The sequence below is a fragment of the Bubalus bubalis genome, chromosome 15, assembly GCF_019923935.1.
Source record: "Bubalus bubalis isolate 160015118507 breed Murrah chromosome 15, NDDB_SH_1, whole genome shotgun sequence".
NCBI classification, from domain to species: Eukaryota; Metazoa; Chordata; class Mammalia; order Artiodactyla; family Bovidae; genus Bubalus; species Bubalus bubalis.
The window spans coordinates 5581705-5653793 of record NC_059171.1 but is presented as its reverse complement, the minus strand read 5'-3'; the positions used below and the strand labels follow the sequence as shown (position 1 = coordinate 5653793).

Genomic DNA, 72089 nt, shown 5'->3' with positions numbered 1-72089 from the left:
TTGGCTAATTTAAAGTTTTAAGGATGTTTTAATATTTTTCTTCTTGCCAAAGAGAAGACGAAAAGTACTTCACGTGTTGGCTGGTGATGAAATCTGTTTTGTCAGGGGTTTGTAAGGTGCTATTTGCCCTAATGATTTATCTTTTATACTTTATCAAAATGATATTCTTTATACCTTAATTAAGGCTGGACCTGATATAATATGTGTCTTCCTTCATTATATCTTACTGTTCTTCAGTGACCCTATTCAATGTCTTAGTACTAAATCTGTTCTAGGGAAAAAATTTTAATCTGATTAGAAAAGTACAAAAATGAATCATCACTCATAATATTTAGATAAAATACTTATATAACTTTAAAGCAAAGGTAAAAGCCCCCAAATCCTGTTTACTTAGAAAGATTAAGAGCATTAATGTACTTTAGATTCTATCTTTGAAAGATACAGATTCTGTCTTTGGGCTTGCAGAGAAATGAACATCTACCGAGAAGGGTGATTGTTTCCTTTGTATTTTGTTTAGTCTTCATTGGGTTTTGCTCTGATCACCAGAGCAATGCATGCTTTTTGCAAAACTTTTCACTATTACAGAAATATATGAGATGAAAGTCCCTCTAATACCACTCCGAAGAGATAACCACTGACAATAGTGTGGGGAAACATTGAAAGGAGTTACTTAAACTCTAAGATACCTGCTGCTCATGGTGCCAGGATTAACTTTTCAAAGGATCATTTTGACTTTGAACTACAAGGGGTCATCATAGCATTATAGCAAGCATCTTTTCATTTGATTTACCAGTCAAAAACCAATTCAACTGAGTATCTCTGAGAGTGTAATTAGCTTTATTCGACAACTCATGAACCAGGAAGCATTCCATCTGGTACTAGAAGGGCACTCCAGAGGTCAGGAGCAGCGCAAGGCAGAAGGCTTTTATAGAAAGCGGGGTGGGGTGAGGAAGTCATTACTGAAAAAAAAAAAAAAAAAAGGATTATTTGGGGCCAGGATAACTTCTTTTTGGAAGGAAGAGACCCAAGGGTTTTATCATGTGATTCCCTCTTCTTCCTCTGGTGTGGTGTCAGGGAGAAGGCCCATGTGCTGCCTCAGTGCAGACAGTTCAGTCACTCAGTCGTGTCCGATTCTTTGCGACCCCCTGGACTGCAGCATGCCAGGCCTCCTTGTCCATCACCAACTCCTGGAGCTTACTCAAACTCATGTCCATTGAGTCGGTGATGCCATCTCATCCTCTGTTGCCCTCTTCTCCTCCCGACTTCAGTCTTTCCCAGAATCAGGATTTTTTCAAATGAGTCAGTTCTTTGCATCAGGTGGCCAAAGTATTAGAGTTTCAACTTCAACATCAGTTCTTCCAATGAATATTCAGGACTGATTTCCTTTAGGATGGACTGGTTGGCTCTCCTTGCAGTCCAAGGGACTCTCAAGAGTCTTCTCCAACACCACAGTCCAAAAGCATCAATTCTTTGGTGCTAAGCTTTCTTTATAGTCCAGCTCTCACATCCATATATGACTACTGGAAAAACCATAGCTTTCACTAGACTTTGTTGGGAAAGTAATGTCTCTGCTTTTTAGTATGCTGTCTAGGTTGGTCATAGCTTTTCTTCCAAGGAGCAAGCGTCTTTTAATTTCATAACTGCAGTCACCATCTACAGTGCTTTTGGAACCCAAAAAGATAAAGTCTGTCACTGTTTCCATTGTTTCCCCATGTATTTGCCATGAGGTGATGGAACTGGATGCCATGATCTTAGTTTTTTTAATGTTAAGTTTAAGCCAGCTTTTTCACTCTCCTCTTTCACTTTCACTTTGATCAAGAGGCTCTTTAGTTCTTCTTCACTTTTTGCCATAAGGGTGGTGTCATCTACATATCTGAGGTTATTGATATTTCTCCCGGCAATCTTGATTCCAGCTTGTGCTTCATCCAGGCCAGCATTTCTCATGATACGTAACGTATATGCATATAAGTTGCATATAAGTTAAATAAGCAGGATGACAACATACAGTCTTGATGTGCTCCTTTCCTGATTTGGAAGCAGTCTGTTGTTCCACGCCCAGTTCTAACTATTGCTTCTTGACCTACATACAGATTTCTCAAGCGGAAGATAAGGTGGTCTGGTATTCCCATCTCTTTAAGAATTCTCCACAGTTTGTTGTGATCCACACAAAGGCTTTGGCATAGTCAATAAAGCAGAAGTAGGCGTTTTTTTTGTTGTTGTTTTGTTTTTTAACTCTCTGGCTTTTTCGATGATCCAGCGGATGTTGGCAATTTGATCTCTCATTCCTCTGCCTTTTCTAAAACCAGCTTGAACATCTGGAAGTTCATGGTTCACATACCGTTGAAGCCTGGCTTGGAGAATTTTGAGCACTACTTTGCTAGCGTGTGAGATGAGTGCAATTGTGCGGTAGTTTGAGCATTCTTTGGCATTGCCTTTCTTTGGGATTGGAATGAAAACTGACCTTTTCCAGTCCTGTGGTGCTGCTGAGTTTTCCAAATTTGCTAGCATATTGAATGCAGCACTTTAATGGCATCATCTTTTAGGATTTGAAATAGCTCAACTGGATTTCCATCACCTCCACTAGCTTTGTTCGTAGTGATGCTTTCTAAGGCCCACTTGACTTCACATTCCAGGATGTCTGGCTCTAGGTGAGTGATCACGCCATCATGATTATCTTGGTCCTGAAGATCTTTTTTGTACAGTTCTTCTGTGTATTCTTGCCACCTCTTCTTAATATTTTCTGCTTCTGTTAAGTCCATTCCATTTCTGTCCTTTATTGTGCTCATTTTTGCATGAAGTGTTCCCTTGGTATCTCTAATTTTCTTGAAGAGATCTCTAGTCTTTCCCATTCTATTGTTTTCCCCTATTTCTTTGCACTGATCACTGAGGAAGGCTTTCTTATCTCTCCTTGCTATTCTTTGAAACTCTGCATTCAAATGGGTATATCTTTCCTTTTCTCCTTTGCCTTTGGCTTCTCTTCTTTACTCAGCTATTTGTAAGGCCTCCTCAGACAACTATTTTGTCTTTTTGCATTTCTTTTTCTTGGGGATGGTCATGATCACTTCCTCCTGTACAATGTCACAAACCTCCATTCATAGTTCTTCAGGCACTTTATCAGATCTAATCCCTTGAATATATTTCTCACGTCCACTGTACAATCATAAAGGATTTGATTTAGGTCATACCTGAATGGTCTAGTGGTTTTCCCTACTTTCTTCAATTTCAGTCTGAATTTGGCAATAAGAAGTTTGATCTGAGCCACAGTCAGCTCCCGGTCTTGTTTTTGCTGACTGTATAGAGCTCCTCCATCTTTGGCTGCAAAGGATATAATCAATCTTCTTTCAGTATTGACAATCTGGTGATGTCCACGTGTAGAGTCTTCTCTTGTGTTGTTGGAAGAGGGTGTTCGCTATGACCAGTGTGTTCTCTTGGCAAAACTCTTTTTGCCTTTGCCCTGCTTCATTCCGTATTCCAAGGCCAAACTTGCCTGTTACTCCAGGTATTGCTTGACTTCCTACTTTTGCATTCTAGTCCCCTATAATGTAAAGGACATCTTTTTTGGGTGTTAGTTCTACAAGGTCTTGTGGGTCTTCATAAAACTGTTCAACTTCAGCTTCTTCAGCATTACTGGTCAGGGCATAGACTTGGATTACCATGATATTGAATGATTTGCCTTGGAAACGAACAGAGATCATTCTGTCGTTTTTGAGATTGCATCCAAGTACTGCATTTCAGACTCTTTTGTTGACCATGATGGCTACTCCATTTCTTCTGAGGGATTCCTGCCCGCAGTAGTAGATATAATGGTCATCTGAGTTAAATTCACCCATTCCAGTCCATTTTAGTTCACTGATTCCTAGAATGTCGATGTTCACTCTTGCCTTCTCTTGTTTGACCACTTCCAATTTGCCTTGATTCATGGACCTAACATTTCAGGTTCTTATGCAATATTGTTCTTTACAGCACCAGACCTTTCTTCTATCACCAGTCACATCCACAACTGGGTGTTTTTTTTTTTTTTTTTTTTTGCTTTGGCTCCGTCTCTTCATTCTTTCTGGAGTTATTTCTCCAGTAGCATCTCCAGTAGCATATTGGGCACCTACCGACCTGGGGAGTTCATCTTTCAGTATCCTATCCTTTTGCCTTTTCAGTATGAAAAGGGGTTCTCAAGGCAAGAATACCGAAGTGGTTTGCCATTCCCTTCTCCAGTGGACCACGTTTTGTCAGAACTCTGTACCTTGACCCATCCATCTTGGGTGGCCCTACAGGGCATGGCTCATAGTTTCATTGAGTTAAACAAGGCTGTGTCCATGTGATCAGATTGTTAGTTTTCTATGATTGTGGTTTTCAGTCACTCTGCCCTCTGATGGAGAAGGATAAGAGGTTTATAGAAGCTTCCTGATGGGAGAGACTGACTGAGGGGGAAACTGGGTCTTGTTCTGATGAGTGGCGCCATGCTCAGTAAATCTTTAATCCAATTTTCTGTTGATGGATAAGGCTGTGTTCCCTGCTATTTGCCTGGGGCCAAACTATGGTGGAGGTAATGAAGGTAAAAGGGGCTTCCCTGGTGGCACAGAGGTAAAGCCTCTGCCTGCAGTGCTGGAAACCTGGGTTTGATCCCTGGGTCAGGACCCTGGAGAAGAAAATGGCAACCCACTCCAGTACGCTTGCCTGGAAAATCCCACCGATGGAGGAACCTGGTAGGCTACAATCCATGGGGTTGTAAAGAGTGGGACACGCCTAAGCGACTTCACTGTATACTGTATATAACAATGGCAACCTCCTTCCAAAGGTCCGTGCACGCACTGTCGCACCCAGTGCTCCCGACCCTGCAGCAGGCCCCCGCTGACCCACGCCTCCTCCAGAGACTCCTGGACCCTCCTGGGCAAGTCTGGGTCAGGGTCTTGGTGCACAAGGTTCTGCTTGTGCCGTCTCCTAGACTGTTTCCCAGTCCTGTGTAAGTTCTGGCGGCTCTATGGTGGGGTTAATGGTGACCTCCTCCAAGAGGACTTATGCCCAGAAAATTCTAACTGCTTGATTAAGGTTGCATTTCTGAGGAAGGTTGAAACTACAATTAGATTAAATCCAGGTGGAATCATGGGCTTTGGCACAAGTGGCATTACACGTGGCCTGTGGTTTTTCTCTTTAACATACATTACCATTTCTCTTTAACATACGTTAACAAACATCAAGGAGTTCTCCTACTTCCTGTCTCTTACTCTGCTGACCAAACTGTTAGGAGAAACACTGACTGAAACCGTCCACCCTGGCCAGGCACCACAGTGACCATTTGCATGAGTTATTTTACAGTTATTTTATGACAGGAGGTCTGGTAAGGAGCAAGGAGCTGGCAAGCCACCACCAACCAGAAGAGTTTGGGAAAGGTCAAAAGGAAACACCAGTCCGTGTGACCTACCAACCTCCCAGAACCCTCTTTGCTGGCATCCATCTTGGCTGAGCAATGCGTGTGCCACCAAGAAAGACCCTGAGCCAGAATGACTGGCCAGAGACAACCTGGAAATGAATCCCCTCACCATGACCCTGGAGACTGAGAGCCTTGTGGCAGAGCTGGGTTCTCTTACCCTCCTGCTCTCCGTCCAGGTGCCCCTTCCCAAAGAAGCCTCTGGTTTTGTCAGCATGGCGTCTCCTCAGATGACCTATTTCCTGGTGTTACCCAAGCACCCCCTGGGGCCCTGGTAGGCACCCCCCTCCCTGCAACAAAGCCATCACTGGTTTCCCCCATAATGCAAGCCCTTCTCTTCACCCTAAATAGCATTTTTTTTAATGTTTTCATCTGTTATTTCACAATCTGGTTGCATTTACCTTACATATTCACTGCAACTTACCTTATTTTAAGGATCTGTAAACAGAAAAGAACAGAATGTTGCTCATCATCCAGTTACACAAAGGGTTAAGTCGCAACCAACTGACAGCCTCCAACAGTGAGTCCTGAACTCAGGGAACTCAGGATGGAAAAAATAGGATGAGCATTCTGTGTTTTGGATTTTGGTCCCAAGGTAGTTAAGACGCATATCTTAAGGAAGAATGTTGGTGACTCCAGATTCTCACACCTTCCCATAAACAGAAAAGCACTAAACTCATTGCTTCATATATCTGGTTTTTGTGTGTGTGTGTGATTAGCAATTATCTTTTATCAAGATGTATGCTTGACTACACATTTTTTCCAGCCCCAAATTCACATATATATTGGCGGCTCTTTCTCAACCTCTTCAGAGCCATTCTTCAGAGCTATCTGAGAGACTGTCTCCTGGCTACAGTCCTCAGTAATCTTCCCAAGTAAAACTGAATCTCGCTGCTTTTAAATTGTGATTTTGGTTTTCTATTTTTTATTATCAGTCGATATTTCCTTGAGAGATGTTCTATGGTGGAAGGAAAAGCTTTGTGAACAAACAATCAACTTGGACAATCAAAATGCATGCTCACATACTGAAGTCTCTGGGAAGTCCTTTGGTGATTAGAGCCTTTGAACTTTAAGATAGCATTTTCCAAACAATAGATTGGACAATGGCTCCCTTTGTTTGGGCAACTAGTGTCTTTGGCGACTTGAAGAAGTAGTATTATTTTGAATAGTATCTGAGAAATTCTGATTTATAACATTAATTATTTTAAAAAGTTATAAAATTCATATATCACACAATTGTATAAATATTCATGTTTTTACTTGAAGAAATTATCTACTTTTGAATTCATGCACATTTTAAAATGTAATTGGAGAAGGAAATGGCAACCCACTCCAGTGTTCTTGCCTGCAGAATCCCAGGGATGGGGGAGCCTGGTGGGCTGCCATCTATGGGGTCGCACAGAGTCAGACACGAGTGAAGCGACTTAGCAGCAGTAGCAGCAGCAGCAATGATGGAAAATTCACCAGTGGGAATAATAAATGGCATTGTTATGCTGAGAACATTATTTCTATGAAAAAATATGAACTAAGAAAAAATGAATTATTAGGTAGAAAGGTCATTATTTTACATTATTATAGAGGTCATTACTATACATTATATTTACATTTTTAAAAATGTTACCCAAGAAAGATTTATAATCAGAAATAGTTTTATACATACAAAGCTTATAATCTTAGCATAGGAAGAGATGTTATCAGAGAAAATTTGATAGGATGTCATACCAACTTAAGAAATATGGAGACACTCACGGCTTTTTGTGGCTAATTCTTTAAAGAATCTGGAAAAGGAATTTCTTGATTTGAGTTATCCCAGGGCCACATTTCATAAGATTATAAAATGTACTGGAAATTATAAAGAACTTAGGAACATCAAAAACAGTCTTCTTGGGCTTCCCTGGTGGCCCAGTGGTTAAGAATCCGCCTTGTAATGCAGGGGACGCTGGTTGGATCTCCCGTCCAGGAAGCTCCCACATGTCACAGGACAACTTGGAAGGGCCACAACTACTGAGCCTGCACTGTGGAGGCCCTCCCTGCAGCTGCTGAGCCCACGTCCTAGGGCCTGCACTCCACAACAGGAGAAGCTACCGCAATGAGAAGCCTGTGCACGGCTGCTGGAGAGTGGTCCCCACTCTCTGCGAATAGTGAAAGGAGAGTGACGTCACTCAGTCATGTCTGGCTCTTTGTGACCCCATGGGCTGTAGCCCGCTCTTCAGTCCATGGAATTTTTCAGGCAAGAATGCTGGAGTGGGTTCCCATTTCCTTCTCCAGGGGATCTTCCCAACACAGGGATCGAACCCAGGTCTCCCACATTGTGGGCAGACACTTTACCGTCTGAGCCACCACGGGAGCCCTCGACAACTAGAGAACTAGAGAAAGCCTGTGCATAACCACCAAGACCCAGGGTAGCCAAAAACAAATGATAAATATTAAACAACAACAAACAAACACAGAAAAACTCGACCTTCTTACCTCAAAGAAAGGGAGGCCCAACTTCAAAAAAGTTAAGGACTAAAAAAAAAAAAAAGCAGATATTACAAATCAATAATTGCAAATCTGGAGATAGAGATATTCTGACTCTAGGTTTATGATTCATTCTACTATTTAAAAAGTGATTCATAAACTATTCATATTGTTGCTTGTTGTTTAGTCGCTGTCAGGTCTGAGTCTTTGGGACCCCATGGATTGTAGTCAGACTCCTCCATCCATGGGATTCTCCAGGCAAGAATACTGGAGTGGGTTGCCATTTCCTTCTTCGGGGGATCTTCCTGACCCAGGAATTGAACCTGCGTCTCCTGCATTGGCAGGCGGATTCTTTACCACAGAGCCACCAGGGAAGCCCCCGTAAACTGTTCATGTGTGCGTACGCCTCAGCTGCTTCAGTCCTATGCTACTGTTTGCCATGCTATGGACGGTAGCCCACCAGGCTCCTCTGTCCACGGGATTCTCCAGGCAAGAATACTGGAGGGAGTCTTCCCCACCCAGGGACTGAACCCAAATCTCCTGTGTCTCCTGTATTGCAGGCGGATTCTTTACCGCTGAGCCACAGGGGAAGCCTGAACTATTCACAGTTTTATACAAATATGAAGTTATTACTGGAGTGAGTGACCTTAGAGCTGTATTGTGAAATGGGATTATTTTCTAAGGGGGAAAACCTTCACTTTCCTATTTCCACCACTAGATGGCAGGCTACTGAATAACACTCCATACAGGATTTCACAGGTCTAGAGTGGTAAATAGGGTCAATGAGAAGAATGGCAAGTTGCAAAGTCACATGAGATAGGAAGTTATAAACAGTCTGGTGAATTGGGATTTACCCGAGGAGAATAAGGCCATAACTTTCCCCTACTTTACCTCTAAGGCAGTGAGATCCAGGTCTAACAGCTCCTGAACCCTGAGATATAATTTGCTTTGGTGATCTCCAATCTGTGTGATGGGTAGAAAATAAGAAACCGATTAAAAATTCAAAGGCTGATTACACAGTGCATTTCTACATCACAGTGTATCCAATTTGGGAGTTCTTTCTGAGTACAATGCAAAAAGCAGAAGCAATAAAGGAAAAAGCTTAAAAAGACTTCAATAGGAATATTTAAAATATCTGTGTGCTGGGATTTCACTGGTGGCACAGTGGTTAAGAATTTGCTTTGGCACGCAGGGGATGGGGGTTCCATTCCTGGTCGGGGAACTAAGATTCAGCAGCAGCTAAGCTCGCACACCACAACTAGAGAGTTCATGCATCAAAACAAAAGATCCACATGATGTAGCAGGGTCTTTACCCTGCATGCTGCAACTGAGATGATGCAGTCAAATCAATCAATCAATAATAAAAATAAATAAAGTGGAACATCTATGTTGAAAGACATCCCATGTCCACCTCACAGTGGGACTAAATATTCAGTGGCAAAGGAATATTTAAATTGTGGAATAGCTACATGATGGAATGCTGATTAGTCATTAAAAATAATCATTTAGATAATTTTTTACATAGGAAGTAAAGATACTGGTAGATGGAAAAAATGTTACATTATATCAATATATACCATAATATGTTTAGGGAATAATGATAAATAAAAATGAAAAATAATGACATGTATTTACATCCATAAATCAAAGTTCTTTTTAAAGGTCAGCTTTCTTTTCGTGTTTTCAAAAGTGTTGCACTCAGCATATATTATCTCTGAAATTGGAAGATAACAAAACTAAACATTTAGCAGAAAGGTTGGTAAAGCAGCTCCTTTACCCACTGCGCTCCTGCTGTTCAAGCCATCTAGAGCTTGCCCTGCTCTCTCTCTCTTTTTCTCTCTCCTTCTCCTGGTAGAGGTGGTGACTACCTAATATCTGATTTCCCTGGAGTTGATGGCACTTGGGTGGTGTCTATGAGTCCACTGTTTAGGTGGTCAGTTTTGCCTTTCATGAGTAATAGTACTGAATATAGTTATGATTCTTTGGTTTAAATTTTAATGACTTTTAGTTTTCAATGTCTAAAACAATATTTTCAAACTGGGGTTTATAGACCACCTTGCATTGATTTGTTAAAAATGCAGATTTGGGGGCTTTTTCCCAGGCTCAATGAATCTGAAATTTTGGGAAAAGTGTTCTGAATTTTCATTTTTAACTAGCTCCTTGAGTTATTCTTATGCATATTGAAATTTGAGAACTGTTGGTAATGGTTGGGATCAAGTGTGAGAAGAACAAGAGTGAAAATATCAAACAAGGGAACACTTTTAAAGTCTGAATATTTATCAGACGTCTCATCTCAGCTATTTTTTCCAACAGATGCTTATATGTTCAATATTTTTAAAGGCACAAATATATAGTGATCAACTAATGATAATAACTTTAATAACCTAAGCACTTCCCCATCAGTCATCAAAAATTTGCTACTTCATAAAAGCACCCAGCATATATGTGGAAATTGCAGTAAATAAACCAAGAAGTAATGTCTTAAAAAGGACAAAATGAAACAAAATAACATTTCAGAAATAAACTTCACGTAGTGGAGGAATAAGTCTGGATTTAGACATTCTCTGTTTTTCCTGAAGTCAGTTGGCACCAGACAAATTTGGATGCCAGAGGCGTTGATGAAAGGGTGAAGAGCTCAGGTCGTGAAAGCTTTCACACGTGTTTTCAGCATGACCATGGGCTCCTCTCAGAGGTAAGGTTGTGTCTTGATTCTGAGACTGACGTTTGCAAGGAAAGAGTGACCTCCAATTTCAGTCCACAGCAGGTTTCCACAAAATGTTGGAGAGAAAATTAGTCACAGACTAACAGTTGGAGAGAAAAGCATTGCCAAGGATACGGTTGACAGTGTCCAAGGATGAGAAAGCTATTTCCCTGGTGAAAGAGGCTTATGTGGGAATAACAGATATTAGAGAAGTATCACGTTGTGGAAATGCCTTGAAAGCCAGGCCAATAAAAAACCAAGGTTCTCTCCCTGTTGACTTTTTTGTAGAGTCTTGTTTGAATTAAATATTGCAGCGGGGAAATCCAGAGCATGTTTCAGTAAATAGTTAAGAAATTTGGATTTATTCAAGTTAGGAATCAGTCTCTAGGTCACTGGTTTTTGAAATGTTTATGAAAACTGCGCAAACTTTCTTGGAATAAACATTTTGATTTGCGGGGCTTCAATTTTGGGTGGAGAATCTGCCCACCAATGTGGGAGACACGGGTTCGATTCTTAATGCGGGAAGATCCCACATGCTGCGGGCAGTCAAACCCGAGGGCTACAACTACTGAGCCTGTGCTCTAAGAGCCCAAGAGCCGCAATGACTGAGCCCACGTGCCCCGAAGATCGTGCTGCCCAAGAGAAGACACTGCAAAGACAAGCTTGTGCCCCACAACCGGAGAGGAGCCTCCTCTCGCGGCAACTAGAGACAAGCCCGCTTAGCAACGAGGACACAGCACTGCTAAGTTGCTTCAGTCGTGTCCCACTCTGTGCGACCTCATAGACGGCAGCCCACCAGGCTCCGCCGGCCCTGGGATTCTCCAGGCAAGAACACTGGAGTGGGTTGCCATTTCCTTCTCCAATGCGTGAGAGAGAAAAGTGAAAGTGAAGTTGCTCAGTCGTGTCTGACCCTTAGGGACCCCATGGACTGCAGCCTACCAGGCTCCTCCGTCCATGGGATAAGACACAGGCACAGCCAAAGCTCAATAAACGCACATTAAAAAAAAAAAAAAAAAAAGAACAAGTTTTGAGTTTTGTTTGTTAAAAAGCTCATTTCAAAGTAGTTTAGCTGCTGAAATACGGCTTTCTTTTCATAATAACTGTCTTGATACTTGATTACCTGTGGCAGCCGTGAGAACTGCACCTTGAGAACTTCCTACTGCAGGGAATTGACTGCCGGAGGAGCCGACCAACCGTGTGTGTTCGGACAGGCTTTCTCTGGTGCCCCCGCGTGGTAGGCATACTCGGAGAGCCTTGGTCCTGAGAGTCAGCAGAGGCTTCTCCGCTGACTTTGTTGTTTGAAAGCAGCTAAATTTGGAGATGTGTTATGAAACAAGAGATAACTAACACAATCCCTTAAAACCATTTATTTAGGCTAGTTTTTAGTGAACTAATTATTATGGGGCTTCCCTTGTGGCTCAGATGGTGAAGAGTCTGCCTGCAACGAGACCTGTTTCGATCCCTGGGTCAAGAAGATCCCCTGGAGAAGGAAATGGCAACCCACTCCAGTACTCTTGCCTGGAAAATCCCATGGATGGAGGAGCCTGGTAGGCTACAGTCCATGGGGTCGCAAAGAGTTGGACAGGACTGAGCAACTTCATTTAGCCAAAAGTGGCTAAATTTGGAGGTAACTAACACAATCGAAAAAGAAAGAGAATTCCATAAAAACATCTATTTCTGCTTTATTGACTATGCCAAAGCCTTTGACTGTGTGGATCACAATAAACTGTGGGAAATTCTGAAAGAGATGGAAATACCAGACCACCTGACCTGCCTCTTGAGAAACCTGTATGCAGGTCAGGAAGCAACAGTTAGAACTGGACATGGAACAACAGACTGGTTCCAAATAGGAAAAGGAGTACATCAAGGCTGTATATTGTCACCCTGCTTATTTAACTTCTTTGCAGAGTACATCATGAGAAACGCTGGGCTGGAAGAAGCACAAGCTGGAAACAAGATTGTGGGAAGAAATAACAATAACCTCAGATATGCAGATGACACCACCCTTATGGCAGAAAGTGAAGAGGAACTCAAAAGCCTCTTGATGACAGTGAAAGAGGAGAGTGAAAAAGTTGGCTTAAAGCTCAACATTCAGAAAATGAAGATCATGGCATCCGGTCCCATCACTTCATGGGAAATAGATGAGGAAACAGTGTCAGATTTTATTTTTTTGGGCTCCAAAATCACTGCAGATGGTGACTGCAGCCATGAAATTAAAAGACGCTTACTCCATGGAAGAAAAGTTATGACCAACCTAAATAGCATATTCAAAAGCAGAGACATTACTTTGCCAACAAAGGTCTGTCTAATCATGACTATGGTTTTCCAGTGGTCATGTATGGATGTGAGAGTTGGACTGTGAAGAAAGCTGAGCACCGAAGAATTGATGCTTTTGAACTGTGGTGTTGGAGAAGAGTCTTGAGCACCCCTTGGACTGCAAGGAGATCCAACCAGTCCATTTTAAAGAAGATCAGTCCTGGGTGTTCTTTGGAAGGAATGATGCTAAAGCTGAAACTCCAGTACTTTGGCCGCCTCATTCGAAGAGTTAACTCATTGGAAAAGACTCTGATGCTGGGAGGGATTGGGGGCAGGAGGAGAAGGGGACGACAGAGGATGAGATGGCTGGATGGCATCACTGACTCAATGGACGTGAGTCTGAGTGAACTCCGGGAGTTGGTGATGGACAGAGAGGCCTGGCGTGCTTCGATTCATGGGGTCGCAAAGAGTCAGACATGATTGAGCGACTGAACTGAACTGAGCTGAACACAATCCCCTGGTGGTTCAGAGGGTAAAGTGTCTGCCTGCAATGCAGGAGACCTGGATTCAATCCCTGGGTCAGGAAGATCCCCTGGAGAAGGAAATGGCAACCCACTCCAGTACTCTTGCCTTGAAAGTCCCATGGACAGAGAAGCCTGGTACACTACAGTCCATGGGATCGCAAAGAGTCAGACACGACTGAGCGACTTCACTTACTAACACAGTCCCTTAAAGCCATTTATTTAGGCTAGTTTTTAGTGAACTGCGTAATTATTATATATAATACATTACAATAATGATAGTTACTGAGCATTTATAAAGTTCTAGGTAGTTGTTCTAAGTGCTTTACATGAGTGAAGTTATTCACAGCAACCTTACGACATTTGTAATGCTATCATTTCAAATTCATGGATAAGGTGGGAGAACAGACAGGCTAGGTAACTTTCCTAAGGTCATAGTGCTGGGGAGTGGTGTTAACAGGACTTGAACTTGGAAGTCTACTTTCAGAGCCAAGCTTTCCTTGAAGTGGCATCAAGCTGTCATCTGGGGCCTAGTCATCTCAAGGCTCAGCTGGAGATGTGGAATCTGTTCCCAGCTTGTCACATAGCTGTCAGCGGGCCTTGGTTCCTTGCTGTTTGATTTTTGGCTGGAGGCTTCCTTCCACACCACAGGAACTTATCTCATTAGTGGGTTTACAAATGAGATCACACAATATAGGGTTTCTTTTTTATCTTTTTTCCCACCCAGAAATATTAATATATTGTAAATTTTTTTCCCATGTAACTAAACCTATTTCTAATCATCATTTTTTTCTAAAGGCTTTGGATACAATTGGTCAACTTAAAAATGCAGAATTCTTTTGGGCAAGTCATTTAAAATATTATGGAAAAACTCACTTCATCTTCTTTGATTTATACACTAAAACTTCACTCACAGTTGGCTATTGGCTTCTTTGATTCATTACTATTAAAAAAGAGAAAGATTTGTGTTTTTATTTGACAGCAGAGATCTTACTGGCAATTTAGTGCTGTATTTTAATATTTATCTTCTTTTTGTAATTATCTAAATTCTACAAAAATGAAATACTCTTTTTCAGTGCTAAATGTAGAACTATGCAAATTAACAGGAATGACTCACTACTATAGTGGAGGCAAAATATTTAAAGTAATTAAAAATTTCTTGCTGACTTGTCTGAAGTATTATAATTTTTTTTTAATGTGTGTGTGTGTTGTGATAATGAAAAATAGTCTTCGAGGGGTAGCAGGAATGTTCTTCTCATCTCTAAATTTCACACGAAGTCATCCTACTTAATGGTTTTTCATTATTGGTTTTAGGGAAAGAAAGCTCAGAGAGGAGTTTTACCCTGTTGGCTCCACACTTGACTGTGTATGTGAAGCTGACCTAAAAGAGCCCCGTACTAGTCCTCGTTAGTTCTAGTCCTCGCTAGTCCTAGTCCTCACTAGTCCTAGTCCTTGCTAGTCCTAGTCCTCATTAGTTCTAGTCCTCACTGGTTTTAGTCCTCACTAGTTCTAGTCCTCACTAGTTCTAGTCCTCACTAGTCCTAGTCCTCACTGGTTCTAGTCCTCACTAGTTCTAGTCCTCACTAGTCCTAGTCCTCGTTAGTTCTAGTCCTCACTAGTTCTAGTCCTCATTAGTCCTAGTCCTCACTGGTTCTAGTCCTCACTGGTTCTAGTCCTCACTAGTTCTAGTACTCACTAGTTCTAGTGCTCGTTAGTTCTAGCCCTCATTAGTTCTAGTCCTCACTAGTTCTAGTGCTCGTTAGTTCTAGCCCTCACTAGTTCTAGTCCTCGTTAGTTCTAGTCCTCGTTAGTTCTAGCCCTCATTAGTTCTAGTCCTCACTAGTTCTAGTGCTCATTAGTTCTAGCCCTCACTAGTTCTAGTACTCACTAGTTCTAGTCCTTGTTAGTTCTAGCCCTCACTAGTTCTAGTCCTCACTAGTTCTAGTGCTCGTTAGTTCTAGCCCTCACTAGTTCTAGTCCTCACTGGTTCTAGTCCTCACTAGTTCTAGTCCTCGTTAGTTGTAGTCCTCACTAGTTCTAGTCCTCACTAGTTCTAGTCCTCGTTAGTTCTAGTCCTCACTAGTTCTAGCCCTCACTAGTTCTAGTCCTCACTAGTTCAAGTGCTCGTTAGTTCTAGCCCTCACTAGTTCTAGTCCTCACTAGTGCTAGTCCTCCTTAGTTCTAGTCCTCACTTGTTCTAGTCCTCACTAGTTCTAGTCCTTCTTAGTTCTAGTCCTCACTAGTTTTAGTTCTCACTAGTTCAAGTGCTCGTTAGTTATAGTCCTCACTGGTTCTAGTCCTCGTTATTTCTAGTCCTCGTTAGTTCTAGCCCTCACTAGTTCTAGTCCTCACTAGTTGTAGTCCTCGTTAGTTCTAGTCCTCACTAGTTCTAGTCCTCACTAGTTCTAGTCCTCGTTAGTTTTAGCCCTCACTAGTTCTAGTCCTCACTAGTTCTAGTCCTCGTTAGTTCTAGTCCTCACTAGTTCTAGTCCTCGTTAGTTCTAGTCCTCACTAGTTCTAGTCCTTGTTAGTTCTAGCCCTCAGTAGTTCTAGTTCTCATTGGTTCTAGTCCTCACTGGATTTAGTCCTCGTTAGTTCTAGTCCTCACTAGTTCTAGTCCTCACTAATTCTAGTCCTCCCTGGTTCTAGTCCTCACTGGTTCTAGTCCTCACTAGTTCTAGTCCTCGTTAGTTGTAGTCCTCACTAGTTCTAGTCCTCACTAGTTCTAGTCCTCGTTAGTTCTAGTCCTCACTAGTTCTAGTCCTTGTTAGTTCTAGCCCTCAGTAGTTCTAGTTCTCATTGGTTCTAGTCCTCACTGGTTTTAGTCCTCGTTAGTTCTAGCCATCGTTAGTTCTAGTCCTCACTAGTTCTAGCCCTCAGTAGTTCTAGTGCTCACTAGTTCTAGTGCTTGTTAGTTCTAGCCCTCACTAGTTCTAGTCCTCACTAATTCTAGTCCTCCCTGGTTCTAGTCCTCACTGGTTCTAGTCCTCACTAGTTCTAGTCCTCGTTAGTTGTAGTCCTCACTAGTTCTAGTCCACACTAGTTCTAGTCCTCACTAGTTCTAGTCCTCGTTAGTTCTAGTCCTCACTAGTTCTAGTCCTCACTAGTTCTAGTCCTCGTTAGTTCTAGCCCTCACTAGTTTTAGTCCTCACTAGTTCTAGTCCTCGTTAGTTCTAGTCCTCACTAGTTCTAGTCCTCACTAGTTCTAGTCCTCGTTAGTTCTAGCCCTCACTAGTTCTAGTCCTCACTAATTCTAGTCCTCCCTGGTTCTAGTCCTCACTGGTTCTAGTCCTCACTAGTTCTAGTCCTCGTTAGTTGTAGTCCTCACTAGTTCTAGTCCACACTAGTTCTAGTTCTCACTAGTTCTAGTCCTCGTTAGTTCTAGTCCTCACTAGTTCTAGTCCTCGTTAGTTCTAGTCCTCACTAGTTCTAGTCCTCGTTAGTTCTAGTCCTCACTAGTTCTAGTCCTCACTAGTTCTAGTCCTCGTTAGTTCTAGCCCTCACTAGTTCTAGTCCTCGTTAGTTCTAGTCCTCACTAGTTCTAGTCCTCGTTAGTTCTAGCCCTCACTAGTTCTAGTCCTCATTGGTTCTTGTCCTCACTGGTTCTAGTCCTCGTTAGTTCTAGCCCTCGTTAGTTCTAGTCCTCACTATTTCTAGTCCTCACTACTTCTAGCCCTCACTAGTTCTAGTCCTCACTATTTCTAGCCCTCACTAGTTCTAGTCCTCGTTAGTTCTAGCCCTCACTAGTTCTAGTCCTCACTAGTTCTAGTCCTCGTTAGTTCTAGTCCCCACTAGTTCTAGTCCTCACTAGTTCTAGTCCTCGTTAGTTCTAGTCCTCACTAGTTCTAGTCCTCATTAGTTCTAGTCCTCACTAGTTCTAGTCCTCGTTAGTTCTAGCCCTCACTAGTTCTAGCCCTCACTAGTTCTAGTCTTCATTGGTTCTAGTCCTCACTAGGTCTAGTCCTCACTAGTTCTAGCCCTCGTTAGTTCTAGTCCTCACTATTTCTAGTACTCGTTAGTTCTAGCCCTCACTAGTTCTAGCCCTCACTAGTTCTAGTCCTCATTGGTTCTAGTCCTCACTAGGTCTAGTCCTCACTAGTTCTAGCCCTCGTTAGTTCTAGTCCTCACTATTTCTAGTACTCGTTAGTTCTAGCCCTCACTAGTTCTAGTCCTCACTAGTTCTAGTCCTCGTTAGTTCTAGTCCCCACTAGTTCTAGTCCTCACTAGTTCTAGTCCTCGTTAGTTGTAGTCCTCACTAGTTCTAGTCCACACTAGTTCTAGTCCTCGTTAGTTCTAGTCCTCACTAGTTCTAGTCCTCATTAGTTCTAGCCCTCACTAGTTCTAGTCCTCGTTAGTTCTAGTCCTTGTTAGTTCTAGCCCTCACTAATTCTAGTCCTCGTTAGTTCTAGTCCTCACTAGTTCTGGTCCTCATTAGTTCTAGTTCTCGTTAGTTCTAGTCCTCGTTAGTCTAGTCCTCACTAGTTCTAATGCTCGTTTGTTCTAGCCCTCACTAGTTCTAGTCCTCACTAGTTCTAGTCCTCGTTAGTTCTATCCCTCACTAGTTCTAGTCCTCACTATTTCTAGTCCTCGTTAGTTTTAGTCCTCACTAGTTCTAGTCCTCGTTAGTTCTAGTCCTCACTAGTTCTAGTCCTCACTGGTTCTAGTCCTCGTTAATTGTAGTCCTCACTAGTTCTAGTCCTCACTAGTTCTAGTCCTCGTTAGTTCTAGCCCTCACTAGTTCTAGTCCTCATTGGTTCTAGTCCTCACTGGTTCTAGTCCTCATTAGTTCTAGCCCTCGTTAGTTCTAGTCCTCACTATTTCTAGTACTCGTTAGTTCTAGCCCTCACTAGTTCTAGTCCTCATTGATTCAATCCTCACTGGTTCTAGTCCTCACTGGTTCTAGTCCTCGTTAGTTCTAGTCCTCATTAGTTGTAGTCCTCACTAGTTCTAGTCCTCACTAGTTCTAGTCCTCTTTAGTTCTAGTTCTCACTAGTTCTAGTCCTTGTTAGTTCTAGTCCTCACTGGTTCTAGTCCTCACTGGTTCTAGTCCTCATTGGTTCTAGTCCTCACTAGTTCTAGTCCTCATTAGAAACACAGCCCCTGCACCTCAGGAAACTGGAAGTCAAGAAGATGAACACCTTCAAACTGCTGTTTCCGGGATGAGTTCAATCGAGAGAAAATTAGCCTCAACAGGGGGGCTCTAAAAAGAAGGAAAAGTTGAAAAACAACAAAATTGCAGCTATTCAAAAAAAAAAAAAAAAACCCATCCCAAATTCAGCAAAGTCCTCATTTTTATCTGTTAAATATGTCTTTTGGTTATATCTTTTTATTCTTAATCTAAAGAGGTCATAAAATTGTAGGGCTTCCCAGTGCATCACTTTTTGTGACACCCCTAATTTCTTGTGTTGCTCTCTTTCCTTTCGTGATGTATACTAAAGACTGACAATAGAAGAGAATAGAAAAATTTGTATTATTTTTCTGTGTTGTTCGCCAATATCATTCATGTAAGAGAGAAATGAATTTTCCCTAAATGATTATCTTTATTGAGCTTTTGATTTGGCTTAATTCCTTATATCCTTTCAACGGCTTCCCAGGTGATTCAGTGGCAAAGAATCTGCCTGCCAATGCAGGAGATGCAGGAAACACACATTCGATCCCTGGGTAGGGAAGATCCCCTGGAGAAGGAAATGGCAACCCACTCCAGTATTCTTGCCTGGAGGATCCTGTGGACAGCGGAGCCTGGAGGGCTGCAGTCCCTGGGGTCTCAGAATCGGACGCGACTGAGCGCAGCACCGCAGCAGCAATAACAAAGGCTCTGTGTGGGAGGTAAGGGCATCATAACTTCCTCACAGGGACAGAGGAGCCTGATGGGCTACAGTCCACTGGGTTGCAAAGAGTCAGACAAACACGTGCTCTTAAAACCTTTCAGTGCAATATTCCTTAGGACTGGATTATAATTTGTTGAGTATGTCTTTCACACATCAAGTTGCTTAGTTGAGAGTCTCTGGTGCCTAGGATTTCCTGTGCCCTTCTGACTCTACTTTTTGAAAGCTGGGTATAGGAGGCAACCCAGCCCTGACTGATTGGTGCAATGTATTACATATTGCTCTGAATGTTATCACCAACTATTTAATGAGAATTTGTGACTTGCGGGTAATGAGTGGGAGTTGAGGATGAGGTTGGATTTTTTTCTTTAGAAACTGGAGGTTCAATTTATTTCATCCTCTTCAGAAAACACCGCTGGAGTAAACTTTAGCACCAGAACCAGATGTTAGCTAAACACCATCATCCTTCTTCAGCTGCTGTGAGTCTCACAGGAAGCTGTTCATAAGCACTGAATACATGAACATAAAAATAAAAGTTCATTTAAAATGAGCCTAATGTCTAAAACTTACTTCAACAGTTGTATTACTTCAATTAGGATAAAATATATAATTTAAATAGCTATAAACAGTTAATTAATGTGTAAACAGCACGTGATCCCAACAACGTCTGCATGGTTTCGAGAACAATGGAGCAATTATGACAACAAAGACAAGTACACATGGGGCACTGCCATAGGATGCTACTCTACACAACACAGGTTCTTTCCAAGGAGTTAGATTGCCTGGAAAATCCCATGGACGGAGGAGCCTGCTGGGCTCCAGTCCATGGGGTGGCGAAGAGTCGGGCACGACTGAGAGACTTCACTTTCACTTTTCACTTTCGCGCATTGGAGAACGAAATGGCAACCCACTCCAGCATTCTTGCCTGGAGAATCCCAGGGACGGGAGAGCCTGGTGGGCTGCCGTCTATGGGGTTGCACAGAGTCAGACACGACTGAAGCAACTTAGCAGCAGCAGCAGCAGATAGGCTACAAGAACACACTGTTGATGTGTGCCTAACATTTTGATTTCAAAGCTTGGTGGAAACCCATAAATGTTTTGACTATGTAAGTCATTAAATTTTGTCTCCTGGCATGGAATTTATATTTTCAACAACACTTGCAGTTATTAACAATAGTTGGTGCTTTCCAAAAAAGAACTGATCAGTGGTTTCTAATTTACTGTTTTCATTTTTAAAGGCCTTAAAAGCCAGAGATTGTATTAGCCAATTTTCAAGGAAAGTTCAGGCTGAGCAGTAGGTTATTGATGAAGCTCTCACCGCAGGGCGCCAGCTCTATGGACGGACCTCCTCTGGGAGCTGCGGGAGGCTGTCCTTGTGGCCCAGGGCCCGGATTTAGGAGAGCGCTTCCTGTGCCCAGGGCCGCCGCCCGCATCCTCAGCTCACAGCTCTGCGATCCCCCTAGCCGAGCTGGCTCCTTGAGCAGCCTCTAAACGTTTTATTTCTCTCCATCAGCGCCCCTTTCTTCTCTTTCTCATTCCACGTCTTTCAGTCTTTTGCCTATTCTGCCAATTCATTCAAAAGCCTGAAACGCAAAAGCACAGATTCTTCACTGGCTTACCGTCAACCTTCTCTCTTTGTCCCCCAGTACCTGGAGAATCCTGCAGGTTCTTTTTCGTGAAAAATCTGTTTATCTGGCACTTAAGCTCCCTCTGCAGAATGGGCTCATTTTCTCTAAGCTACACCCAAGTCATATTTTAAAATTTCCTTCAAAATACAATTATTTCTTTCAGGCAAATCCAGGACTAATTGACCCATCACAGATGTTCCCTGTTAAAACAGACTAAACGCTGTCTGAGAGTGCTCAGTCCTGTCTGACTCTTTTGTGACCCCATGGACAGCAGCCTGCCAGGCTCCTCTGTCCATGGGTTTTCCAGGCAAGAATACTGGAGTGTGTTGCCATCTCCTTCTTCAGGGGACCCTGAAGGGACTGAACCCACCTCTCCTGCTTGGCAGGCAGATTCTTTACCACTGAACCACCTTGGAAGCCCAGGGTTAACTGAAATTAAAAACGAAATGACCACTAAAAGGGCACTAAACAGGGAGACTTGGCCTCCAGTTCTGGCTCTATAACCTGTGAGGGGTGTCTGATCTTCATCGAATTTCACTTCATGCACATCATTTATATAAACTTTATCAATATAAATCACATAAAATCAATATATTGATATATAACCCAAACTTAAAATATTATTTATTAAAATACTTATAATGCATGCAAATACATAAAAACACTTATGAAGGTAAGAATGAAATAGAAAAAACAGAAGATTATATATTATAGAATAATTAACAATTATAGCACAATTATATTGTTAATTAATATTCATATAACTATTAATATCTGAGACTCGTAGCTCAGTCAGTAAAGAATCCGTCTGCAATGCAGGAGACCCTGGTTCGATCCCTGGGTCAGGAAGATCTCCTGGAGAAGGAAATGGCAACCCACTCCAGTATTCTTGCCTGGGAAATCCCATGGACACAGGAGCCTGGCGGGCTACAGTCCATGAGGTCACAAGAATCAGATGCGACTTAATGACTAAACCACCACATAATTATTAATACAATTTCCCCCCACAGGTTTTATCCTGGTGTTTGCATAGTGTACTGTGCTTAGTTCTAGACATCTGGTTTTGCCCAGAGTTTTTGCGTCTCAGATGCATCACTGGGAGAGTGTCGCTCATGTCTCTTCTGGCTGTAGGAGCTGGCAGAGTGCCAGACATGAACTAGCGTGCACAACTAATGCAAAAGAGTACTGTGATGTTTTATAGTTTAAATATTACAAGCTCTTAGAGCTTAAAAATAATATATTTAAAGTTCATATTGTCATTCCAAATCATGACGAGACAAAGAACTGAGGAACATACACTCGCGTGACAGTATCAATTTAATATGAGTGAGCTCTGCTTTGGAGACAGGAAAAATCCTTTAGAGGGAAGCTATATTTTATAGATATAACTTCGTATGTTCACGTCCCCATTTCACAGACCAGAAAACTGAGGCTCCTGCCTTCTCCTCCACTTTGCTTTTACCACCTCTAAATCTATTAGGGTAAGTGGTCAGTGCGGATCAAGGCAGCCTGACATCAGCAAGGCCTTCTTCCCAGCAAGGACTCCTGGGCCGGACGCTCCTTCCCACCTCCCTTGTGGTTCCGGTGATAAGTGGGTGGCTACCCCTTGTGGAGTGGGCCCCTGCTCCCTGCCTTGGCCCTGGGTTGCAGCAGAGGGTCTAGGCCAAGGCCACTTTGGAGGACCCTGACCCATGGCCACGCACAGTATGCAAGCTGCCTGCTTCTGCACCAAGTTCAAGCCCCGGGGCCTCACCAGGTAAAGCGCAGTGCAATGCTGGGGGAGCAGCAGGGCTGGAGTGGAGCTGAGAAAGGTGACCGGTGACCCAAGGCCTTGCCATTCCCCTAGACTTGCCAGAGACCTAGTGACAGTCACTCAGTCATGTCCAACTCTCTGTGACCCCATGGACTATACAGTCTGTGGAATTCTCTAGGCCAGAATACTGGGGTGGGTAGCCTTTCCCTTCTCCAGGGGATCTTTCCAACCCAGGGATGGAACCCAGGTCTCCCACATTGCAGGCAGATTGTCTACCAGCTGAGTCACAAGGGAAGCCAGGAGCCCAAGGTCTTCTGATAAAAGGCCCCTGACCTCCCTAAAATCTTGGCCCCTTTGAGATGTGAATGTTCTACAACCCAGGAATGTCTTTCTCCAGGACTTGGGCCATCCTTTCTTTTGAAATACAATCATCAAGAAAATAGCATTGAAATGTGTATATTATATGTGAAGCGGATCGCAGGTCCAGGTTCGATGCATGAGACAGGGCACTCAAAGCTGGTGCACTGGGAAGACCCAGAGGGATGGGACGGGGAAAGAGGTGGGAGGGGGTTCAGGATGGGGGGACACATGTACACCCGTGGCTGATTCATGTCTATGTGTGGCAAAAACCACCACAATATTGTAAAGTAATTAGCCTCCAATTAAATAAATAAAAAGTAGATCCTGGAAACAAAAAAAAGAAAGAAAGAAAGATCCTGGCCTTATGAACCAGTCTCTACAGGAGTCCGGAATCTAACTCCTGGTTTCCCTCCCCCTTGGCCTCTGCTCTTGATAGTGTCCTACAAGCTCGCTCCAGCCTCACACTCTCCTGCCGTGTGTTTCCACAGCTGTTCTTTCCCAGCACAGTAATTTTGACCCCTATTGCAGTAGTCTGGAATAAAACCTTCTTTGCTCTTTTAGCCAGTGTCTCTTTGAAAAGAGTGGGGAGGGCAGAGGATAGGGAAAGTTCTAGACTAAAAGGAAGGAGGAACCACAAGGAGGAAAGGGAGGGAATCCCTGATTTCAGAGTCCAGGGGCAGGAGGAAGGTCTCCCATCCACACAGCGCCGGATAGGGGTGGGGTGCAGGGGGATTTGGTAGAGGGGGTGTTGTTGTTCAGTGGCACAGCTGTGTCCGACTCTTTGTGTCCCCATGGACTGCAGCATACCGGGCTTCTCTGTCCTTCACCATCTCCTGGAGCTTGCTCAAACTCATGTCTGTTGAGTTGAGTCAGTGATGCCATCCAACCATCTCATCCTCTGTCATCCCCTTCTCCTCCTGCCTTCAGTCTTTCCCAGCTTTGGGGTCTTTTCTAATGAGTCAGGTGGTCAAAGTATTGGAGCTTCAGCTTCAGCATCAATGAATGAATAGTCCTTCCAATGAATATTCAGGACTGATTTCCTTTAGGATTGATTGGTTTGATCTCCTTACAGTCCAAGGGACTCTCAAGAGTCTTCTCTAACACCACAGTTCAAAAGCATCAATTGTTCAGCACTCAGCTTTCTTTATAGTCAAACTCTCACATCCATACATGACTACTGGAAAAACCATAGATTTGACTAGATGGACCTTTGTTGGCAAAGTAATTTCTCTGCTTTTTAATATGCTGTCTAGGTTGGTCATAGCTTTTCTTCCAAGGAGCAAGTGTCTTTTAATTTCATGGCTGCAGTCACCATCTGCAGTGGCAGCGAAGAGGACCTTGCTTTGGATACACTGGGGCTGGGGTGTGTGAAGGATCCTTGAACAGCAAAGACATCAAACCAGTCAATCTTAATGGAAATCAGCTCTGAATACTTGTTGGAAGGACTGATTCTAAAGCTGAAGCTCCAGTATTTTGGTCATCTGATGTGAACAGCTGACTCATTGGAGAAGTCCCTGATGCTGGGAAAGATTGAGGGCAGAAGAAGGGGGCCTCAGAGGATGAGATGGCTGGATGGCATCACTGATGCAATGGACATGAACTTGGGCAAGCTCCAGGAGATGGTGAGGGACAGGGAGGCCTGGTGCACTGCAGCCCACAGGGACACAAAGAGTCGGACATGACTGGGTCACTGAACAACAACATTAGAATGTTGTGAGGTCTATTAGGTAATATATGTAAATGACGGTGCACATCTTCGTGTGATATTATTGTCTTCTTAAGGTGAAGGAAATCAGTCCTGAGTGTTCATTGGCAAGACTGATGTTGAAGCTGAAACTCCAATACTTTAGCCACCTGATGCAAAGAGCTGACTCATTGGAAAGGACCCTGATGCTGGGAAAGATTGAAGGCAGGAAGAGAAGGGGACGACAGAGGATGAGATGGTTGGATGGCATCAGCGACTCAATGGGCATGAGTTTGAGTAAGCTCCGGGAGTTGGTGATGGACAGGGAGGCCTGGCGTGCTGCATTCCATGGGGTCACAAAGAGTCGGACTTGACTGAGCGACTGAACTGAACCGAAGGTAGACATAGATCTAACTGACACGTAAGTAATGAGCAAGGAAGGCCAGCCAGTTGGTTGGCCTGAGAAGGAATTTGGTCAGAGTGCCCCGGGTTGGCCAAGCGGAAGACAGTCATCACGGAATCCTCTCCATTCTGCAGCATTTGGAGGAACACAGATGTGGACGGCCCAGCTGGAGTCTAGCCCGGGGGTTATTTGCTTGCTTCTTCGCAGTGTTCTGACCAGATTCTATGCAGAGCCTTTTCCTGCTCTCCATGGGAAGTTCTGGCACAAAGAATTGGGATCTTGTCAAGCCTGAAACGGTTGGGTATAAGGTGAGGATCTCAATACTTGAAGGACTTTAGAGACTAAGTCAAGGCTCTTCTTTAACCAGCGAGGAGTTGAGCCCCAGAAGATTAAGTGACTTGTCCAAGTTGGTGGCAGAATTAGGTCTAGAAAACAATTGTCTTTCTTCTCTGTTGTGAGCCTGCAGGGAGAGATAGATGATAGAATTTAAGTCTGACTATATTCACTTTCTTCTTGGGAATTCATTACAATTGTTTCTGTCAAATAGGTATTATTGTCTTTTCCATTTTTTTTTTAATCTTGTTCAGAAAATTCCCAGTTTGTGGCAGCTGAGGTCAAAGTAATAATTTGTTTCCTGTAATCTCTGAGATGATGACCCACAAAACTACCTTTGGGGCTGTTTTGTGGGAGGCTGGGGACAGAGGATGGGAGTGGAGCAGATGGGCTGGCCTTGTAGATGGATTATCCATGCCTGATTCCATTCTCAATGTTTTCAAAATACAAGTGATAATTGTAAATAAGCATTCAGTGACTGGGTCTCTTATTCAACATTTATTGCTGTCCCTTCTGTGCCAGGTGCTACACAAGATATAGCTACACAAGTCATAAAAATAGTCACCATCCATGGCCATCAGCAGCTCACAAGCAAGGCCACAGCTTCCAATTTGTTATAGGACGTTTGTTTTCTAAAACCATTTATTTCCACAACTCTAAATTTTGGCTTAAAGCTTGCTGTTTCTTCCAATGCCAAATAGCTAGCATTTTTTTTTCTCAAATTGTTGGTATATAAAAGCCTGTAACAGTGTTGAGTAAAGCTTCTTTTATTTGAGTAAGAGTGTGGTTCCTCAGAAATGGTAATTTCTGATAGCTGATGATTAATCCCATGAGCAAATGAATTTTCCTGCAGTTTTGAGGGCAGAGTGATAAATTAGTATTTGCAAAATGCTTTCATCCACTTTAGAGGTAATGTGTTCATCTGCAAACCAACAGAATTTGAAATGCCTGTGATTATCTTCAAAATCACACTGGGAGTGCATGCAAATAAAAATAACAGAGTTGGCAAGAGGAGAAGGGGCAGAATCCATTTAAGATTGCTAAATTGCTATCTGTTTTGATAAGGTAATTGGCCAGAAAATTAAATGCACTGTATAGAACAAAGCTATTTCCTGTAAGCTGGTACAGCCAAAGGCCATTTTTATTCAGCAAGCACAGGAATACAAGGAATAAGTAAGTGGATCAAACCAAAAAGAAATTAGAGGAAGAATAAATTCAACAAAAAGAAATAAGATTATTTAAAGTACAGGTTGATATCTGCATTTGAATCTTTGGTATTGAGTATGTATCTAAAAAAATTATCTTTTCCCTGCACCCTCCTTGAGTACATTTCGTTTGTTGAAATCCTTACTTGGGAGAAATTGTAATAAAGTGGGGAAAGCACCGAATTATGATGCAGGTAAAGACACCTGGGTTCTAGTCCTCATTCCACAGCTTAACCAATCAGCTAACCCAATCTTCAAATGGCGTCATTGCTAAAATGAGAGATTGGATGAAATCATTCTCTAGTATTCTCTCCAGCTGTAAAATCATGATTCTAAGTCAAGCGCTTCCTTAACATTTCTTAAATAAAGATAGAAGATTAAATTCTGATAGGATTCTTAAATTTACATAGACATCAACAAAGATAATTCAAGGTGAAGAGCCCTGGCCTTTGAAATCCACTTGACTTCCTGGTCTTTCTGAGAGATGATTACTTTACACATTACTGACACACATCCCAGGTTAAGATTCTGTTGGCTCCTTAAATATTGCAAGCGCAGGGGAGTCGTCGGGGAAACGATGAGAGCTGCTGGCCGCAGGGTGGTCCTGATACCACCCCACCCGTCTTCTGAAAGCTGCCCTTTCAATAGCACAGCCACGTGGACTTTCTCAGTGGTCATCTGCGAAGGAGCATCTCTGGGCAAGAAACTTGAGTGAAATACGAGACGTTGCTGGGACTGAGAGCTCGCAGTCAAGCAACCTGAGGAAGCCTACCGCTTGCGCCCTGCCTCCTGATACTGTTTCCTCCCTCTTGGGAGAAGTTACAACTAGGACTAAGTTTATTTTTTATTTTCTCCACCTGGTTTAGGTGGTTGCTGTTGCAGAATGATAAACATAAAGAGTTGTAGGGAGGAGAGAAAATGCTAGATGGAGGTCCCAAAATTCTTCAAGGAAAATTTGGAGCAATACATTTGAAGGAATTAGATTTAAGTTCCATCTATTGCAACTGTATAGCCTTGGGAAATCACTCAACTTTTTAATATCACCCAGCAGGAATTTTATTGGATAAAATTTAAAAAAAGATCCTAGCACATAATAAATGGTAGTTATTGTTATTAAGATTGTTTGTCTTTCTACCAACTAATTACTTTTTATCCCTTGCCTCCATTTCAAAGAGGATTTGGGGGGATTTTTAAAAATAATGAACACAAGTAAGGAAACTGGATGCGGGAATGTAAAGCTAGAAAAACTGATGTAAAACATCGAATTAAATCATTTTGAAAATCATCACTTGAGAGGATAGCAGATTTATTTGACTTTTCTTCCAACAGATATGATATCAAGACTTTTATTGGGACCAGCAGTTTCAGGAGGTGGTCAGGGTGGAGCTGAAGACCACCAAGAAACCTTTTGCAATACAAGTTATGGAACCCAGAATGAGAGAAGGCAGAGAGGTGTGTAGTCTGAGCCACCCGTCCTATGGGGGGTTAGCCACTGTTCCATCATCCAGCTCCTGGAGATCTTTGGGGCCCGAGATCGAGTTTACATGGTGGTACAGTTGGGTCCAGAAAGGGAATTCTTTGATCAACTCATCTCTCAGGGATCCTTTACAGAGCAGGATGCTGTCAGAATCCCCCATGTGGTTGTTGATGGCAGGAGGTATGTGCATGCATTGAGAATAATTCAACAGGGACCTAAAGCCTGAAAAACTTACACGATCACCCAGGAGTAGACTCAAACATTTTAATCACAGACCTTGATTTGGCACACTCTAGGAACAAAGGGGGTGACTTGACAGTGAGGATGCTCTGTGGGACCCCAGAGTACATAGCTCCCAAAGCTTTGCTGAGAAAATCCTATACCAGCACAGTTGACACGTGGACTAATCGAATATGTGTTACTTGGCAGATCCCTGTCTTTTGATGATGAAAGCCATGTGAGGCTTTACAGGAAGATTCTGAAAGGCAAAGATAGTTATACAGGAGAGGTAAGAGCTCAGTTTCTTCCTATTGACTTGGTCTTGAATAGATTTTCTTTTTAAATAAATGAATATGTTTTATTTGGGGTTGTACGGGGTCTTTGTTGCTGCATGCGGGCTTTCTCTGGTTGCCGTGCGCAGGCTTCTTACCGGGGTGGCTGCTCGTGTTGCAGAGCACAGGCTCTGGTGTGTGGGTTTCAGTGGCTGCAGCGTGCGGGCTCAGCCGTTGTGACTTGTGGGCTCCAGAGCTCGGGCTCTGTAGCTGTGGTGCGTGGGCTTCGCTACCCCACGGCGTGCGGGATCTTCCTGAGGCAGGGTTTGAACCGGTATCCCCTGCACTGGCGGGCAGTTGAACAGAGTTTCTCAATTTCAACACTATTGGTGTTTGCAGGGCGATGATTCTTTACTGGAGCGGGTGGGAAGAGGTGTGGGGTGTGGCTGTCCTGGGTGCGGTAGGAGCTAAGCCTACCAACCAGGTACCAGGAGACACACTACTAGCAGAGTCTGCTAGATACTGGCATCTAGTAGCTACTCTAGATACACACCTTCCCAGAGCTGTGGCAATTAAAATTGTCCTCAGACATTCTTAAATGGCCCCTATGGGGCAAAAATCACCTCTGATTGAGAGCCATGTCTCAAGGTAGCAGAGGGCCTCAACGACTGAGCTGTCTGTGGCTAGCACATAATGTTGACAATCAAGCAGGTAAGTGAGTTTGCCACGTCTTCAGTCTTCATGCGGAGCCTGAGCCCCTGTGTAGACGAATGTGTACCCAGAGGCTCACAGTGATGCTTGGGTGTTTGGGGAGACATTTTCTGCCTTGATTCTAGAGGATCCAGGCCCTCTGTGAGATGCAGTGTTTTCTCAAATATTTAACCTTATAGTTTGTGTAAAATATTTATCCATTGTTTAAACTCGGAACTCCCAGTGCTTAGGAATGTGTTAACTTTTCGTTGTTTTGTTTACGGAAGGAAGGTTGCCAATGCCTCCATGTGGGAAGCCTGACAAAACAGGAGATTTACTTCTTATTGAGCAAGTGACCAAATTTATTTTATGTTTAATGATGAAGGGGCTTTTTTTTTTTTTCTCATACGGAGAAGTATTGATAGCTTGATCGTACATACTCAAAGTGTAACATCTATATGTATAACATCTTAAGCACAATTAAAAGTTAAATAGCAAATTGAAAAATATTATTTTCTATCCTCTTGCACATTTAATGTCTTATTGTACATGTATTTGTTTGAATACAAATTGGTAATTGAGAACTGAGATTTACACAGGGAGGTAGGAAAGGATGGGAAGAATTCACAGACAACGCAAATCATGAGAAGCTTTAAAAAAACGTCTAGCTTCACTAATGCCCAAAGAAATGCAAATGAAGACACCATATCTTTTCCTTGTCTTTCAAACTGATAAAAATTTTAAAAAAAAAACTCAATTTTACTCATTGCTGCTAAGAGTACTAAGGGATTAGTACTCTTATCCACTGCTGGTAGGAGAAGAATTGTTACAGATTTCTTGAAAAGTAGTTTGAATGATACATCTAGAAGAGACTGCAGCCATGAAATAAAAGACACTTGCTCCTTAGAAAGAAAGCTATGATAAACCTAGACATCGTATTAAAAATCAGAGACATCATTTTGCTGACAAACCTCCATGTAGTCAAAGCTGTGGTTTTTCCAGTAGTAATGTATGGATGTGAGAGTTGGACCATAAAGAAGGCTGAATGCCAAAGATTTGTTGCTTTTGAATTGTGGTGCTGGAGAAGACTCTTGAGAGTCCCTTTGATTGATTTGCATATATTGAAGAATCCTTACATTCTTGGGGTAAATTCTACTTGATTATGTTGCATGGTCCTTTAAATATGTTCTTGGATTTTGTTTGCTAGTATCTTCTTGAGGATTTTTGTGTTTATGTTCATCAGTGATATTGGGCTGTAATTTTCATTTTTTGTGGCATCTTTATCTGGATTTGGTATCAGGGTGATGGTTGCCTCATAGAAAAAATTTGAGAGTGTTCTTCCTTCTGCAATTTTTGGAAGAGTTGGAGCATGATAGGTATTATCTCTTCTCTAAATGTTTGATAGAATTCACCCGTGAAGCCATCTGGTCCTGGACATTTTTTGCTGGAAGATTTTAAATGACAGTTTCAATTTCAGTGCTTGTGATCTATCTGTTTATATTTTCTAATTCTTTCTGGTTCAGTCTTAGAAGATTGTACCTTTCCAAGAACTTGTCCGTTTCTTTCAGCTGTCAGCTTTATTGGCATGTAGTTGCTATAGTAGTTGCTGATGGTCCTTCGTTATTTCCATGGTGTCAGTTATGATTTCTCCTTTCTTGTTTCTAATTTTATTGAGTTCTCTCCCTTTTTTCTTGAAGAGTCTGGCTAAAGGTTTATCAATTTTGTTTATCATCTCAAAAAACTAACTTTTACTTTTACCGATCTTTGATATTGCTTTCTTCATTTCCATTTCATTTACTTCTGCTTCGACCTTTATGATTTCTTTCTTTCTACTGACTTTGGGTTTTCTTTGTTCTTCTTTCTCTGGTTGCTTTAGGTGTAGGGTTGGATTGTTTACTTGAGATTTTTCTTGTTTCTTGAGGTGAGGTTGAATTGATCTAAACTTCCCTCTTAGAACTGCTTTTGCATCCCATAGGTTTTGGATCATCATGTTTTCATTGGCATTTGTTTCTAGATATTTCTATTTCTTTAGTTCTTTAATTTCTGCAGGAATCACCTGGTTATTTAGCTACACACTGTCTAGTTTCCATGTATTTGTGTTTTTTTAAAGATTGCTTTACTGTAATTGATTTCTAATTTCATAGCATTGTGGTCAGAAAAGATGCTTGATACAATTTCAATTTTCTTAAATTTTCCAAGGCTTGATTTATGACCCAAAATGTGGTCTATCCTGAAGAATTGAGACGAAAGTTTATTCTGTTGCTTTTGGGTGGAATGTCCTATAAATATCAATTAAATCTATCCCATCTATTGTGTTATGTAAAGCTTGTATTTCCTTTTTTATTTTCTGTCTAGATGATCCTTCAATGGTGTAAGTGGGCTATCAGAGTCCAACACTACTCTTGTGTTACTGTCAATTTCTTCTTTTATGGTTGTTAGCATTTGCTTTATGTATTTAGGGGTTCCTATGTTGGGTGCATAAATGTGTATAATTGTTATATCTTCTTGGATTGATCCTTTTTCAAAAACAATTTAATTTTTACATTTATTTTTGGCTGTGCCGAGTCTCTGCTGCTGCACGGGCATTTCTCTACTTGCAGCACATGGGCTCCTCACTTCAGCGGCTTCTCTTGTTGCAGAGTACAGGCTTCAGGGCACTTGGGTTTTAGGACCCGCAGTGCCTGAGCTCAGTAGCTGCAGCTCCCAGGCTCTAGAGCACAGGCTCAGTGGTTGTGACCTACAGGCCTATTTGCTCCACGGAATGTGGGCTCTTCCCGGATTCGGAATCTGTATCTCCTGCACAGGCAGGCAGATCCATTACCACCGAGCCATCAGGGAAGCCCTGCTCAACCCTTTTAGCTTCAGTGCTTTCTATATAAGTGAAGAGCTGAAAACATCCTTCCTCTAATGTCAAGAGCCTCTTCGGTTCAGTCCAATCGCTCAGTCGTGTCTGACTCTTTGCGACCCCATGGACTGCAGCACGCCAGGCCTCCCTGTCCTTCACCGTTTCCCGGAGTTTGCTGAAACTCCCGTCTATTGAGTCAGTGATGCCATCCAACCATCTCATCCTCTGTCGCCCCCTTCTTCTCCTGCCCTCAGTCTTTCCCAGAAATCTTTCCCATTGCTCTCAATTTCTTTTATTTCTCCAAAGCTAATAGTGCGATTTCTAATACTGAGTTTCAGTTTTCTGCCTTCTTTGTTGTTGTTTTGTACAGTTTAACTAGTTTCTATTACAGAGGACAGAGAAATAGGCACAGATAAGGAAAGGGACAATAAAGGAGGAAAAGGCCCACATTGTTCATGAATATTACAATGTGCTTGTAACTAACTGGATGAGCCTTGGATAAGAGCAAAGGGCTGTCTTTGTCTTCACATGGCTCATTGCCTCTTCACACAGGATGGTGTTTTTATTTTTGGTTTTGAGGACACATATTTGTCACAGTAATAGTTAGTGGAATAGGTCTGAGAACTTTTGGAAGATTTTCATCTTCTAGTCCTCTAAATGTTGTTAGTGAAATGTATCTATAAAAGAGTCACATGGTGATTTAATAGTAACCAGAACAAAAGCAACAGCAATCTAGGTAATATTTTATATTTCGAAAATCATTTTTCACATACTTTATTACTTTGGTCCTAACAGAAAATCTTTTCTTTGATTTATATTATATATTTTCTTTTTCGATGTTTCTTACGCATTTGCCTGTGTCGGGTCTCAGTCGTGGCACGCGAGATCTTCCCTGCATCACGTGAGATCTTTCTTTGCAATGCACAGACTCTCTCGTGGGGGCACATGGGCTCCAGAGTTCTCAGGCTCAGTAGTTGTGGTGCGTGGGCTTAGTTGCTCTGCAGCAGGTGGGATCTTAGTTCCCAGACCAGGGATCGAACCTGCATCTCCTGCATTGCAAAGTGGATTCTTAACCACTGGACCCCCAGGTTGCTGCTGCTGCTGCTAAATCGCTTCAGTCGTGTCCGACTCTGTGCGACCCCATACACGGCAGCCCACCAGGCTCCCCCATCCCTGGGATTCTGCAGGCAAGAACACTGGAGTGGGTTGCCATTTCCTTCTCCAATGCAGGAAAGTGAAAAGTGAAAATGAAGTCGTTCAGTCGTGTCCGACTCTTCACAACCCCATGGACTACAGCCTACCAGGCTCCTCCATCCATGGGATTTTCTAGGCAAGAGTACTGGAGTGGGGTGCCTCCCCTAAAGGCAATCTTATGAAAGAGAGTTAGTGATCCCCACTTTTCTGGTGCAGAAACCGAGACCTTGCAGTTCAGAGTTGAGTGTAGCCGCTCAGCCTCTCTCATCCAGACCCACTGACCTCAGTCCCCAGCTCTCTCCGTGTTATAGCGGGTTGCCAGGCCAGTTGATGGCACTGTCTTCCTGAGGCTGAGGAGAAACGCCAGATGGGAATTTTCAGTCCGAAGAGTGGACATGGCCAACTCTCAGAAGAGAAATGATGCAGTCAGCCTCAGTGGCCGTCACGTGGGTGTGAAAGCTGCTCACGGGGCTGAATGACCTCACCAGGTGACAGTGGTCCAGAGGAGGAATCTGATTAAACCTGTGATCCCATGAACTGATCATTTTGTGTCACATTATACTATTCAAGAAGTTTGAGCATGCATGATGTTTTTATGCATTTCTAGAATATATACATGTATGTATATTAATCTGTTTTGTACTTTATGAAACATTAAGTACATAAGAAACTTAAGAAACATAAAGTACAAAAATAAAATTTAGATTAAGAAGATAAAAATATAGTAGACATTCTGACTTTTTTTTGTTGTACTTGTTGTTTTCTAATATGCAACATGAAATTGTCTTCTATATACTCTCCAGCTGTTCTTTATGGCTCAGGGATTCTGTAATTTATAACCTGTGTTTGAATAATGAGCTTTGTCTGAAGAATTTTTGTCCAGGACACCAGTTACATTATTTTCTGCATTTTCAATGTATATTCATTTGGTCATCTTAATGAGCTCTCCATAAGTCTCATTGCACATATTTTGTATTCTTTTCAGCTTTCAGTGGCTTGTCTTATTATAATGTTCCACTGAAGACAAATGATTTAACTTTAAGTAGCCTTGAACCCAGATAAATATGTATGGATCCAGGACCAAATAAATGTCTAGTCAGAATCAGAGGACGCGGCATCATGAGTCAGCCACTGACACATTTGGTCTAGACTTGCAAGGTTTATGTTTGATTTTCCCTGTGTTTGAATATTTGGCAAACACATTCATTTATTTCAAGAACTTTATTTTGGGGAAAAATATTTCTCATAGGTCATCTATCTAAATCAACTGAGGGGGAAAAAAAGAAAAATAATTCCTTTACTGGTTTCTTTGATCCAAATCTTCAGAATGCTAAGAGATGGGAGGATATAATGTTTATATATGGAATTTGATTTTTTTTCCCCCACAAGAACAAAGACAATAGTTTGTAGGGATTCCCTTATTTATCTTGAGATTTACTATTTCAAAAAAATACACACCAACTAGAAATTGTTGTTTGAGATATAGCAAATATACAAGCAGTTTTCTCAATCTCTCTTCCTTGTAGATGAGGAGGGATACAAAATCGTATTTTTTTTTTTTTGTTTTTTTGTTTTTTTTTTTCCCCTAGATACATGCTCATTGGTAGGTAACACAGAAAGGAGTTTGAGAAAAAACAACTGCCCTTTTGTTCCCGTTCTCAGAAAAGTCACTGTGATTTTCTGCCATTGCACTGAAGTGCAAAAGCTGTAGACTTTGCCAGAATATGTCCCTGAAACCTCAAATAGCTGAATGCACATGTCATATCCCTGCTACAGGCAGAATTGCACTTGTAGGCAGCCAAGTGGCGCAGTGAGGCCTTCTGTGCTCAGAGGAAATGCACTGTGGTGGGTTCTCCCCTGAAGCCCCCTTCTCTCTCCATACTGGAGATGTAGGCGTAGTAAGTCCAGAGTAAGCTCTCTTCTTGTTGCTGTTGTTGCTTTAATTTTTTAATGGGAGGAAAATCGCTGATAATGGTGTGTTGGTTTCTGCTGTGTAACAGTGCAAATCAGCCGTAATTAGACATTTATCACCTCCCCCTTGCGCTTTCCTCCACTCCGGCCACCCCCTGGTCCTCAGAGAGTGCCAGGCTGGCTCCCTGTGTCACACAGCACCTCCCACCGCTGCCCGTTTTCCGCATGGTTGTGTCTATGTGTCGATGCTGCTTTCTCCCTTTTTGAATTCTCCCACTCTCTCCCTCTCCCAGGGTCCACAAGTCCGTTCCTTACTTCTTCATCTCCATTCCTTCCCTGCAAGTAAACAGCTTTATCAACGCCATATTTCTAGATCCCATATGTATGCATGTGTGTGTGCTTAGTCGCTTCCGTCGTGTTCAACTCTCTGCGACCCTGTGGACCATGGCCTGCCAGGCTCCTCTGTCCATAGGATTCTCCAGGCAAGAATACTGGAGTGGGTTGCCATTTCCTCCTCCACCATATATATGCATTAATGTACAATATTTTTCTTTTTCTGACTTAACTTCACTCTGTGTAATAGGCTCTAGGTTCATCCACCTCACTGGAACTGACTCAAGTTCATTCTTTTTTCATGGCTGGGTAATATTTCACTGTATAGATGCACCATATCATCTTTATCCATTCATCTGTAGATGGATATCTAGGTTGCTTCCATGTCCTGGCTATGGTAAATAGTGCTGAAGTGAACACTGGGGAACGTGTGTCTTTTAGAATTGTGGCTGTCTCAGGGTATATACCTAGCAGTGGGATTGCTGGATCGTGTGGTAGATTGATTCCTGATTTTTGAAGGAATCTCCTTTCTGTTCTCCACATTGGCTCTATCAGTTTTCATTCCCAACAACAATTTCGGAGAGCTCCCTTTTCTCCACACAGTGAGCTTTCAAAATTCGGTGATGTTCATTCCACTTTCCACTCTAACTCATTCTTGGAGTCCCAGGGACTCTGTGACATGACCACAGTGGGATAAATGCTCACCTAACATTTGCTGGTGGAGTTCACCAGCAACGGCTGCTTCACCTTGTCCTGCTCATGTGAAAGGGTGTGGGAGCCTTCATATCACACTGGACAGGTTGGAGAAGAACTCTCATTTGTTAGAGAGTTGAAAGAGAATTGCTATGTTTATCTTTCACTAAAAAGAGTGGGTTTTTTTTTCTTTTTCAAAAGTGGAGTTTTAGGCTCACTATATATTTGATGACATGATCTTTGAGTGGCTTATTTGAAGAAGTCATTTGGATTTGATAAGCTTTGATCTTTATAATTAATAATGTAATTCTATATATGTGTTTGTGTATATGTGTGTTTGTTTTATTATTTTATTCTATTTTAATTGCTTACTTTTCTTCTCAGCCTTGGCCAGCTTTTTTACACTGGGTGAAGAACTTTATAGGCAAACTAGTGATTTGGGGGGTAATCATCACTTGTCAGCTAGGCAGGCCTGGAACCGTTCCTGGGTCATCACCATGGCTGTAGGGTCTTCCGTGAAGACTCTTCAAGGGTCATTTCCTGGAATCTCATCAGAGTGCATCTCCCCATCCACAGAGTCCTGGATCCGCGCAGTCTTCGAAGGCATATTCTTATCATAAATCAAGGCATATGTGGAGCAAGAGAAGCTTAAGGGTAGAAGAATCACTGCTATCTGTACTTAAGTGAGTAGATGACCTTTAACTCACTTTATCCAATTTTAAGCCAGATATATTGACTTCATAAGTAGCATTAGATCAATAGGGACCATTTCATCATGGTTATAGGGCACCTAAAATTCCAGAGATCTGAGGGCATGTGGTTATTATTGGATAATGGTGACCTTCATTTTTAACATTTTTATCTGCAGTTGTTCCATATAAAAATATATAATTCTCCAACATATGCTACTGTAAAAGATGACTCATACCTTCATATAATAGGAAATAGTAGATAAATCTGTTAATAATTGATGGATTAAATAAAATATGAGATTATAGGCAAAAAGGATAAATATGTGAGGGAATGCTGAATCAGAGATGTAGCAGGCATGGTTAGATATGGGGAATAAATGCACTTGTTCTGAAATGATTGATTTATAGTTAAGACCAGTATATGGGTAACACTCAGGATAGTCACAAGTGTCCGTCAGTTTCATATTTAGCCTGCAAGTATTAATTGAAGCTGTTAATTATGGGGAGTATAAAGAAGCTTAGCAGGCAATAGAATAAAAATAAATGGTGGTGATACTTCAAACTAAAAAGCTTCTGCGCAGCAAACTACAAAACAAAGCATAACCCACAAGATAGGAGAGAGTATTTGCAAACCATGTATCTGATAAGAGGTTCATCTCCAATATAAAAGAGACTTCTATAGGTCAATATTAAAAAAACAAACAAAATAAAAAAACTAGCACAGTTTTAAAAATGGGCTAAGGACTTGAATAGACATCTCTCTGAGATGACATACAGATGGCTATTAAGTACATAAAAAGGAGCTCGACATCACTGATCACCAGTGAAATGCAAATCAAAACCACAGTATCACCTCACATCTGTTACTAACGAAGCAAAAGACAACAAGTGTTTGTGAGGGTGTGGAGAAAAGGGAATTCTTGTACAGTGGTGGTGAAAACGTGCATTGGTGCAGCTACCGTGGCAAGCAGGGTGCTGGCTTTCGGGTTAGGAGAGGTAGGGCTGGCTGGAAGATGGGTTGAGTCCCAGAGAAGAACAACAGAAGGGAGCGTGGAATCAGGGAGGTGGTCTGGAGCAGTGGGACCCAGACCAGAAGGATCGGGCACCCAGGTGGAGGGGACAGTAAGGGCTCAGTGAAGGCAATGGCACCCCACTCCAGTACTCTTGCCTGGAAAATCCCATGGACGGAGGAGCCTGGTGGGCTGCAGTCCATGGGGTCGCTAAGAGTCGGACATGACTGAGCGACTTCACTTTCACTTTTCACTTTCATGCATTGGAGAAGGAAATGGCAACCCACTCCAGTGTTCTTGCCTGGAGAATCCCAGGGACGGGGGAGCCTGGTGGGAGGCTGTCTATGGGGTCGCACAGAGTCGGACACAACTGAAGTGACTTAGCAGCAGCAGCAGCCGCCCAGGAGAGGAGCTTGGCACCAGGCCTGTGGTTCCCCAGGGGCAGAGCGTTTGTTTCCATGGTGACTGGGGACCATTGGTGAGAGAACCCACAGAACAGAGGGGCCCAGAGGGATCGTGGCTTGTGTGATTCACGTCTCCTACATTTTCAACTTCTGAAGAGCAGGGACCAGACCTTATTTGCTTTGGAAACCCCGGAGCCTGGTAGTCTGCATTTACCAGGCATGCGCTGTTTGAAAGTGAAGCTGGACTGGTCTCCCCCTGCCTTTGTCCCAAGGGTTTCCCTACTGAAAAAACAAGTCCCCGCTGACCTAAATCTCTTAATCATCTGTAGACACTGGGTGGATGTGACGGGAAGGGCTCGAGCTGTCTAGCAGGGTGGACACCGGGGGTTTTCATGAGCAGAGGAAACACCCTGCTCTCTCCTGCTGGCTACTCGTGGACCCTCGCTCACTGTCCCTGACCTGATAAAGGATTTTGAATGGAGGGCTGTGATTTGGGTAAGTCCCCTTCTTTCCAGCTTCTGTAAAGTTCCTACAAATCAACTTACTTTGTTTTTAATTGTCTCCCTGAAACAGTCCATGGGGTGGCAAAGAGTTGGACACAACTGAGAGACTGACACTTTCACTGAGAAATTCATGGTTCTTTCACAGGCTGGCTTCCTTGTTCCGTTGGTTTGATGTGAGCAGGAGCTTGTAGGTCGTATTCTAATGTCCATCTCCTCTCTCCACCACGGAGAAACAGACTGATGAGTCAATCCACCAAAACCCTGGCAGTATCATCTTCCGAAATGCTAGCTTTGAATAAAAAGATGTGTATTTATTCATTTACGGCAGCGCCGGGCCTTCATTGAGGCACTGGGGCCAGCTTAGCTGTCTCATGGCATATGGGGTCTTCCCGGACCAGGGATCGAACCCACGTCCCTGGCATGCCAGGCATGTTATTAACACCATGGAACCACCAGGGAAGCCCTGAATAAAACGACTTTGACAGGTTTACAAATCACGAACTTTGTTATGAGCTCCTGAGAGAAAAATACAAATTAGCTGTTTTTCATATGTTTTGACCCTCTCCTGCCATCCTCTGGTGAAATGAGGTATTGTGAACCAATTTCTAAACAGTTGAATCTTTACTTGAACGTGGTTAATATGAATGGAGTGAAAAGAACACAACTCATTTTATAAAAGACATGTTGTCTCATATTTCCTTTTACATTTCTTCTTTTATTACTTTTATGAAATCATTTCTATTTTTCTAATAGAGAAAAAAGATTTATCCTGAATAATGATGTCAATTTCCTCTTTCATCATTGTCTAATATCCATTTAGATTGTCTCGTATTATTATTTGTCCTGAGTTTTTTATCTAAATATTTTCTCTCTTACCCTTTCTCCCTGTCTCCAGGTGGTTATGTGACTCTTTACTATTATCTTTGCTTGCATATTTTAAGAAGGTTTGTCAAAAAAGATTTACTTTGCATGATATAAGGTTGATAACTATATTTCAAAGAGTTTAATATTTGATTGATATAATCTGAATAATATAAATCATGCACATGTGAGCTATATTTTTTCATTCTATTGCATATCAGAGCATTATTTATTAAAATACATCATATAACAATGTAATGGTGAATAGCCTTTAAGTGCACAAGCTTCTGGAAAGTTAAAACACTTAAGCTACAGTGAAAACATCTTCAACTGGATATATGGAATAATTACTGATTTGTGTTTGAAATTTTTTTTTAATTGAAGTGAAGAAGTTTCACTTTCAAAAAGGCACTTTAACCAAGAGTTAAATTCATAGAGAAAGGTTCTGAAACCTGAATCATGGATTGGTGTGAACTTGAATCTGGAGATGACGCATCAGTTCCCCAGGGCTGCTGGAACCAATGACCACAAACAGAGCGGCTCAAAGCAACAGAAATGTGCTCTGGAGACCAGAGTCTGAAGTCCAGGTCCCGCGGGTTTAATTCCTTGTGGAGGTTCTCAGAGGAATCGGCTCCGCGCCGCTTTCCTGGCTTCCGGTGGCTGCTGGCGACGCTTGGCGCTCCTTGGCCTGGGGCCGCCCTCCGGCTTCTGCCTCAGTCCTCACACGGCTTCTCTCTGTGTGTCTCTGTCTCGTTCTCTGTCTTTTATAAGGACACCCATCACCAGATTTACCGCCTTAATTTAGGATGATCTCATCTCTGGATCTTTACCTTGATTATATTTTAAAAGACTCTTAATCCAAACAAGATCATGTTCTGAAGTTCTGCTTGGCCTCGTGTTTTAGGGTCACCATTCAACCCACTACGGATGGAAATCAGCACCTGTGTCTGTGGCCCTGAGGTCACACGTGGGGTCCTCCGTTAGATCTGCCTTCCTAAAGCATCTTCCTCTTTCTGTTGCCAGTGGCCCTGGCCTTGGGGCCCCACTTCCAGTCTTTCAGGATATGGTGCTCTAAATATTATTAACTAGTGGGTTTGTTTGAAGCAATGTTCTATGGAATTGTCCCAGTTCTATAAAATTGCATAATTCCATTCTATTTCCTAGTGTATCAATTCAGGGAAAGGGAACAGTTAAATGTAAAATTATTACATAAAATTTATAAGTAAAAATATTAAAAACCATAGATTGTAGAAGGTGACTTGCTAAAGATAAACTTCAAATTTGACTCTCAGCTTTCTAGGAGTCAGTTCAAAGAAAACAGGTACATGCTTCACAGTCCCCGTAAAATTAAAGCAAATTAATTTTAATTAGTTGCTTGGAAGGAGCACATTCATTCCTGACTCTGGGACTCAAAAGAAAATTTCTTGTGGGATCTCCCCAGAGGATGTGCCGTGTAATTAACAAGTGCAATACGGCTGGCAGCATCTTTAGAGTAAACGCAGTGAGAAGTTTCAACAAGTTTCTTGTTCATGATGTCCCTTAATATAAACCAGCGGGTGATTTGGTGAAGATAGTTCCTGGGAGCTCCAAAGCTCCAGGTACCGAGCTCAAACGTTTGTCCAGGTTGCTGGAGACAGGGATTGTGAGACAATCAAAAGGAAGGGATATCTCACATGTCTTCCAAGTGATACTGCAAATATATTGCTTCTCAGCGTGATTTTAGCTTGTGCTGTATGGCAGTGACAGCAAGCTGCGGCAGAGCCTGGAGGGCAGTGTCCTGCAGGGTCAGCTGTGTGTGCTCTGGCCGGCCGTCAGAGGGGCAGGCCGACAGCCAGTCTCGCACCTGCCCCAGGGAAGGAGGGTGAGGGCACCGCCTTGCAGGCCGCACAATTTTCTCCAGGAGCCGGTGCCTGCTGCAGGGCCCAAAGGGGCTTCCCAGGTGGCTCAGTGGTAAAGCATCCGCCTGCCAATGCAAGAGATGCAGGAAGATCCCCTGGAGGAGGGCATGGCCACCCACTCCAGGATTCTGGCCTGGGGAATCCCATGGACAGAGGAGCCTGGTGGGCTACGGTCCATGGGGTTGCAAAGAGTCGGACTCCACTTAGCGACTGAGCACGCACCCAGTCCCCCAAGGAAAGGGCATCCAGAACCACCGAAGCTCCACAGCAAAACAATGGCAGTGATTTTATATTGAAAACTCTTTAGATGTTTATGGCAAAATACTTACTGCAGATGTGAAAACATTTCAGGAAAGTTTCACAGAACCTTTACTATTAAATAATGTGTTTTTTTTTCTTGGTGTAACTTCTGAATATTCATTGGAAGGACTGATGCTGAAGCTGAAGCTGAAGCTCCAATACTTTGGCCACCTGATGCAAAGAACTGATTCATTGGAAAAGACCCTGATGCTGGGAAAGATTGAGGGCAGGAGGAGAAGGGGATGACAGAGGATGAGATGGTTGGATGGCATCACCGACTCAATGGACATGAGTTTGAGTAAACTCCTGGAGCTAGTGATGGACAGGGAAGCCTGGCGTGCTGCGATTCATGGGGTCGCAAAGAGTCGGACATGACTGAGTTACTGAACTGAATTGAACTGAACTTCTAAAATAAATGAGCATAAAAAAACTATTTCTAGGGATTCCCCTGGTGGTCCAGTGGTTAAGAATCTGCCTTCCAAGGCAGAGGTCTCAGATTTGATCCCTGGTCAGGGAAGTAAGATCCCATGTGCTATGGGGCAAGTAAGCCCACAAACAGCAACTCGAGAAACCCCAAAGGGCTACTGAGCCCTCGGACTGTAGAGCCTGTGAGCCTCAGTCAGGAGTCCAGGGGCTGCAACACAGACCCGCAGGGTCAAAACTTAAAATATGTATCTCTATCTATCTAAACAAATAAAACACATCATTAATTCTGCCTTATGGCATTTATTCAAGAAATATTTAAGAAGTTATTTCTAGAGTAATAGTAAATTAACATACCGTGTAGACAAATAACTTTATGCTAGTTAAAAGCTAGGAATCATCTGACCAAAACAACAACTTTGATTCTAAAAGATCACTAGCCCTTCTTTCCAATACATACCAGGCAGCAGTCTCATCTGTCTATTGAAATCATACCTAGCTAGTGGCAACAGAACCTTTTATTCTGCATTTTTAAAAAGTGACAACCTATGGCTTTATTTTATATAGGATTCCATACCAGGTATTAACATGTTTTCTTGATAAAATAAATGATCTAGCTATAGATAGAAGGTAAACTCCTCTCAGTGTCAAGGAAAAAACATCTTTGTTTTATCAAAAGAGCAAGCGCATTTTTGTTTTGGTCACCTCAGGCCACAGCAGGATCAGAGAAAAGCCAGTTTCACTTGCTTGCCATCACTGCAAAGGTTTGAGATGCATGAGAAGGGTTGTCACTTTTAGGCTGGGTACTTGACCACACGCATCTTTGTGTGTGCATGCCAAGTCACTTCAGTTGTGTCCAACTCTTTGTGACCCTATGGACTGTAACCCGCCAGGCTCCTCCGTCCATGGGATTCTCCAGGCAAGAATACTGGAGTGGGTTGCCATGCCTCCTCCAGGGGATCTTCTTGACCTAGGGATTGAAACCTTGATTCTTATGTCTTCTGTGTTGGCAGGTGGGTTCTTTGCCACTAGCACCATCTAGGAAGCCCACGCCTCTGGTCCCCTTGAACGCCAGCACCTCCAGCATTTGAAAACTGGGGTGAGAGCCTGGAGCAGGGGGCACTGCTGAGGGTCTGAGGGGCTGTCCAGGGAGTCGGCTTGCGGGGTTCCGTTGGATGGTTCTCCTGTGAATCCAGAGGCAGAGTCCCGCTTGTTCTTCAGCTCAGTTCAGTTCAGTTCAGTCACTCAGTCGTGTCTGACTCTTTGTGACCCCATGGACTGCAGCACGCCAGGCATCCCTGTCCATCACCAACTCCCGGAGCTTGCTCAAACTCTTGTCCATTGAGTCAGTAATGCCATCCAACCATCTCATCCTCTGCCGTCCCCTTCTCCTCCTGCCTTCACAGCCTCAGGGTCTTTTCTAAGGAGTCGGTTCTTTGCATCAGGTCCATCTGAAGTTAGATTCATGCCTCTGGCAGTGCTCCTGGTAGTAACTCGGTGTGGCGGCTCTGGCCGCAGTTTAGAGCAACTTCAGAAGAGCCCTGTGCCGGGGCTGGCTTTGGATTGAGAGTGCTCAGTGCTGTGCAGTCCTAGGTGCTGTGCGTTTGCAGGACTTCTGTGCTAAGGACATTTATGCCACAGTAAATGCCACCTACTCAGTGTGGGTTAGGGACAAGGCGGATACTGACAAGGGGTGGGTGGTGTGGGAGACAGCATTTTATGGCCTTTTAGGAAAGATCTGTGCTCAAAACAGAAATGCAAAGCCGAAAGGAAGGGGGTCAAGGACAGGTCACTTCTCCACACACATCCCAGTGTCCCTGAGGAAACCAAAGGACTCTCTTTCCCCAGTCAGAGCGAGTCTGAAGCAAAGCTGCGCTCTGCAGTGGGGAAGGCGCCCCAGGGTGAGTGGTGAATCCCAGCTGGGGTTGAGGTTTTCATTAGTCTAGGCTCCTGCCAAGACAGGGGCCCTGGACTGGTACTTTTCCAATGGCTGGCTGGTCTCCACTGGGGTCCCCGACAAAGCAGGAGACTCCACCAGCTGAGGGAGGCGTGCTCACTACTACTCGGAGGGAAAGCCGGGGAGGAAGCTGGCACCTTGGAGATGTGACTTGTGCAGAAGCCGCTGTGACGTGCCCGTGAGCAGAAGTCTTCTGAGTGGACCCTGCTTGCCCCCGGTGGGAACTATTCTCCATGAAAGACCAGTATCACAGGAGCAACTGCTCTCTATGTCCAGATATGGGTGTTTCTGAAAATAGGCTTTCTTTAAAGTCTTAAGTAAAGAAAAACAAACAAAAAAACAAAACTTTGTAGCTGCTGGATGGAAATGAAAAAAAGAGGCAAAAATTAGTCCAGAAGGATCCTCAAAATTCCTATCTAGTCAAACCTTCAAGGAAAAACACCTTATGAACAAAACTTTATCAGAAGCCTTTATGTAATTGACAGATTGAAATATGTTTCAGACCTTAGACAATCAGCCTTTGATATATTACCTCTATTGGAATGTACACATCTACATGAGAGAACTTTCACAACTGTGATAGCCATTCAAAACAAGTAGAGGAATACATTTCATTTAGAAGCAAGCATCTATTTACAATGTTGTAAAGCTTAGACAAGGTTTTCAACAATAATAAAGCATAATTGACTATATGATCTTGTTAATACATATTTTAATAAAAGTAAAATTTAATTTTTTTAACCAATGACATTTTACTGTTAATAAATAAAACTTAAATTTCTTAAAAAATTTTATTTTATCTTTAGTCTACCCTTTTGAAATCACTGTGCATTTTCCCTAAAGTATCTATCAATAGCATATTGGTTGGCCAAAAGTTCCCTTGAGTTTCTCTGTAATGTTACAAACTTTTGGGCCAAACTAATAGTATTTGCAAACAATTTTAAAGTATATAAAAACACAAACACATTTACTGATTAAAAACTAGATAAGAAAGTTTGGGGACTATTCATTTAAGCTATCAAATGAGTATTTCTAACTATTAGCACACTCAGATTTAACTTTTCGGTATTATTGAATATTCTGAGTTCTGCTTTGAATTCAGGAATGCAAACTTACAGAGTCAAATTCAGAAGAAAGGCCAATAAAATCCACAAATAATTTTGCTATTCCTGACAAATTTTCCCCTGAAAGACTAAAAGTATATAATTGTGGTCAATAGCCTAATCTAGAATTAATTCGTCAAGAAGAAAAACAGGGGACTTCCCCGAATACAGGTTCGATCCCTGGTCCGGGAAGATCCCACATGCCGTGGAGCAGCTACCGAGCCGTAGGCCCCAGAATAAGACAAGCCCCTGCAGAGAGAAGCTCTCAAACAGCAAGGGAGACCCAGCATAGCCATAAGTAAATGAAAGAAGGACAATGAGAAATGGCATTTCTTTGCAATGTCCAAGTTAATAGTTTAGATTTAGGAAGAGAATTGCTCCTTTAAAAATGGGAAAGACCACCTCTGGCCTCAGGATAACGTGGTAGATATTATAACCAAAGAGGCCAGAGTTGAAGCTCAAGATTCACAACAATCGTTACATAGTTTTGAAGGCAGAATATCACCTTGTTGGTTAATTAACATCATTTTCTTCCCAGCCTTCTCTCTCTATAAAACATTATTTAAAAACTTTTTCTTGAAAAAGCTGGGTCATATGGTTTTTAGTTTTTGGGGCCACTTCCATCCTGTGCTCCATAGTGCCTGCAAGAATTTTCACTGCTACCAACAGCGCTGGAGGCCCCCTTTTCTCCTAGCTGGCTCCATCATTTTCTATTTGTAGACTTTTTGATAAGGACCATTGATTTTTACTTTCGAAATTCTGCACTACTGTAGTAGCTTCCACACTGGAAGCTCTGCCTGTGGTTTCTTTTCTTTCAATTCGTCTTCTGCATTACACACACACACACACACACACACACACACACACTCCGTATTTCTGAAACACAGATCTTAATTGTGGCATCAGGGTGCTAAAAATGCTTGAAAAAAGGCCCCCAATGACCCACTGAACATGTCCAAGCTCCAAGTAGAGTCTTCGTGCCATCTTTCGAAGATTAAAGCCACCTTTCCGACCCTGTTCCCTGATGGCTCTGACTGTGGTCACACGCGCCTCCCCGTCCTGAAACCCCCTGCAGGCTGCAGTGCCCCCAGGGTGCTGCGCAGCCTCGGTGCGGGCCTCCTCCTCCTCGCCTGACTCAGCGTGAGTCTGCACAGGTGCATTGCCCCGTCTAACCCTGCTGCGGGAGACGCATCTGAGTTATTATGAAAACAAAAGCTGAAGGAGGTTCATGTCTCACCGTTTGGATCCTAAACAGCAGGGACTCTTGGCTGGCCCCCGTACGTCTTCGGAGCCCCCCTAACACAGTCACGAGTATCTCAGGAGAACAGTGGGAGCTTCTGTCTCTTCATTCAGCTCATGACTCGATCTGACACATGATGCTTCCTCCTTTTCCTTTTTTAAATGGAATTTTACTGTTTATTCTCCAGATTACAGTGGACATACATGCTCATTGTACAAATCTATAAACTGCAAAGAGAAAGCCAAATTGCTTATAGTAACAATAACCAGGGATATCTACAGTTCAAATTGCCGTACTTCATAAATATGTACACTCTGTTTTACAGTATTTTCTTCTATTTTTAGATTGTGAAAATTTTCTCTTTTGAAACATTCTTCCATACACTTTTTTAAATGACTGCATGTTGCTTTATCAGGTAGATAAGATCATCACGTGTTTAGCCATGATAGACTCTACTTTTGAGTGTATAGGTTGTTTCCAAAACTTTGTTATTATAAATAAAAATACAATGAAAATATTTGTAGCATCCTTCTTTCCACATTTGTCCTTGGGATGAATCTTCAGGATAGAATGGAGGGATCAAAGGGCATGCATTTTTTATTTTCTAGACATTCTCTATAAATTGATACCTCCTACACCCTTGCCAAAATATTGGGTAATGGTAGTTTAAAAAGAATCTACTCAAATAGGTAAAAAATAAAAAATAAAAAAAAGGTGCCTTGAACTGCTTTTTTACTTTTCAGCTGCAGATGATTCCAACGGTGAACTGGAGTGTAGAGAACAGAACTAAGCACACGCGTGCAAGGATAGTGTGTTGCACTAGGAAGGGCTGCCTGACCTCCCCATCCGGGGTGAGCCCGTGCCGGCCTGCCCTGAAGGGCCACAGTCTGACCGTTTATGACCTTTCGCTTGAGGCAGAGGCAGGGGCAGATTTCACTTGTGCCCACGTTTCTGTGAGCCGACATATGGTCGACAGAATGACATCCACCTTTCTGTTCCTGTGAGTGGCTGCTCTCAGCGAAGTCTGTGGATCTGATCGTTCGTTTGTGCTTTCAAGGAGCCTGCAGTCAGGTGGCTTTTCTCAAACTTGGGAAACTGTGGAGTCCCATAGGTACTTTCTTATGCAAAAAGGGCAAAATTTAAAGACTCATTCACGATAGCTAATGGGCGGTGGGCGCACCAGGTGGGGATGGGTGTAGGGGTGGGGAGGGCCTAATAGCTAACAACTTCTCACAACGCAATGAAAATACCAATTGTTTGCTTTTCTATTTTACCTTATTTTTTATTTAATTTTATTGACAATTTTTTCGGTCATCAATATTTTCTTTTTAAAAGATAGTGTAATTCTGCCACTGTATTTCTATTCTCATCCATTCAATTTTCTTAGCTTACCTTGTTCCAGGTACTATAATCAGCATGGCAGCCGTAGAGAGGACTCGCCCTGCTCTTTGCTGCGTTCCTACCTGTCCAGGAAGGAAATGGGCATGACTGGGGTAAAAATCACATGGATTCAGTGGGCAGTAGGTAGAGTGATTGCTAAGTCAATTCAGTTGTGTCTGACTCTTTGTGACCCCATGGACTGCAGCATGCCAGGCCTCCCTGTCCATCACCAACTCCTGGAGTTTACCCAAATGCATGTCCATCGAGTCGGTGATGCCATCCAACCACCTCATCCTCTGTCATTCTCTTCTCCTCCTGCCCTCAATCTTTCCCAGGATCAGGGTCTTATTTCAAATGAGTCAGCTCTTCACATCAGGTGGCCAAAGTATTGGACAGGGATACCTAGTCCTAGAAGAGCAGAGTACAGACAGTAATAACTCTGACACTAGATGGCGCCATAAGGCACTCATATGTTAATCTTTGGGAAGTCGAGTTCAAACTGAAGCTTGAGGTTGAAAAAATTCATTAAAGAAAAGGCATGGTTTCGAAAGTCTACATTTTTTCACCTTTGTAAAAATCCTCATATATTCTTCAAAACTAATGGATTCTAGACATGAATGTCCCGAATTAGGTAAGAAAGGCATCTGGTGTGGATATGAGACTTCATGCTTGCTGAGTGGGAAGAACAGAGAGGCATGCTCTGCAGAGGGCAGCTGACATGCAGAACAGCCAACTGTGATCACCGCTCTCCGTTGCTGGACTTACAATAGTGCCAAAATTTAGTGACAGGCTTGTGGGACAAGAGACAACTGAACAGATAGAGAAAATAAGAGCAATACCTGTGGAATTAATAGAAATACATGATAGGACAGTGTGTGTGTGTGTGTGTACACTCAGTCGTGTCCAATTCTGTAACTGCATGGTTTGTATTAAGAAGAGGTGGCAAGAATACACAGAAGAACTGTACAAAAAAGATCTTCATGACCCAGATAACCACGACGATGTGATCACTCACCTAGAGCCAGACATCCTGGAATGCGAAGTCAAGTGGGCCTTAGGAAGCATCACTACGAACAAAGCTAGTGGAGGTGATGGAATTCCAGTTGAGCTATTTCAAATCCTGAAAGATGATGCTGTGAAAGTGCTGCACTCAATATGCCAGCAAATCTGGAAAACTCAGCAGTGGCCACAGGGCTGGAAAAGGTCAGTTTTCATTCCAATCCCAAAGGAAGGCAATGCCAAAGAATGCTCAAACTACCACCCAATTGCACTCATCTCACATGCTAGTAAAGTAATGCTCAAAATTCTCCAAGCCAGTCTTATACAATATGTGAACTGTGAACTTCCAGATGTTCAAGCTGGATTTAGAAAAGGCAGAGGAACCAGAGATCAAATTACCAACATCTGCTGGATTATTGAAAAAGCAAGGGAGTTCCAGAAAAACATCTATTTCTGCTTTAGTGACTATGCCAAAGCCTTTGACTGTGTGGATCACAATAAACTGTGGGAATTCTGAAAGAGATGGGAATACCAGACCACCTGACCTGCCTCCTGAGAAATCTGTATGCAGGTCAGGAAGCAACAGTTAGAACAGGACATGGAACAACAGACTGGTTCCAAATCGGGAAAGCAGTATGTCAAGGCTGTATATTGTTACTCTGCTTATTTAACTTATATGCAGAGTACATCATGAAAAATGCCAGGCTGGATGAAGCACAAGCTGGAATCAAGATTGCCAGGAGAAATATCAATAACCTCAGAGACACAGATGACACCACTCTTATGTCAGAAAGCAAAAAAAACTAAAGAGTCTCTTGATAAAGTGAAAGTGGAGAGTGGAAAATTTGGCTTAAAGCTCAACATTCAGAAAACTAAGATCATGGTATCCTGTCCCATCACTTCATGGCATATAGATGGGGAAACAATGGCAACAGTGAGAGACTATTTTTTTGGGCTCCAAAAATCACTGCAGATGGTGACTGCAGCCATGAAATTAAAAGACGCTTGCTCCTTGGAAGAAAAGTTGTGACCAACCTAGACAACATATTAAAAAGCAGAGACATTACTTTACCAAGTTCCGTCTAGTCAAAACTATGGTTTTTCCAGTAGTAATGTATGGATGTGATGCTGCTGCTGCTAAGTCGCTTCAGTCGTGTCCGACTCTGTGCGATCCCATAGACGGCAGCCCACCAGGCTCCCCTGTCCCTGGGATTCTCCAGGCAAGAACACTGGAGTGGGTTGCCATTTCCTTCTCCAATGCATGAAAGTGAAAAGTGAAAGTGAAGTCACTCAGTGGTGTCCGACTCCTAGTGACCCCATGGACTGCAGCCTACCAGGCTCCTCCGTCCATGGGATTTGCCAGGCAAGAGTACTGGAGTGGGGTGCCATTGCCTTCTCTGATGGATGTGATAGTTGGACTATAAAGAAAGCTGAGCGCCAAGGAATTGATGCTTTTGAACTGTGGTGTTTGAGAAGACTCTTGAGAGTCCCTTGGGCTGCAAGGAGATCAAACCAGTCAATCCTAAAGGAAATCAGTCCTGATATTCATTGGAAGAACTGATGTTGAAGCTGAAACTCCAATATTTTGGCCACCTGATGCAAAGAGCTAACTCATTTAAATAGACCCTGATGCTGGGAAAGATTGAAGGCAGGAGGAGAAGGGGACAACAGAGGATGAGATGGTTGGATGGCATCACTGACTCAATGGACATGAGTTTGGGGTAAACTCTGAGAGTTGGTGATGGACAGGGAGGCCTGGCATGCTGCAATCCATGGGGTGGCAAAGAGTCAGACAAGACTGAGTGACTGAAGTGAACTGAACTGATGGATTGTAGCCCATCAGGCTCCTCTGTCTATGGGATTTCCCAGGCAAGAATGCTGGAGTGAGTTGCCATTTCCTTCTCCAGGGGATCTTTCCAATCCACGGATTGAACCTTCTTCTCTTGCATCTCCTGCATTGGCAGGTGGATTCTTTACCACTAGCACCACCTGGGAAGCCCATGATAGTTCAAAGGATAGATTAATTCTGCCTTGGAGCTTCTGTAGGAAGGCTGTTCAGAGAAGGTGACCATAAATGAAGTCCTGAAAGATGAGTAGGGGTTTGTCATCACACTTCTGTGCTGCTTAGTCACACAGTCCTTTCAGACATTTCCACCCCCCACCCACTTTGGGCTGTAACCCGCCAGGCTCCTCTGTCCATGGATTCTCCAGGCAAGAACACTGGAGTGGGTTGCCATTTCCTCCTCCAGTGCATCTTCCCGACTCAGGGATGGAACTCGCATCTCCTGCAATGCAAATGGATTCTTTACCCACTGAGCCATCAGGGAAGCTGAGTAAAGGCTTGCAACCTATCAAAAAGAAGGAAGGAGACTCCAGGAAGAAGAAATACATATGTAACAGCACTATGTGAGAGAGCAGAGTGAGCCAGGGTGGAAATGGGGAGGAGGCAGGTGGTGGGTTGCGAGGGTAGATGGGCCCGGAGGCCAGGCTGCAGCTGGAATGTGAGGAACCAGACACCATGCTGAAAAATGTGTGAGGTAATTTTTGGTGTTGGCAATGGGGAAAAAGTTTACTTTGTCCATTTACAAACAGCACAGCGATAAACGACTTTTGGGGTGAACAGTTTTTGTCTGGCTTCTGGTGGAATCAGCCCGGCCCTTCTGAGGTTCTCACATAGACACTACAGTCAGAGAATTCTTCGGAAGGGATGCTGCTGCCTCGATAACTGTGGCAGATAGGAGGGTTTCAAAGGCAAGAGCAGATTTCCTGACTGCTCAGTGGAGTTATTCTAGGAGACAGACAGCTGGATAGTACAGCAGGTTCAGAGCAAAATTTTGGCTTCAGAGTGCCTGAGTTTGAATTCTGACTCCACCATAAGTAAGTTGGTAATCCCTTAAAAACTCCCAGTCTCTTCATCTGTGAAACAATATGAAAATAATACTAGTCACCTCATGGGGCTATATAGCGACTGAGACCACGCTTGTAAAGCATTTAACTCAGTACCTCCAGCACAGGGAAACACTCCGTAAATATTAGCTAACAAAAGGTCCAACTATTATCTAAGATCATGGAGCCTGAGTCTGTCATGGTTCCACTTGAGAGCTGCCTCATTAGAAATTCATTGAGGTTAGAAGTGAGTCTTGCTTCCTGGGACCCTATTAAATATTCCTTCCCAGGCTTTATATGACGGAAGCTCAGTGACGGATGAGCAACAGCTATCTGTGCGTCTGCCACTCTGAGACCCTGAAGTCATTAAGACCATAAATCTGAACACAAGTGGTTTTCTCTCAATTATTTTTGTGACAGTTAAGATCTTTGAAACTCACATTTTTGGTTATTGTGAAGCAGAAAGATTGGAGGAACTTTGAAGAGGCCGTTACTCTTGTCATCATGAAAATGAAAGAATGAAATGAGCTAAAACGTGGACATTAGTGGAGAGTCAAGTGTAGATCCTTACGCAGCGTGGCTTAGAAGATGCAAAGAAGAGCTGTAGTCAGGGAGGTGGAAGGTGGTGGATATAAAAGGCCCCAGGAGAAGAGCTTTGAAAGAAATGGCTGGTAAGAACAGCTATTAATCTCTGCTTCTCCTCTCTCAGCAGGACTGGAGGATAAGATGGCGTGGGGAAGGACGGGCTGATTATCTAGTTTAGCAGACCCACGGCATTGACAACTTCTAGAGACCAGGCCTAGACACTGTGAATGTTTAACAAAGGAAACACAACAGAAAATGCAGAAAACATCTTTGTTAAAAGGGGTAAGAGGCACCTCTTCTCATTTTACCAAGAAGGGGAAGATCTTTTTCATTTAGCTCATCTCTGCTCACCGCAGAGTGACCACAGACAATGGGAGGGATGCAATTATATGCAGAAGCCACAGAGAATTGAGAAATTTCATGAAAAAACAATGATGCTGACTTAGAAAATCACCTCACCCCAAACTGTTGATTTGACTCTGGGGACTGTGGAAATGAATTATTCTCATATGTGATGCTTATATGGAGGACCTGGAAGGTTTGTACTTGTATTTCTTAGGTCTGCTGAGGATAGTGTTGATACAATACACATTTTTTCTGTCTCTCTCTCAGTCCCTTTACTGTTTCAGTAGTATTTCAAGGAGAACAATACAACATTAGAAACAAAACTAATGAATGACTAAATTAACATGTATATATTTCAACTTTTATCTACGAGATTTTAAAGACCTTAAGGGCAAAAAATGTCATGGTGTTCCCACAACATCTTATAACTGCTCCTAATGGACAGAGAAGCCTGGCGTGCTGCAGTCCAGGGGGTTGCAGAGAGTCAGACACGACCGAGCGACTGAGCTGAACTGAACTGAATGTGACCTTGGGTAAGCCATGTAAGCTGTCAGTGCCATGCCTTTACTGACTGTAAATGTGAATAATAATAGTTCCTGCCTCATCTGGTTACTGTAATAATGAAATAACACAAGGGAAGTTGCATCCCAGGGCCTGACACGTGTGCTCTGTCTACTAACGCGGCACGTCCCAGGCTTGTATACGCACTGCAAGGCATTTCACTCGGGGTGTTGCATCTTTCAAAACTTTTATCACCTTACTTCTGAGTCCCACAGACTGGGTGGCTCAAAACAACAGAGACCAGAAGTCCAAGACTAAGGTGCTGGCAGGACCACACTCCCCCAGAAATCCGTGGGAGGGTTCTCGCCTTCGCCTCCAGCGGTTTCCTGTCGGTCCCTTGCAGCTGCAGCCTTAAGTCTCTGCCTCCATCATCACATGCTGTTCTCCTTGTGAGACAGTCTCTCCTTTTTCTACAAGGACACCAGTCGTCGTGGGTTAAGCACCCATTGTACTCCAGGGTGACCTCAACTTAACTGATTACATCTCTAGCTAATTGCATCTTATTTATAAGGTCACCTTATGAAACACCGGAAGTTAGGACTCCAACATATCTTTTGGGTGATACAATGCAAAACATAACATCATTAATACTTCATTTTATGCTCATTAAAACTATGACTATATATGATCATCAACCATTTAGTTCACAATCAAATCATTTGAGAAAGGGGAGGTCATTTAATTTGCCCATTATTATGGCAGACTAGAAGTCAACCTCTCTGCTTCATAGCTCTTTCTTAATACAAAATCTTACCTGCAGTTATGGACTGCAGATCAATGAATAGCAAGTGGAATATTCGTTTCTTTGGCTAATATATACTTACACATATTGTATTGATTTTAATCATGAATCAGCTATGATGGTGTTTTCATTCCAAGCTTTGTTGTAACATTACCAAGTGCAATCGCAAAGGAAACAGCCTAGAGACAGAGCAGATGGTATTATGAACACTTCCTGGTGCAGATGAGGGGACAAACGTGAAGTGGAAGGCCTTTGCTGTCTCATTGTGGTTTTTGGTTCATCTGTTTGTTCAGTCAAAAGAGAAAGGTAGGAACTTTTCTGGCGGTCCAGTGGTTAAGACTCTGTCTTCCAATGCAGAGGGTGGAGGTTCGATCCCTAGTCCAGCAGCTAAGATCCCACATGCCTCATGGCCAAAAAAACAGAAAATAAACAACAACAACAAAAAAACCCAATAATGTAACAGATTCAATAAAAACTTTAAAAATGCCCCCCCTGCCCCCCCCCCCCACACAAATCTAAAACAAAAGGGAAAGATATTTTTCTAAGAAAAGGCTTACAGAAGAGATCCAACAAGAAGAGAAATTTTGAGAATTTTTTTTGGATACAGATGTAGATTTAAGAAGTTGGCTTATGCAATGCTGGGGACTGGCAAGCCCTGAATCTGTCGGGCAGGCCACCGGCGAGAGCAGATTTGCAGTCTTGAGAATGGAGTGTGTGGGCTGGCTGACAGGCTGCAAACATAGGGAGGAGTCCTCTGCCGCAGTCTTGAGGCAGAATTCCTTCTTTTCAGGGAAATCGCAGATTTTGCTCTAAAGCCTTCACGTGACGGGATGAGGGCGATTGCCCGTTAGCAAGGGCAGTCTCTCCTCTCTTTTTCCCTCTTTGTGACCTTGATGAAGTCAGAATTAAGTGGCACTGTTGACCAAACTTGCAAGAGCGCACATTGAGAAGAGCAGTCGAAAAGTTTTATTTGCAAATGACTCAAGCGGTTCAAACGACTACAAGGGTGAGGAGACAGAAGTGCAGGAAGTGACTGTCGTGGGGTTACCGGGTGGGGTCCCGCTAGAAAGCTCCAGACCCCTCGCCCAGCGTCTAGTCCCGCCCCGGGCAGCGCCCCCTGCCGGCCTTCTGCTCCTGTACTTGACAAGTGTCTGAAGCATCTCGGTTTCAGGGCTACTTGCGGGCCTCTCAGATCTCACCTGCTCAGAGAATGTCATCCTTAACGATTCTTCTCATCGCTTCACTCTTGCGTTACGTTGTCATTGAAGGATGTCTAATTTTGATAGATTATACTTTCTAGGAATAAGCCTGATTATTTGTAACTCAGTTCAAAAATCTATATAATAGCAAGAAAATCTATGGCACATGGATTGAAAAATGTTTAGCTACGAGTCATCAACCTCACCTATCACTTTGACCCTGAGAACTCCCAGAAACAGAGGCGCTGTGACGTCCTGTTCAGAGGTTAGAAAACACACTTGGCAAAGCTGGTGCTTGGTTCACAGCCTTTCAGGAGGAAGCAAGTCCGTCTGAAGTGACCTTAGGGTCATCTTGGGTTTGTTTGTTTGTTTTTCTCCCCTTTCTTATTGAGGCATAGTTGATTTATGATATTATGGAAGTTTCAGGTATACAAGGGATCATCTTGGTTCTTAAATGTCTCTATTTCCTTCTGAAAGCTGGCTAGGACTAAGGCTCCTGTTAGTCATGTTTTTGTCTGCTGAAGTCTATCAGGTGGCCATCACTCTGCAGTGCCCCTTAGCTAAAATATTCTACATCATGTCTCAGGGGCACTGAAAGCGCTGGTGGCTCTCAGAGTCACACCTTAGGGTGCTGGAGGCTGTTCTCGAGGAAGCTCCCATTTGCAGACATCAGCTCTACTGTGGACCATGCTGGCTTGTCTGGATCTCTGCATTTTCTAGCTGCTTACATACAGAAACGTGCCAAGAAAATGTACACAGACTATTTGAGAAGAGCAAAAATTTATGGAAAAAACCTGATGCTTTTCAGTTTTTTTGTGTGTGCCTGACTGCTTTCTTTAGAAGATAATTCTTATACTGAGTGACGGTTAGCACAGAACATCAAAGGTCTCATGATCACAATTCACCCCTCAGTCAGCATTTCTGTTGAGTTCTAAATATTGCCTGCACATTCCCAAACCATTTTTGTCGTTCTGGCATTTGCTTGAAAGAGTAAGTTCCGTTGCTCTTTTCAATCATCTCTCTCTTTGACGTATTATCATCCAGATCTTCCTTTACACAGGACAATGAGCAGTCCCTCCTGTGAGGAGCCGGTCACTGCTACTTCTGAGGTTGCAGGAAGCGGATAGCATGCAGAGATGAAGTGTGTGAGCTCTCAGCTTTTTACTCAAAATTGCCCAGCCTCTTAAGCCTCAGTGTAACGATCAGTTAAATAAAGATCATAGCAATTGTACCTGTTCTTAGGGGTTTGGAGAAGATTGTAGGAGAAAGGACACACAAACAAAATCTAGAAAATATATTAGCTCAAATTAGTTTCCCAATCATTCCTATCAATTCAGAAACCAGAGGACATGTACACATACATATGTCTTGAGAAATCTTTTTATTTTAATTTTACTATTTTTGGCTGCATTGGGTTTTTGTTGTTTTTTTTGGGGGGGGGGGGCGGGGGGGAGTGCGGGATACCTTCTCTAGTTGCCAGCGAGGCTGGGCCACTCTTCACTGAGGTGTGGGGCTTCCCATTGCGGGGACTTTCTGTGCTGCCGAGCACAGGCTTTAGGCTCGGGGCTCTCCAGTAGTTACCCAACGCGGATTCAGCGGTTGCGTCTCGTGGGCGCTGGAGCTCAGCAGTTGTGGTTCACAGTCTTAGCTGCTCCCGGGCAGGTGGAATCTTCCCAGATGGGGGATGGAACACTCGTCCCTTGCACTGGAATGCCAGCTAAGTACTTCAGTTGTGTCTGACTCTTTGCTACCAAATGGACTGTAGCCAACCCCCTCGCCCTGTCCCCCCACCCCAAGGCCTCTCTGTCCATGTGGACTCTCCAGGCAAGAACACTGTAGTGGGTTACTATTTCCTCCTCTAGGGGATCTTCCCAGCCCAGGCTTCAACGGGCATCTCTGACCTCTCCTACACTGGCAGGGGTGGGTTCTTTACCACTAGCGCCACCTGGGGGCGGACTCTTATCCACTGTGCCACCGGGGAAGTCCTTGGGACATCTTAAATCAGTTTTATGAATTAATGTCTAATCAGTCAGTGAACCCTTGGACAGCAGGACGCTAGGCTGGGCGCTGAGAGTGCAGGGGGCGAAGCAGGAACCCCCTTTGCAGGAAGCTCACAGCCCAAAGGGGAAGTCGTTCTAGAGACGCCGGGTTGCACAATACGCCTGCGATGACACGGGGGCAGGGGGAGGCCTAGGGGCGGCCCCAGGCAGGGAGCCCCGAGCGGAGGTCGCCCGCGGTGAGGACGCCCAGGCAGCAGGCGGCTCTTCGTGCCCTCCCCTGTCCAGAGCGTAGTCAGTGCCTACAAAGTTACCCTAGCGACAGGTTCCTGCCGCTCCATACCACTGCAGACGCCCATCAGCTCTGGCCTGGAAGATTGCAGCAGTTCCATGTGGTATCCAGACTTGCTCCTGCCCTGTTGGAAGGGAAAAAAAATTTTTTTGGGGGGGTGGGATTTTGTGTTGCAATCTGTTGGGGAAAAAACAAAAAACCACAACAGGTCCAGACTTTGTAAGGGAAGACTTTATTCCCAAGGATGATTGCGAAGAGATGAGGGAAGAGTGTGAGATGAACTATAGCAACGGGGAGAATGCTCTGACCGCGCAGTCTGCAAGGGCTTCTCTGTGTGGAGGCGCAAACGAGGCTAGAAAGAAGCGGGTTGTGGACCTGGGTGGAATGGGCGTGGCCTATAGGACCCCGTCAGCAGAGAGTGTTCTCAGGACACGGCTGGCTTTCAGGAGGGGCTGTTGAGGAGGGGCGGCTTGCTGGCTCAGACTGATGGGGTCAAAGTTCATCTCATCCCAAATCTGAAGAACAAGCCCTCTGTTCAGACTGAGCAGTGGGGACAAAGCAGTTCTATTTATGAAGTAAAAATGGAGGTCTGGCGGGTCCGTGTCTGGCCTTGTTAGAGATAAACGTAAGGTGTCCTCGACTCTTATCTGGGTCATGTGGGAACTTACTTCTTTGCGTAAGGGCTTCCAGAACATACAAGAGATTTCTGAAGCTTTACCTTTCTGCAGCCATAAAATTAATAGATGCTCCTTGGAAGGAAAGCTTTGACAAACTTAGGTAGTGTATTAAAAAGCAAATATATCACTTTTCTGACAAAGGTCCATCTAGTCAAGGCTATGGTTTTTCCAGTAGTCAGGTATGGGTGTGAGAGTTGGACCATAAATAAAGCTGAGCGCTGAAGAATTGATGCTTTTCAACTGTGGTGTTGGAGAAGACTCTTGAGAGTTCCTTGGACTGCAAGGAGATCCAACCAGTGCATCCTAAAGGAGATCATTCCTGGGTGTTCATTGGAAGGACTGATGCTGAAGCTGAAACTCCAATACTTTGGCCACCCAATGTGAAGAGCTGACTCATTGGAAAAGATCCTGATGCTGGGAAAGATTGAAGGTGGGAGGAGAAGGGGGTAGCTGAGGATAAGATGGTTAGATAGCATCACCTACTCAATGGACTTCCCTGGTGGCTCAGACGGTAAAGTGTCTGCCTACAATGTGGGAGACCCGGGTTCAATTCCTAGGTCAGGAAGATCTCCTGGAGAAGGAAATGGCAATCCACTCCAGTATTCTTGCCTGGAGAATCCCATGGATGGAGAAGCCTGATAGGCTATAGTCCATGGGGTCAGAAAGAGTCGGACACGACTGAACGACTTCACCTTCACTTTTCACTTTCACTCAATGGACATGAATCTGAGCAAACTCTGGGAGATGGTGAAGGTCAAGAAAGCCTGGTCTGTTGCAGTCCATGGGGATGCAAAGAGTCAGATATGACTCAGCAACTGAATAACAGTGACAAAGTGTGGGGCCCTGATTCGACGGAATTAGTGGCCTTATAAGATGAGGAGGAGAGAGAGATATCTGCCTTTCTGCGTGTGATAAGAGGAAGGGCCATATGACGCCATAGTGAGGAGGTGGCCAGTCACAAGTCAGGAAGAGAATTCCCACCAGAAACCAAACCCTGCCTCCTGGACCTCGCTCTGGAACTTCCAGCCTCCAGAACCATGAAAAACAAACTTCTAAGTCACCCAGTCTGTGGTATTTTTATTATGGCAGCCTGAGGAGACTAATGCAAAAGAAAAGGGAGATGAAGGAAGGAAAAGTATACAGTTTTCTGTAGATTCAGATCCCATAGAAAGACAAAATAAGAGATTAAGTGGACTCAGTTTGACATGTGCAATTGAAAGCTTGCTTTTAAAATATCACCTCATGCATTGGAATACTCAGCAGTCAGAAAAGAATTTGGGAAGGGGATGATTTTTTTTATATTACCAAATCAGGTTCATTTTGCCCCATGAGCATCAAGCCAAAAGTCTGAGACGCTGACATTTGCAATACAGGGAGGGTTATTCACAAGACATCCAAGAGAGGAAAGAACACATCTTAGATCTGCCTTCCAAAAGGCAAGGGGCTCAGGGTATTTATGGAGTGAAGAGTAAAGAATGGGGGCAGTCTGAAGAATGGGGAGCGTGGGGAAAAAGTGAATGGAAAAAGGTCCAGTTCTGCCCAGAGGTAACTGAGCTATAGGCCTGTGCTGTTAAAAAATGGAGATGGGCAACACGATCTGAGGGTGGAGTTTTTGCCTCTGATATCAAAAGGGCACCAAGCGGACCTTTGCTCATGGGCAGTCAGAGGCTCAGTAGTCCTATCCAGTCTTCATAGCTCAGCTTGGACTAGACACCGCTGTCTCCAAGTTCCTGGAAAACGGCTGCGGCAAACATCGTACTGTTGAGGTACCACTTGGAGTAAGTCTGTCTTCGGCAGCCTTGAGTAGTGAAGGCAAGTGCAGTGGATGTGACTGGTGACTCCTTGTTCCAGTTCTCTCATCTTTGATCCCTTCTCAGTCTTGGAGGAAGAGGGGAAGTGATAGCTCCGGCCACTTCCTGCTGATAGAGGGCTCCGGGAATGAAAGGATTTAGCATTCCTTTGAAAATATTCTCTGGTTCTCAGCTCTCAGTTAATGTTTTGATCCCAATAAACAAACACCACCATTTTTTGTCAGCTGTTAAGGCATTCATATGCTCAAGATAGGTAAACCACTGACAAAGATGTCCCCTGAAGGGACACAGAGAAATGCCAGATACATGGAGAAGATTTAGGCTCTTATTTTTAGGGATTCTATCTAGGCCGCAGTCAAGTCTGTGGTCAATGTCTTACCATTTACGTATTGGAGGGTCTTCATCGTTACTATCAGTTTGGTATAAGCAACGTCGGCGTCCTTTATCATCTGCTGCTTCTAACCCTCATGCTGTGCGTCTCATCAGAGAGCTGCCGCTACATGCCCAGGGGCCCTACAGTCAGGGCCGCTGCGTGCTTTCTCTCAAGCCAATAACCTCGCCAAAATCTGGGGGGATGGCCTGGAAAGGATCTTGTTCCATTATCACTTTCTCTTCTAGAGGAAGCGAAAGCTGAAATGATCTCTGAAAAGAGGTCAAGAGTAAACCAGAGAAAAGTACCATCTTATCAACACAAGTAGGTCTTGTGTACCCTGGTAGAAGGCAAACTTGGTTCTTCCTAAGGGGATTTATGTGGCAAGAACCTGAGCCCACTGATTCAACTCCGAAGTAATTCAATCTACAGATATTTTTGATTGCCATGTGTAGAGGAATACTCTGATTGCTCATTTTAAAAGCTTCCATTAAAATCTGTCTACCTTCATTTTCTTGCTTAGATGGCAGGATAGCTTTGGAAAATTTAGTATGTATTTTAATGTACATGATTCTGGCTCTAGACTCCATGAAATCTCACTTCTTCCCTTACTCCAAATATTTAAAGAGCATTTTAATAAAAAAGCCGGCAAGATCTGAGCTTCTTATTTATATGCATGGTTGTTTCCAAGTATGTCTGTGTAATAATAGGCTTTGTAATCACATGGAAATACAGTGGCTGACCCAATCAGCAGGACCTTTTCCTGAGACTTGCCAGTGAAGAAGAGTTTATGCTGAGTCATTCATATTTGTATATCCAGTTTCTATTTTGCACATTTTGCTAGAGACTTGGGCCAGCTGCCAGGGTAGTGAGGGGTGGGGAGATGGCGAGGGAGATTCCTCTTGAGAAAGGCCAAGTGATCTAAAATGGATAAAATTTCTACTTCAGTAGCTCCAGACTGTCCTCAATAGAACTATCTAGGTTGGCCCTTGCCCTGCTGAACTGGCTTGTGTATGAAGAGTTAGTTCTGGCTCTGTTGAATGGGAAGCTTGATTGGCCACAATGTACCACTTTCTAAGTCATGAGGTGATGGCTCTTCTGTTTAAATTAAATCATATTTTCACATGCTCTTATAGTTGCCTGTTTTTACCCTCTTGTAACATTGAGTAGTCCCATGATCACCTACTTAATATACTTTCCACTATGAGCTGTGACTTCCAAGAAAGCAAAGACCCCCACGCTTACATCACAATCCCAGCGTTCAGCACAAGCACTCAATAAAATTGTATGGAATTTAGTTAAATACATATTAGTTTTTTTATAGAAATGGATTATTCAAAATGATCAATAATAATAATTTAAATACTCTGAGCTTTTTCCACTATTGCATATTTATAAAAATTGGTTTAGGTCATCAGGATTTTAACTATTACACAGAAAATTAAGAGAAGAATGGTCTATGGAGTATTTTCAGAAATGAGCCCTTTATATAAATTCTTGATATAAAGGTAAATTATCTTTTGGATGGAGATGTGTTCTTATACAAAAAGAGATCAGTTCCATTTTCAGAGGTAATTCGAGGACATATGTGCTGGCGGCCTCCTGTTTTCTCTCAGCACTAGCTACAGAACACAAACTGCCTCGTGACAGTTTGTGACATTGATCATGCCCTTCAAGATGAAAAGTCAAGAGTTGATGAGTCTCAATGATTATCTTATTATTTCATATAAAGACTAAGTAGCAAGTGATAATTAGGCTTTCAGATTCAGATTTTCAGTGTCACACAGAGGGAAAACCATAATCCTTATTTCTGTGTTGAATTACCTTTATACAAACCTGCATATTTACCCATTAATACGTGGTCTGTGAAACATGAGAATATATGTAATATATTGCTTTGGCTGCTTAATATCCATTTCCAAAATGGAAATGATTTAGCAACAAAAGAGACTGTGTGTTCTGAAGTACATGAACACCTTAAAGATTGTTCCAGAGAATTTTTCAAGGCCATCGACATTACATCAGCTTTTCACTTGTGCTCATTACTTCAGTGGTGATTAAAATGAGTCAAATATGTTCCAAGAGAGTTTTAACATAACTGTATTAATGCAATTGCCTGTAAGTTAATTGAAATTCTGAATGCTATAGTCCTGGCTGCTAATGACAATTTTCATTTTGATGCTGGATTGTGTACACACAGTGTTACTTACATTCCTCATCTGTTGGGTTTACAGTCTAAACGTGACACAGGCAAGTCGCAGAGAAAGGACAGGGATCCTTCAAGGAGAAGGAGATCTTCACGCACCAGAAAGCAAGAACGCTCGGCATTGTTCAGTGGACCCTGGAAATCTTAAGGCGACTCAAGCTGTCTCCAAGGAAAGGTGGGGTTTGAGAAGGGATTAGTATGAAGGAAGAAAAGGAGACAAGCTAGTGAGCTCATTTATTTTGTTCATGTGCCTACAAAGAAGAAAAGAAAGTGCAGCTATGAGAAAAAATAAAGAAGCTATTTTGTTGTTCTTCAGTCCCTAAGTCATGTCTCTTTGTGACCCCATGGACTGCAACTTGCCAGGCTTCCCCGTCTTTCACTATCTCCCGGAGTGTGCTGAAATTCATGTCCATTGAGTCAGTGATGCTATCTAACCATCTCACATCCTCTGCCACCCCATGTTCCTTTTGCCTTCAGTCTTTCCCAGCATCAGGGTCTTTTCCAGTGATTCGGCTCTTCACATCAGGTTGGCCAAGTTTTGGAGCTTCAGCTTCAGCATCAAATCCTTCCAATAAATATTCAAGGTTGATCTCCTTTAGGATTGATTGGTTTGCTCTCCTTGCTGTCCAAGGGAGTTTCAAGAGTCTTCTCCAACACCACAGTTCAAAAGCATCAATTCTTTGGCACTCAGCCTTCTTTATAGTCCAACTCTCACATCCATACATGACTACTGGAAAAACCACAGCTTTAACTCGATGGACCTTTGTTGACAAAGTGATGTATGAATATACAGTATGAAAAGGCAAAAATTGGAAAGAATCTATTAAGAAGTTACATTTATCCAAGTTAAAGAAAATGTATGGAGTTAAACAAACAAAGTAAGTGGGCCAGAGAAGAGGTGAATGGTCTTGAAAGCAGAAGGGCTGCTGATCTAAATGTAACAGGAGGATAAGCATGGTTCCTATAATAATCATCATAGTAACGTGATCATAGATTGTGCAATTACGGACACATTTTTGTTGTAGACAAACGAGTCAAGAGAATTGTGTCCTAGTTATGCTTTTTGGGACAAATTATGCAACAGTGGCTGACTTTATTTTTGTGCGGGGGCTCTAAAATCACTGCAGATGATGATTGCAGTCATGAAATTAAAAGATGCTTACTCCTTGGAAGAAAAGTTATGACCAACCTAGACAGCATATTAAAAAGCAGAGATAAAGCTCCGCCTAGTCAAGGCTATGGTTTTTCCAGTGGTCATGTATAGATGTGAGAGTTGGACTATAAAGAAAGCTGTGGTGTTGGAGAAGACTCTTGAGAGTCCCTTGCACTGCAAGGAGATCCAACCAGTCCCTCCTAAGGGAGATAAGTCCTGGGTGTTCATTGGAAGGACTGATGTTGAAGCTGAAACTCAAATACTTTGGCCACCTGATGTGAAGAGCTGACTCATTGGAAAAGACCCTGATTCTGGGAAAGATTGAGGGCAGGAGGAGAAGGAGACGACAGAGGATAAGATGGTTGGATGACATCACCAACTCAATGGACATGAATTTGGGAGGACTCTGGCAGTTGGTGATGGACAAGGAGACCTGGCGTGCTGAGGTTCATGGGGTCGCAAAGAGTTGGACATGACTGAGTGACTGAACCGAACTGAACTGATGCAACTTTTATTTCAGTTAAACAATCTTTTTGATCATCAACTATTTGGCTTGCCCTTTGCAGGTATCAGAAACTCAGAGGTGAATATCTATCCTAGAGGAACTGGGAGTGTTGGGGAGGGGAGAGGCTGTCTTGTATATGAACTAAATCTCAAATTTCTTCAGCTGTAAAATGAAGATAATATGTGTAATTGTGGTTCACATGAGTTTTCTGGAAGGTTAAATATAATGTTTTGCTTCAGTAAAAATAATGGCTCAGTAAAATTAATATTTGAGATTAGTTTGAAGTGTATCTTATTTGTACAATAATTCCAATTTACTGGTTTTGGTTTCGTTTATTGAAAGTCCTGAAAGAAAAGTCTGAGAATGCTCCCCAGATATCACCTAATCTTTTTTTTTTTTTTTTTACAATTAATACAATTAAAAATTGAAGTATAGCTGAGTTACCATATTGTGTTACTTTCAGGTAACCAGTCAATCCTAAAGGAAATCAACCCTGAATATTCATTGGAAGGACTGATGCTGAAGTTGAAACTGCAATACATTGGCCACCTGATGTGAAGAGCTGACTCACTGAAAAACACACTGATGCTGGGAAAGATTGAAGACAAAAGGAGAAGGGGGCAGCAGAGGATGAGATGGTTAGATCGCATCACTGACTCAACAGACATCAATCTCAGCAAACTCCAGGAGAGAGTGAAGGACAGGGAAGCCTGGCATGCTGCAGTCCATGAGGTCACAAAGAGTTGGACAAGTTAGTGACTGAACAACAACAGCAACAACAGGTGTGCAAGCAGTATGTTGCAGAGTATATTCCACTGTGGGCTTCCCAGGTGGCTCAGTGGCAAAGAATCTGTCTGCAGTGCAGGAGACGTGAGTCTGATCCCTGGGTTGGGAAGATCCCTTGGAGAAAGAAATAACAATCCACTCTCGTATTCTTGCCTGAGAAATCCCATGGACAGAGAAGCTTGGCAAGCTCCAGTCCATGGGGTCACAAAAGAGCCAGACACTACTGAGCAACTAAACAGCAGATACATGAATTCCACTATAGGTTATTAAAGAATAATAGGTATAGTGCCCTGAGCTATATGGTGTTGTTATATATATGCTGTGCTCAGTCACCTCAGTAGTGTCAGGCTCTTTTGTGACCCCATGGATTGTAGCTCGCCAGGATCCTCTATCCATGGGATTCTCCAGGCAAGAATACCAGAATGGGTTGCCACATTCTCCTCCAGAGGCTTTTTATATATAGTGCTTATCTATTTTATATGGTCAGATCAGATGAGATCAGTCGCTCAGTCATGTCCGACTCTTTGCGACCCCAGGAATTGCAGCATGCCAGGCCTCCCTGTCCATCACCAACTCCCGGAGTTCACTCAGACTCACGTCCATCCAGTCAGTGATGCCATCCAGCCATCTCATCCTCTGTCGTCCCCTTCTCCTCCTGCCCCCAATCCTCCCAGCATCAGAGTCTTTTCCAATGAGTCAACTCTTCGCATGAGGTGGCCAAAGTACTGGAGTTTCAGCTTTAGCATCATTCCTTCCAAAGAAATCCCAGGGCTGATCTCCTTCAGAATGGACTGGTTGGATCTCCTTGCAGTCCAAGGGACTCTCAAGAGTCTTCTCCAACACCACAGTTTAAAAGCATCAATTCTTAAGCACTCAGCCTTCTTCACAGTCCAACTCTCACATCCATACATGACCACAGGAAAAACCATAGCCTTGACTAGACGAACCTTTGTTGGCGAAGTAATGTCTCTGCTTTTGAATATGCTATCTAGGTTGGTCATAACTTTCCTTCCAAGGAGTAAGCGTCTTTTAATTTCATGGCTGCAGTCACCATCTGTAGTGATTTTGGAGCCCAAAAAAATAAAGTCTGACACTGTTTCCACTCTTTCCCCATCTACTTCCCATGAAGAGATGGGACCGGATGCCATGATCTTCGTTTTCTGAATGTTGAGCTTTAAGCCAACTTTTTCACTCTCCTCTTTCACTTTTATCAAGAGGCTTTTTAGTTCCTCTTCACTTTCTGCCATAAGGGTGGTGTCATCTGCATATCTGAGGTTATTGATATTTCTCCTGGCAATCTTGATTCCAGCTTGTGTTTCTTCCAGTCCAGCATTTCTCATGATGTACTCTGCATAGAAGTTAAATAAGCAGGGTGACAATATACAGCCTTGACATACTCCTTTTCCTATTTGGAACCAGTCTGTTGTTCCATGTCCAGTTCTAACTGTTGCTTCCTGACCTGCATACAGACTTCTCAAGAGGCAGGTCAGGTGGTCTGGTATTCCCATCTCTTTCAGAATTTTCCACAGTTTATTGTGATCCACACAGTCAAAGGCTTTGGCATAGTCAATAAAGCAGAAATAGATGTTTTTCTGGAACTCTCTTGCTTTTTCCATGATCCAGCAGCGGTTGGCAATTTGATCTCTGGTTCCTCTGCCTTTTCGAAAACCAGCTTGAACATCAGGAAGTTCATGGTTCACATATTGCTGAAGCCTGGTTTGGAGAATTTTGAGCATTACTTTACTAGTGTGTGAGATGAGTCCAATTGTGCTATAGTTTGAGCATTCTTTGGCATTGCCTTTCTTTAGGATTGGAATGAAAACTGACCTTTTCCAGTCCTGTGGCCACTGCTGAGTTTTCCAAATTTGCTGGCATATTGAGTGCAGCACTTTCACAGCATCATCTTTCACCTTAGTTTGGCCCCAGGTAAATAACAGGGAGGGCACACAGCTCCACCCATCAACAGAAAATTGGATTAAAGATTTACTGAGCATGCCCCACCTCCACCCCCAATCGGAACAAGACCCAGTTTCCCCCTCAGTCAGTCTCTCCCATCAGGAAGCTTTCATAAGCGTCTTATCCTTCTCCATCAGAGGGCAGACAGACTGAAAACCACAATCACAGAGAACAAACCAATCTAATCACATGCCTTGCCTAACTCAATGAAACTATGAGCCATGCCATGTAGGGCCAACTAAGACAGACGGGTCACGGTGGAGAGTTCTGACAAAATGTCCACTGGAGAAGGGAATGGCAAACCACTTCAGTATTCCTGCCTTGAGAACCCCATGAACAGCATGAAAAGGCAAAAAGATAGGACGCTGAAAGATGAACTCCCCAGGTCAGTAGGTGCCCAATATGCTACTGGAGATCAGTGGAGAAATAACTCCAGAAAGAATAAAGAGAAGGAGCCAAAGCAAAAACAACACCCAGCTGTGGATGTGACTGGTGATGGAAGTAAAGCCTGATGCTATAAAGAGCAATATTGCATAGGCACCTGGAATATTAGCTCCATGAATCAAGGCAAATTGGAAATGGTCAAACAGGAGATGGCAAGAGTGAACGTCGACATTTTAGGAATCTGTGAACTAAAATGGACTGTAAAGAGTGAATTTAACTCAGATAACCATTATATCTACTACTGTGGGCAAGAATCCCTTAGAAGAAATGGAATAGCCATCATAGTCAACAAAAGAATATGAAATGAAGTACTTCAATGGAATCTCAAAAATGACAGAATGATCTCTGTTCATTTCCAAAGTAAACCATTCAATATCACTGTAATCCAATTCTATGCCCTGACCAGTAACGCTGAAGAAGCTGAAGTTGAACGATGCTATGAAGACCTACAAAACCTTGTAGAACTAACACCCAAAAAAGATGCCCTTTTTATTATAGGGGACTGGAATGCAAAAGTAGGAAGTCAAGAGATACCTATAGTAACAGGCAAATTTGGCCTTGGAGTACAGAATGAAGCAGGGCAAAGGCTAACAGAGTTTTGTCAAGAGAATGTACTGGTCATAGCAAACACCCTCTTCCAAAAACACAAGAGAACACTCTACACATGGACATCACCAGATGGTTAACACTGAAATCAGATTGATTATATTCTTTGCAGCCAAAGATGGAGAAACTCTATACAGTCAGCAAAAACAAGACTGGGAGTGACTGTGGCTCAGATCATGAACTCCTTATTGCCAAATTCAGACTTAAATTGAAGAAAGTAGGGAAAACCACTAGACCATTCAGATATGACCTATGTCAAATCCCTTACAATTATACAGTGGAAGTGACAAATAGATTCAAGGGATTAGATCTGATAGAGTGCCTGATGAACTATGGAAGGAAGTTCGTGACATTGTACAGGAGACAGGGATCAAGACCATCCCAAGGAAAAGAAATGCAAAAAGGCAAAATGGTTGTCTAAGGAGGCCTTACAAAGAGCTGAGAAAAGAAGAGAAGTGAAAGGCAAAGGAGAAAAGGAAAGATATACCCATTTGAATGCAGAGTTCCAAAGAATAGCAAGGAGAGATAAGAAAGCCTTCCTCAGTGATCAGTGCAAAAAAAATAGAGGAAAACAATAGAATTGGAAAGACTAGAGATCTCTTCAAAAAAATCAGAGATACCAAGGGAACACTTCATGCAAAGATGAGTACAATGAAGGACAGAAATGGTATGGACCTAACAGAAGCAGAAGATATTAAGAAGAGATGGCAAGAATACACAGAAGAACTGTACAAAAAAGATCTTCACGACCAAGATAATCACGATGGCGTGATCACTCACCTAGAGCCAGACATCCTGGAATGTGAAGTCAAGTGGACCTTAGGAAGTATCACTATGAACAAAGCTAGTAGAGATGATGGAATTCCAGTCGAGCTATTTCAAATCCTAAAAGATGATGCTGTGAAAGTGCTACACTCAATATGCCAGCAAATTTGGAAAACTCAACAGTGGCCAGAGGACTCGAAAATGTCAGTTTTCATTGCAATCTGAAAGAGGGGCTATGCCAAAGAATGTTCAAACTACTGCACAATTGCACTCATCTCACACAGTAGCAAAGTAATGCTCAAAATTCTCCAAGCCAGGCTTCAACACTATGTGAACCGTGAACTTCCAGAGGTTCAAGCTGGATTTAGAAAAGGCAGAGGAACCAGAGATCAAATTGCCAACATTCACTGGATCATCGAAAAAGCAAGAGAGTTCCAGAAAACATCTCCTTCTGCTTTATTGACTATGCCAAAGCCTTTGACTGTGTGGATCACAACAAACTGTGGAAAATTCTTCAAGAGATGGGAATACCAGACTACCTAACCTGTCTCTTAATAAATTTGTATGCAGATCAGGAAGCAACAGTTAGAACAGGACATGGAACAACAGACTAGTTCCAAATTGGGAAAGGAGTGTGTCAAGGCTGCACATTGTCACCTTGCTTTTTTAACTTATATGCAGAGTACATCATGAGAAACGCTGGGCTGGGTGAAGCACAAGCTGGAATCAAGATTTCCGGGAGAAATATTAATAACCTCAGATATGCAGATGACACTACCCTTATGGCAGAAAGTGAAGAACTAAAGAGGCTCCTGATGAAAGTGAAAGAGAGTGAAAAAGTTGGATTAAAACTCAACATTCAAGAAACTAGGATCATGACATTGGGTCCCATCACTTCATGGGAAATAGATGGGGAAACAGTGGAAACAGTGACAGGCTTTATTTTTTGGGGCTCCAAAATCACTGCAGATGGTGACTGCAGCCATGAAATTAAAAGATACTTGCTCCTTGGAAAAAAAACTATGAGCAACTTATACAGCATATTAAAAAAGAGACATTACTTTGCCAACAAAGGTCTGTCTAGTCAAAGCTATGGTTTTTCCAGTAGTCATGCATGGATGTGAGAATTGGACTATAAAGAAAGCTGAGCACCGATGAATTGATGCTTTTGAACTGTGGTGTTGGAGAAGACACTTGAGAGTCCCTTGGATTGCAAGGAGATCCAACCAGTCCATACTAAAGGAAATCAATCCTGAATATTCATTGGAAGGACTCATGCTGAAGCTGAAACTTTAATACTTTGGCCATCATTGTAGAAGGTTTTTACAAGTTGATACTTAAAAAATAAATAAATAAAAACTTTATTCTAAAACTCATGGAATTATTCACTATGAGGGACTCTGTCAGATTGAGTTTAGAGTAGTGTAAAGCATTTGCCCAGGCCCAGGAGAGGTTTGAGTTAGGTGCAGGGTGTCTGCTTTTCAGGGCTGGTCCTGGGTCTGCTTTGTGTTTCAAACCAATGGCTCGCTTGTAGTCAAGGCTACAGTGACGCATTCAGAGGCCAGGGAGAGATGCAATCCCAGCCCTCAAGTTGGAGAAAAGAATACAGACTCTTAGAGCTCAAGTTAGTCTCTCAGATGTTTTAGTGATAATCAGGTCATTTGTTTTTACAAATAGTTTTTAAGATACTGCAAGTATTAACCCAAAGAAAAATTACCCTGTTGTTTTCAAACCTAACAGCTTTCTCTCTTAATAGGTCACTTGTGTAAGAACAGGTCTCTAAATATTTACTCAGACTTTATGTTGTTTTGGGGGTAAAGTAAAAGGAAAAATTATGGTTTCGAGAATGTAAAAAGGTACTGCTGCCGTTATACATCTCGCCGTGAAGTTATTTCTTTAATGGGCTGCCAAATGGGTAGAGACGAGACCAGGAGGAATAATAGCTGGTTGACCTTAAAGTATTTTGTTTCTATTGACTAAACAGCAGAACAGCAAGGGATATTCCTATAGGACTATTTAAGAGCTAGAAAATGCTCCTTTTAATTGGTTGAGAGATATCACCCTAATCTGATCTAGTGAACATTGCTTGTCTTCACATATCAGTTGGAAACTTACTGTACTTAAAAAAAAAAAAAGGAGTATTATTTCTCTCAGAGAGATCCTTAGAAAAGAACTATTCCAGACCATGTTATTCCTCTCTCTCTTTTTTTTTTTTTAATTAAACACACGTAACCAAATGAAAAAAATATGTTGGCAGTGAATTGACCCTAGTCATCTTATTTGGGGTTCAGAGGAAGTGGAAGATGTTCAAACTGGAAGAAAATCAAGCAGCATGAATCTGAGGAAAGAGGAAGGACAAATGAGCACTGCTCATAAGGCATGGAAACAAATTAGCTAATTAGCTAGCAAATTTGCAGTTTCTACCCAAGAGAAAAGGTCTTTGGCTACTAACACATGAGCAGGCTGAAGAGCTTCTGGAGACACAGATGTGAATACAAACTCCAAAGACCGTTCAGCTTTACCAGTAAACAATCTGATATGTGAAGGTGATTGATCAGTTTCCGCTGATGGGGTGGGTGTCTGCCTATTTTGTAAGCGTCAAGTGCTTCGGGATAAAAAACAATATACCCCTTTAATAAAATCTTTTTAGCTGAGAAGTGTCTACCTAGGAAGAGAAAGGTAAAGAAGGTTGGATGGGGGCTGGGAATAATGCTTAAAGGGTTCTGTTAATACTGGACAAGGCTGTTGTTGTACCCACCTTGTTAACCTTTATGTGCCATAATATCCATATAATGCATAATTTGAGAAGATGATTAAGATTATTCTCATTGCAATAATACAGAAGTAAATGATTTCCCCAGATGTCAACAGAAAAACATAGAAGTTGAGTCTCTGTCCTTTCAACTGCTTCTCTGTAGGGAAAGAGCAGTTGGCCAAGACGGTGGTGGTCATGCTCTCTCGCCGGCGGCCTCTCGCCCTGGCCCCACGTTTTGTGGATACGTGGTTACGTAAGGGCTGAGCTCGCTCATAGCACTGCACGTGCGCATCGCAACGTACCTGTTTGGCCACGGGCGGAGTAAACACGTATACGCTCCCCCTGAGAAGCCCTTGTGTTCTCACTACGGCGGCGTTATGGCCGCATCCGCTGGGTCAGTCAGGACAGAATGCAGCGTGTCTGCTGCCATGGCCGCCTTGCCGGTCAGCAGAGGGTAAGCGTGCCTGCAGCCCTAGGGCTCCTCGAGTTTTCT

At 43.0% G+C, this 72089-nt stretch overlaps 1 protein-coding gene across 1 annotated transcript; it reads left to right on the top strand.

Annotated features, from left to right (window-relative positions):
• Nucleotides 1-22504: 22504 nt before the first annotated feature.
• Nucleotides 22505-36981, top strand: PSKH2 (protein serine kinase H2). The gene is given in 9 exon segments (XM_006080986.2): nucleotides 22505-22569; nucleotides 27881-27915; nucleotides 27918-28007; nucleotides 28010-28249; nucleotides 28252-28429; nucleotides 28431-28536; nucleotides 36570-36618; nucleotides 36621-36726; nucleotides 36728-36981. Coding segments are annotated over 9 exon segments (1014 nt in total). The 3' UTR covers nucleotides 36873-36981.
• The last annotated feature ends 35108 nt before the right edge of the window (nucleotides 36982-72089 follow it).